The sequence below is a fragment of the Lycium barbarum genome, chromosome 4, assembly GCF_019175385.1.
Source record: "Lycium barbarum isolate Lr01 chromosome 4, ASM1917538v2, whole genome shotgun sequence".
Lineage (NCBI taxonomy): Eukaryota > Viridiplantae > Streptophyta > Magnoliopsida > Solanales > Solanaceae > Lycium > Lycium barbarum.
The window spans coordinates 139,170,211-139,242,299 of NC_083340.1; the positions used below are offsets into that span (position 1 = coordinate 139,170,211).

General features: G+C 30.9%; 3 protein-coding genes across 4 annotated transcripts; all 3 read right to left on the reverse strand.

Moving 5' to 3' along the window:
* Nucleotides 1–5,490: 5,490 nt before the first annotated feature.
* On the reverse strand, nt 5,491–9,318 carry LOC132636641 (septum-promoting GTP-binding protein 1-like). Its single transcript, XM_060353597.1, has 5 exons — nt 8,813–9,318; nt 7,967–8,087; nt 7,729–7,825; nt 7,457–7,580; nt 5,491–5,873 (listed from the first exon to the last, which is right to left on the reverse strand). Exons 1-5 carry the CDS (start codon nt 9,170–9,172, stop codon nt 5,709–5,711), a joined length of 867 nt encoding a protein of 288 aa, XP_060209580.1. The 5' UTR covers nt 9,173–9,318; the 3' UTR covers nt 5,491–5,708.
* Nucleotides 9,319–28,196: 18,878 nt separating this feature from the next.
* On the reverse strand, nt 28,197–39,324 carry LOC132636642 (protein DETOXIFICATION 40-like). The gene is made up of 8 exons (XM_060353598.1): nt 38,945–39,324; nt 37,311–37,580; nt 36,331–36,692; nt 31,184–31,240; nt 30,305–30,543; nt 29,629–29,747; nt 29,448–29,534; nt 28,197–28,660 (listed from the first exon to the last, which is right to left on the reverse strand). Exons 1-8 carry the CDS (start codon nt 39,275–39,277, stop codon nt 28,595–28,597), a joined length of 1,533 nt encoding a protein of 510 aa, XP_060209581.1. The 5' UTR covers nt 39,278–39,324; the 3' UTR covers nt 28,197–28,594.
* Nucleotides 39,325–56,283: 16,959 nt separating this feature from the next.
* On the reverse strand, nt 56,284–66,711 carry LOC132636643 (aconitate hydratase, cytoplasmic). Of its 2 annotated transcripts, none has more exons than XM_060353599.1 (20): nt 66,362–66,711; nt 65,043–65,147; nt 63,939–64,099; nt 63,763–63,855; nt 63,035–63,220; nt 62,721–62,882; nt 62,134–62,278; nt 61,892–62,034; nt 61,754–61,810; nt 61,509–61,588; nt 61,345–61,420; nt 61,032–61,217; nt 60,885–60,952; nt 60,669–60,787; nt 60,460–60,581; nt 59,441–59,539; nt 58,881–59,360; nt 58,399–58,497; nt 58,067–58,309; nt 56,284–56,782 (listed from the first exon to the last, which is right to left on the reverse strand). In XM_060353599.1, the coding sequence occupies exons 1-20, from the start codon at nt 66,573–66,575 to the stop codon at nt 56,714–56,716; spliced, it is 2,907 nt and encodes a 968-aa protein (XP_060209582.1). In that variant the 5' UTR covers nt 66,576–66,711; the 3' UTR covers nt 56,284–56,713. The 2 variants fall into 2 exon arrangements, with proteins under 2 accessions (XP_060209582.1, XP_060209583.1); XM_060353600.1 differs by lacking the exon at nt 66,362–66,711 and adding an exon at nt 66,150–66,294.
* Between the last annotated feature and the right edge of the window lie 5,378 nt (nt 66,712–72,089).

The following is a 72,089-nucleotide window of genomic DNA, read 5'->3' on the forward strand; positions in this document are numbered from 1 at the left end:
ACTTGTTAAATCAATACTTAGTTTATATGTTATTAGTAAAAGACTCACCGACCATAATTACCATAATTCTCAAAAGGGCATCACAATTACCAAAAAAGATCAGAAAAGCACAAAGTTTGAACTTGAAAACCATACTTATTTTATATGTTATTTGTTAAAAAAAATTATTTCACAAGTATAAAGGACCCCAAAGACCGCAAATAGCCAAGAATGGAGAAATCATTCAGACATATCTATTCTTTCAGTTTAGGTCTCCTATCTCTTGACACCTTCTTTCAATACTGCATAAAGTATTGAAGAGGATATTGATCATGGACTAGTCCATTTTTTACTCTACAAATCACAACTTGTAAAAAATTTGATTAATTCATTAAAAATTTATCCCAAATGGACTAAACTAGTTATGGGATCTTAAAGAAAACTTGACTAATTATAACTAAGGTAAGTCTGAAACCATCATTGAACCACTGATCTACTTTATACGTTTATGAGTGATCAACTCTTAAAATATGTTGTATAGTCCCCAGAAGCTAACCGTAATAGTGTCCAACCACTATACTAATCAAACTGAAGCTAGAAAAGAGTTGATAACTCATTAGCCTAGCTATTAACATCCTAACTAGTAGTTAACTGTTAATTTAGGCTAAGCAAAGCGTGATTTAACTAATTGCTTAAACAAACAAATCACATAATTGCTAATTAAGCTAACAGTGGACTAACATATAAACTAAACAGAACCATGCAACTAACAATTAAACTACTCAAGCCACAAGATTAGGAATCAAACTAAGCCAAACACATAGTTGTAGAAATTAAATTAAATCCTTCTCCGTTAAATAAAGCAAAACATACAAATAACTGAACCATACAACACAATCCAAAAAAAAAAAAAAAAACCATGAACACGGATAAATAAGAAATCCCAATTACTGAACCGTAAAAAACATACAGAAACAACCCATGAACACAGATAAACAAGAAAACCAATTACTCAACCATATTGTTCACTTCAGACAAAACCAAAAAAAAAAAGATTCCCAATTATTAAATATTAAAAAGTTTAAAACTTTTCACATTGAAAACCTGAAAAAGACAAAAATTTATACCAATTTGATTCTTGGGTCAACAGAGAGGACAAAAGTGAAAGGAGCATGTATGTACTGACTGAGTAATGGGGCTAGAAGTTGCTCTAGATATAGCAATCTTTAACAATAAATATAAGTAATCTACTAATTAAACTAGAATTACAAAGTAATGTAACTAATAATGATAGAAATGAGATTGAAAAAAAAAATTGGCAAAAAAATTACTTACCTTTAGTGGCGGCGGACAGCAAGCTAAGGCAGCAACCGAGGACAGGCAGTGGTGGGGATGGGGCATTAGCAGCGGGGGAGGGGTGTGGTGGGGATGGGGCGTCGGCCTTTTTTGAGGGTGAGGTGGGAATTTTGGGATTTTGAGATTTTAGGTTTTAGAAGAGGTACTAAAACGATCTGATTTTGGGGGAGTGTAGTTGAATTTTTTCACTTAAGTTTTTCGATCGCGTGCGGTCGAAATATGATTTTTTTTTTTCATTTATTATTTGTACAAAAATAATTTTCGACCTCACGTGGTCGAAATTTTATTTCCCGTTTAAATATCGACCCCATAAGGTCAAAATCCAAAAAAAAAAAAAAAAAAAAACTGAAAATTTCGACCTTGTGTGGTCGATTTTTTTATTTTATTTTTTACCAACAAGTGTGGTCGAAACTTGTTGGACGGAAAACCCTGTTTTTTTAGTCGTGTTTCCAATCAGTCTCTGATATGATCCTTTGTCCTTAAATGCTTGATCACTAGTATCTCTTGTCAGCTCATCAAGCTCTTCTACTGTCAGCTTTATATTCATCTCTAAAGGTGTCATTGCTGGTCTTGCATCTCCTAACCCCAGCTCTGAGATAATTTCCAGTGCATACTTCCTTTGATTGACTAAAATTCCTGACTTGGATCTGCTGAACTCCATGCCAAGAAAAAAATTCATTTCTCCCAACTCTTTGATCTTGAATGCTTTATGAAGTGCAGACTTAGTGTGTTCTATCATATGCAAGTTATTTCCTGTGACAAGCATGTCATCAACACATACCAAGATCACTACAATGTTGTCCTTTTCCTTCTTGATAAACAGAGAATGATCTAAACTACTTTGAACAAACTTCTGTTCAATTAAGGCTTCAGTCAATTTCAAGTTCCACTGTCTACTTGCCTGTTTCAACCCATAGAGGGATTTAACCTGTCTACATATCAAGCCTTATGACTCCCCCTGACTGGTAAAGCCCTGAGGAAGTTGCATATATACTTTACCATGCAAATCCCCTTGAAGAAAAGCATTGTACACATCTAGTTGATACACAAACCAATGATGAGAAGCAGCCAAGGAAAGTACTGTCCTAACAGGGAATATTTTCATAATAGGTGAAAAAGACTCATTATAGTCTAATCTTTCAGTTTGGCTACTAGCCTTGCTTTATATCTCTCTAAACTGCCATCAGCTTTGAGCTTGATTTTGTAAACTCATCTGCAACCAATAGGAACTTTGCCAGCAGGTAGAGGCACCAAGTCTCATGTATAATTGTCCTGAAAAGCCTTAATTTCAAGTTGCATAGCTTCCACCCAATGAGAATCCTTTGAAGCCTCCTGGAAGGATTTGGGTTCAGCAATGGAGGAGAAAGCACTCAAATAAGCCTGATATGAAGGAGATAATCTGTCATAAGAAACATAATTAGCCATAGAATAAGCCAAACAACCCTTCGTAGAAGGTTGCACATAGTCTGTAAGCCAAAGAAGTTGCTTAGCAACTCTTTGAGGCCTAGAAGAGCCAACTATCTACTGATGAGGAGGTAATACATCAGCAACAACAGCTGGAACAACTGGAGCTAGTTCAGAAATATTAGGAGGATGAACCACATCAACAGGCTCCTCAAAGAGGAAAACCATCAACATGGACAAGATTAAGAACAGCTGCATCATCCAACAAAGCATCAGTGTGCTCAACATCAGGTGTATGAGACCTAGAAGAAGTGAGGTGCTTAACATGGAATTTCCATGCAAGAATATGTGCACTTTTTCCCTTATTGAGAAAGATTTTCTACGTTAAAGACTTTACTCTTTTTATTCTCGTCGATTAGTGTCTCGTGATATTCATTATTAGCAATCTTTATGGTCAAACAATTACATGAATTAACTGAGATCTCAGTTTCGAGATTTAAGATTTTTTTTAAAAAAAAAAAATCTTGATAGGAAGCAATTCTCTTTAATATTCTTATGCGGCGTGAATCCAAATTAGTCGATGCCCAAAGTAAATACAGGGCACCAAGGGAAAACCAAGAAACAAATTTACATGAGTTAGAACAAGAAACTCATTCACCATGTCCCTTCTTAATAACGATGATGCTCGAGTTCATTTATGCACACGTCAACTATTCATCAAATACTTGCATTCTCCAACTAGTATACCAAATAATTTCTCCTATAATCTTTGTTCCAACTTTATCTACCGCCAAATTACATTCTTAAATATAGTCATTCATAATACATGTTTTTAAGGTTGAGTGTGTAATGAGTGGATCCCCCTTGATTTTCCACCTTTTTTGATTACTAACATTCCTGTAGAATTGATGCCAAAACTATTAAGAAAAATAATAATAATAATAATAATAATAATAATAATAATAATAAAAAATAAAAAATAAAAAAAATAATAGAAGGAAAATACTAAACATTCCATTTGGTTCATGTTTCTCTCTGAATCTGGACCAAGTGGGCCTAGAATCAACTATTTAACAGGGGCAATTTGCAGGATTGGCCTTCGCTGGGTGTGGTCTTTAATTTTTGTCCCTCAAATTGGTGTCCTTTAACTTTTGTCCTTCTCTAAAAATTTCTTGATTTCGGGTTCGAACTCTTGCTTAGTAAAAAAATTTGAAAAAAAATCGTAAGGTAGAGTTTGGATTCGCAAGACAGAGTTTTGCCTTCAAAAATCTGCCTTAAGGCAGAATTTGCGGGCAAATTTTTTTTTCTCTGAGCTGGGATTCGACCCCACAACCTCGGATTATTAAGTGAAGGACAAAAATTAAAGACCACCCCAAATGAAGTACAATCCGCGGAAAAAAATGATTTAACGGTCCATTGCACGTCTGGGCCGTCAATTCATAACGGCCCAGTCCTCTTGTGGCCCAATGTCAAACTTTTATAAAAGTGCAAATTGACCCCCAAATTATATGTAAAATGTACAATTTCTCCACATAGTAGTACATTTTTCTTCTCTGTTCCGAAAATGAAAGTGAACATTGACGGAGAAATAGGCGATGGAAAAGTTGTTGACTAAAAGCTCATCGATTTGTCCTCATTCATGTTTTACCCACAATCACCTCAATTCCAACTCCTTGTAAAATTCTCTTTCATATTAGAGTAATTTAATGAGAAATATATATTTTGTTTATATAGAGTATTTAAGAGTTTTTTTCATTTAAAATGACCTATAAATTCGTCTAGAACCAACCCTAAGGGCCAACTGCAGCCTTTGAAACTTGGGACTGGGAATGATGGATCCGCCCTTCTATTATTCTCCACTTGAGTTGCTTGGCATCCTTCAGTGATTAAGCTTCTGCTAGTTAATAACTACTGTATGTATTTTCTTAATTTTAAATAATGGGAAAAGGGTCAAAAATACCCCTCTACTTTGAAAAAAAAGGCTAAAAATATTTTCCGAATCTATTTTTAGTCAAAAATACCCCTCATTCTTAAAATTTTCAAATATACTCTGTCTTGACGGAAATTATCCGCCCAAATAATCCGATTTTTTTTTTAAACTTGCTCCATCATTTAAATCCGACTCAACTAAATAATAACCCATATATTCCCCTTATTCCCCCAATACATATGTATGAAGTTTGAGGGAATTGGGGAATAAGTGGATATTATGGGTTATTATTTAGTTGGTTCGGGTTTAAAAAATGATTTCGGATTATTTTGGATGATAATTTCCGTCAACACAGGGGTATATTTGAAAACTTTAAGGACGGGAGGTATATTTGAAAATTTTAAGAACGGGAGGGGTATTTTTTACTCAAAATTAGTTCGGAAGATATTTTTAGCCCTTTTCCAAAATAGAAGGGTATTTTTTACCTTTTTTCCCTTAAAATAATTGTGGTATTCGGTTTAATTTATATGTACCTCAATTATTCCACCTGATATATGTTACCTCCGAGTCTCAAACCAGCATATATCAGGAAACTTTGTCTATCGAAAAGCAGACAGATGGGAAAGAAAAAATTACCGAGAGTTGTTCTTTGCCGTAATTTATTGTTGAGATATAAATTCTAGTCCTTCATAATTTTTACTCACTTCATTAACAGTTAGGACTTAGGTCACAACCTCTGATGTTACTGGTTAACTAACTTATCAAACAACTTCGAAAGACTAGCAAATTACAACACCATTGTGCACTTGAAAAGCAAAATGAGAAAAAGAAAATGGAAATTTTTCTCCAATGCATAAAATGTCATATGAAGACAACCCGAATTTTCACTGGTTGCAACAATTTCCCAGTGACCGGTTGACTATTGTGAATCATTTTTCTCTCTCTCTGAATCTTTTGGATTCTCTCATTATCTACATTTAATTAAAAAAAGGAAAACTTTTTTTCTTTTTTTTCTTAATTACAGAAAATAAGAGAAAACCTAAAAGTCAATGATGGGTTCTCCAATGGTGAGGTTACGCTCCAATGTCCATGGTAAATTGAAGAGCTTTGCAGTGATGAACTTGAAAATCTTGTTCACATTAATGTTGTAGGTTGCACTTGAGAAGAATAGGGTTGCATTTAGTGCCTTTGCATATGCTCTTGCCTGTTCAAAATGACATTGTAACAACATGAGTATAACTCTAAAAGCTTTAAAAGGAAAATACGAAATTATTTCGAAGAGTTACAAAAGAAACCAAAAAATGTCTCTGTCGATGAAGATCATATCTGATTGTATTGGTGTCTGTAATTGTTTCTTATGTGTAACACTAATCGATAGGACTTTGCTAGTAAGTGTTACAAGATGTTGTAAGACCCATGGTTATGAACCTGAACTCGTTAGTATGGAACATAAGTAACTATTATTTTTTTGACAACAACCGTGAATATTACCATCGACACAAAAAAAAAAATACACCTAAAGAGCACCTGACTTCACAACCATAGGAAGGGTGTTACGAATATTGAGCCTCCATCAAAACAAGAACTCTAATTACACTTCAATTTTTGCAGAAATCTCTACATCCATATGCTTTCTTTGATGAGCTAAGTAAATCTAATCTTTCTACACAGTTCATAAGTAATCTTTCTACGTTATGTAAATTACTTAACATAAGTAATTTATTATGTCTTTTTCAGATCTAGCCTTAGTGTTCCTATTAGTGAAGTGTAGTTATCGAGACATTTAAGAACAGATAAATAGTAAGTTAGATAAATACTCTTATAATTCAGATTAACGAGTATCTATCTCTAACGAGTATAAAATTATAAAAGAGATCTAATATGGACTGAAGGGGAGCAACTTACAAGGTGAAACACTTTTTATTAAAACCAAATCATGGTCTTTAACTCATGCAAGTATTTCTCAAAAACAGAGAAGTTTAAATAGAGAAAAATATCTCGATATTCCCTAGAAGTGGAACACGGATGTGTGCTAAAACACTTCTCATATTTTTCCACGTTTCACGTCTTCAATGACTTTCTAGTTTTCTTGGTTATAACGTAACACTAACCCTTAATTAAGAAGTTTGATAGGATGAATACTCCTATGATTTATCTACATATAGTTAATTTTGATCTCAAATTATTTTTTTATTTTATTTTTTTTTTTTGAGATGGTAACAATCTCAAATTTTGAGTTATGAGAATGAATTTTTTTCTGAAAGGAGCATTTTTCCTTTAATGATTCTAATAAGATATGAATTTGAATTAGTTAGATCAATATCAAATAACTCTTCTTAAGCCTAAGGTTTATTAAAAACAACTTTCTTACCTTCACAAGATAGGCGTAAAGTATGCTACACTCTACCCTCTATATTGGGTACATTATTATTGTTGTTGAATAAATATCAAATAATTATAAAATAGAATAAAACACACTACACCTTTTTCTCCCCCATTACAAGTTACAAGGGCCCTCTCCAGACATTTTCTCCCCTTATCACTTTTCGTCCAGAAGTTGATGAATTCAAATTCTCTCCATTGAGCAAACAGTTATTTAGTGTTCTTTGATTCTGCTTTTTAACCATAATACTCAGAATAATTTTTATAACCTTGATATCTGAGTCATTTGCGGCACTTTAATTATTCTACTCAATACCTGCTACCTCTTACTAAAACAGATACTTGTCTAATTCTAATGATTATAACATTATTTTGGTAAGAGTCATGAAAGAATTAGAATGGTACCTGACTTGCAATTGTCCATTGCAGATCCAATGGCAATTTCACAAAATCATCAAACTTTGTCCCTATCATTACTGGAATTGCTGTCTGATTCCATTGACGTGCTTGCTGATGCCAGCTAAGAACACTGTAATTAAACACCAAAACAACAGGTTAAAATACATTGATAATGTAGAAATTTCAGTATATTGTCAATGAATATAAGTTAAATCCTACATTTAAAAGTTATTTCTCGTTCTTTAAATACAAAAAAAAAAAAGATATAAATCTCGTACCTACTGAGTGTACATCGACTTGTGAGATCAAACATGAAAAACATTGCTACAGAGTCCTTACAGGCCATTGGAATTTGAGTTGGACCAGAAACATCACCTGCATTATTAATAATAATCATTTCAGAAAATTCTAAACAAATCATATTCTCATTGTTTTAGATCTAAATTGCTGTTTTCTTGATACCCTTTTATCTGCTTTAATTAAAAGAAAATAAAGAAGATCAAATGGATAATATACCTTTAACTTCCCACATGCTATATGAGATCCTTGTCCCTCTCACACACAGAGTTTTGTCCATCTGATTTACCCCTTTTGCTGAAAATCCTTCATCTACTTTCTCCTTTCCTACGTACTTTGTCTTCAATTGAGAAAACACACACAAGAAAAGTCAGAAACCAAGATTGAAAATGGATATCAATCTACAAATACATAAACTAGAAATGGAGGAATCCTACATTTGTTAAGAACATGAATACAACAACAACATACCCAGTGAGATCCACAAAGTGGGGTTGGAGAGGATACAGTGTACGGAGACCTTACCCCTACCTTGGGAGGGTAGAAAGGTTGTTTCCGATATTATTAAGAACACGAATCTTAATCTAATTCAACCACAAAAGATAGTTTATATATAAGGTCAGAATTGTCCAATACCATATGATACACAATAGTCCATCAATAAATGCAGGACAATCAAAGAGTCCACCAGAGGCGGATTTTTAATGGGCTCAATCCAAGAATTTCGACACAGAATATAAATAAACATGGAAAGTTAGCTAGATTTCAACAAATACTAAATTCTGAACCCGTATTTGTCATAAAGTACAACGAATTTAATGGCAAAAAATCAAAATTCTGAATCTTTATGCCTCGGCACGCTCTAGATGGCGTGAAAAACACAACAGCCCGGTATTAGATAAATCAAGAATTGAGATGAATCTGACTCTAGTACCAACTTAGGAATAGAAGAGACAAAAAAACTCATAAAGAAAAGTCTTTCCAAATTGAAAGCAACCAAGAATACAGATGAGTGTGACTCTAATACCAAGACCAAATGAGGAAGAAAAAAAAAAAAAAACTCACCAAGAAACTTGTCTTTCCAATTTGGTTATCACCCAAAAGACTAATCTTCAAGGCAACAACATCCTCAGACGAATCCTTAGAGTGATCACAACAACATGTAGCTGCCAAATTCCCCGAGAATCCATCGGAAACAGCCACATCAGCAGGTGGCGAAGAAGCCATCATGGTGGTGGTGTTGCTAGGAAAAGATTGATTATGTGACAATTGCCTATAATTAACAGACTTACCTAACCAACAAGCAAGAATTTTGTTCCAAAATGAATTCAAATATTTTTGTAGTATGGTAAATTTGCATATGACTTTTCTCTTCATGTTCAAATGAACCATTCTTCTATAACAAAGGAGCAAACGTTTCGTCATTTTTATTTATTTTTTTGGCTTTTGATTTGTTTGTATGATTTTTAAGAGAAGGAATGGAAAAAAAGGCCTAAAGAGAGAGCTATGCTTATAGTGCTTAGCTTCTTCTTTTGGCCTTAAAAGAAAAGACAAGTCTCTTTTGCAGAATTATTAAACATAATTTTCTTTTATTTATTTTTTTGTTCTTAGTCTTTGTGTGGGATTTAATTTAGTTTGCATTTTTACCATTCATTTTTTTGTATATTTAATGTGTGGTTAACGGCTAATTGGGTTTGTAACTTTTGCCGTGTATTGAGGGACGGTTGACCGTTTTATTAGGTTTTAAAAAATCAGAATTCTGTTCAAATGTGGTTGTCATATTTTTCGTTGTTTTTTTTTAATTATTATTAATTTCAAATATTGTGGCCTATAGGTTGGTGAGAGAAAAAAAATTCTGTGTTGGTTTATATTGTGAATCAGCAAATGTTTGTTTGAGCTAATTTCATTATTACTCCTACTAAAATGGAGATCACCAACTAAGGAGGATCCACATTATTTTTTTATCTCTAAAAAAGTTAGATTTCAAGAATTGTTGAAAGTACATAAAATTCAAGAAATCCACCAAATTAGCTAGCTTTTGTACTTTCTCTATGCACATTTTCATTTTTTGATATTCAAGTTATTTGAGTTTTGACTAATATAAAGCATATTATTTCGCAATCTTGCTTTTGTATAGTCTTCTTGTGCATATCTCAATTATTTACCAGATATACGTTATTTTTCACCCGTCACAAATAATAAATAGTTTTACCCACCAAATCTTAGGATGATGTGAAAAATCACCAAGCGCTAATTTTGTGGCGATAAATGTGAACTCTGATCTTATAATTATCATCATGTTTCATTAAGTGTTAGGTCACACTCCATAGTAATACGCGTGACTTTTTTGTCATTTTGTAGTGCCAATTTTATTTTGAAGGCATCAAAATATGACTTTTTTGTCATTTTGTTACCAGTTTTATTTTGCAAACATCAAGGAATGATTGATGATAAATACTTACTCCAACAAGGTTTTTACTCTAAATCAATGTAATTCATCATGACTAAGTGAGATAATAAAATGATAATATGAATTACTTGACCATGGTTAAGTGATAGAAATTTATATACAAACTAGTTATTGTCACGTGCATTGCACGTGTATCCCCAATGAAATTTAATTATTCTTCTTTGTATGTTCACATGGCATCGGGGAATTTTGAGTTCAAATTCTTGAATTATAACTCAAACACTTTTTAATGTTAAATGTTTTTTAAAATATTTTTATAAATTGATTGGGGATACACTTGCAACGCACGTGTCAATAACTAGTAATACCATTTTATATTATTTTTTATTCTTTCATTAGCTTTCATCCGAATATTAGACAATAAAATATACTTCCTTCAAATAAAAACTCTTCAACATTGAGCAAATATCAGTCCCAACACTTATCTATAAACTTATCCAGGGATTATTGTGGTGATTTGACATCAAAAAATGAAGATATGTGTATTAACTAAGCGTTAATTGTGTCGATAAACATTTTGAACTCCGATTTCTCATAATTTTCATCAAATTTCATTAACCATTGAGTCACACTCCACTATAATACGGGTGACTTATTTTATCGTTCTATTAACAGTTTTATTTTGCAAGCATCAAAATATGCCACATTTTTTTTATCATTTTGTTACCAATTTTTATTTTGTCGGAATCAAGGAAGGATTGATGATAAATACTTATCTCTATCGGGTATTTACATCAATTCACCATGGTTAATTGATATAACGAAGAGATCATATAAATTAATTAATCATGATTAAGTGTCAGAAGTCTATATACAAACACATGATATAAATTTATTGAGTTGGCGTAAATACTCGGTACGAGTATGTTTTTACCTTGATCACAGCAATTTTTAACTATTTTTTTATATTTTCAATGAACTCTTATCATAATACTCCATATTAGACAATAAAATATTTCCGTTAGAAACTCTTCCACATTGGCATATTATTTCGTAATTTTATTTTTTATGGACTTGTTGTCGACATCTCAATTATCTACCGGACAGACGCTATTTCCCACCCGTCACAAGTAATCAATAGCTTTACCTAAACCCGTCAACGGTAACCGGAACGGTAACCGGAACGGTAAAATCGGAACCGGAACCGGCTGAACTGGTTAACCAGTTCGGTTAACCGTATATTAACTACCGGTTCGGTTTCTATTTTTTTAGAACAGGAACCGGTTAAATCAGTAAAACCGAAACCGGACCGGTTAAACCGGTCGAATTAAAAAAAAAAAAAAATGTAGCCGTTGGGCTTTTAATTTGGACCGTTGGCCAACGGTCCATTTACAAAAATGGTCGTTGCCAAACGGTCCCAAACCCATATTCCCCCCCCCCCCCCCCCCCCAAACTTTTTTTTAACACTTTAACCCATCTCCCACCCCTATATAAACCCCTCTCCATTTCCATTTTAATCCACACCAATTCACTCTTCTCTTTCTGTCAAATCTCAATCTCTCAATTATAGTTACTTTGTAACAATTAGCCACTTTATATTTCTCTCAAATAAATATTATAAAGTCTTATTATAGTTTCAATTATTAATTTTGCAATTATAATATTATTGGTGGAGTTGGTGATTTTGCAACAATCTGAAGTAGCTTTGGTGGATTTCAATTCTAGCCGCCTTCACTTTGTTGGAAATTAGTCCGGCAATTTGGTACCTTCGTTCTAACTCTATCTTTATTTTTCGCAATTTAATTCTAGGAATTTAATTTGTTGCAATTTATTTTCTTGTGATTTATTTGAGCGTGATTTAAATTAATTATATTTAATAATGGCTAAGAGATTTAGACGTGGTGCCGGTAGTAGTGGTATTGTTAGGGGTGGGTTTAATGAGGAAACGTTTGTGGAAGAAACACCTAATTTAGGTATTGATGTTGGTGGAAATAATCCACTTTTAGGTCATGAGGCAATGCAACAACATTATACCGACACTTTTAATGAAATTGATGATGATGATGATGATGAAACACAAGCTCCCGAAAATCCCATAGGAGATACATGTCCTGCACAATCACACACACAAGAGAAACCGCCTAGAACTCGTAAGCCAACCGCTAAAATTTGAAAATTTATGACTAAGGATAAGGAAAGTCAAACAGTTAAATGTACCATATGTGGACAAGTATTTGCTTTTAGGCAAGGAACTAGTAAGGATGGTCGAACGGGTACACTAAATGGTCATATGAGAAAGAAACATATGAATGTTTGGGGAGAGCAAACGGGTTCAAATGTAGGGGGTAATCAAATGACGATAGACCCACGAACCGGTAAAATTTTTATGTATGACAAGAAAAAAAAGCGTGTAGAAATAGCTAAAATGGTAGCTTATGATTGTTTACCATTTTCCTTTCCTTCGGGTTTGGGGTTTGTTACTTACATTCAACATTGTTATAATCCGTTATTTGAGGGTATTCCTAGAAGTACTTGTAGAGCGGATGTTATAGATTTATATAAAAAAATATAGATTTTATTTGCGCAATGTATTTAATTTTTTAAATTGTAATGTTTCTCTTACCGCTGATTTGGGTCTTAGTCTTAACAAGTTAGATTTTTTTGCTATTACATGTCATTGGGTTGATGATAATTGAGTTAAGCAAAAAAGAATTATAACTTTTTTATATGATGAAGGGAAAGATCGTCACGATGGAAAAATTTTAGCGGATTCAATGTCTACTATTATGACATTTTTTAACATTTATAGAAAAACACTTTGTATTGCTTTAGATAATGCTTCTAATAATACAAAGGCGATTGGTCTTTTAAAAAGAGAATTAAACCCTCCGCTAAAAAATATTTTTCATGTGAGATGTAGTTATCACATTTTAAACTTAATTGTTAAAGATGGTCTTGTGTGTTTTGACGATTCTATTCAAAAAGTTAGAGATGCGGTTGCGTTTCTTTTTTGTAATGCTAATAGGGGAACACTTAGATATTTTAAAAATTGTTGTGTGGAAAATAACCTTAGACCAAGAAAAATTCAAGTAGAAATTGAGACTAGGTGGAACTACACTTACATTATGCTACAACAAGCATATGAGTATAGGATTCTCATACAACAAGTTCACAACAAATATAATATTAATAATGATGATTGGTTAAATTTTACGCATTGGGAAGATGTTAAGGAATATGTTGAACTCTTAGAATTTTTTTATAATGCAACGCTTGTTTTTTCTAAACAATTCTATCCCACGGTAATCGGAATTTTAGTCTACTTAGCGGAAATAGCTAGAGTTTTACAAGAGTATAAATATAAACCTGGTTATCAAGCGGCTATTTTTGATATGACAACAAAATTTAAGAAGTGTTTTTTTCCCATCCCAACTTTATTTATATTGGGTTCTCTTTTAAATCCTTGTTTAAAAATGTCTTATACTAGAGCCTTGGTTGGTCAAATTTATACATTTTTAGAAATTGAACAGGGAGTTCAACCATCTTTAGCTAAAGCCGAACTCGCTATTGATGCCGAGTTTAGAAAAGTTTTTACTCATTATTCTAATTTGGAAGAACATGCTACACCCGTTGCTCCACGCCCTACTACTTCTCAAAGTAGCAAAAAGGGCTTGTCAAGTTTGTCGCATTTAAAAGTTTTACATTCACATCCAACTCCTTCTTGTAATGCAAACTTTGATGAATATAACTTTTATTTGATGCAGCCAAATGTAGATATCAAGGAACTAGATGAATTGCACGTCTTAACATGGTGGAAGAAATACAAGGCAAGTCATCCGATACTCTTAAGAATGACTCGAGATATCCTTACGGTTCAAGTATCAACCGTGGCTTCGGAGAGTGCATTTAACCAAGGAAGACAACAAATTAGAGAGCATAGACACTCATTATCCGGCTTTAGCTTGCAAGTACTAGTGTGCATTCGCGATTGGATTATATCGGAGCGACGCAACCAAAACTTAGAAGCGGAGGAAGGCGAAGAGGAAGAGATTGAAAATTTGATAGCAAGTGGACCGGGCCAAATGGAAGACTTTGAAGATATCTTCATGGCCGAATATGATATGGGGGAAATTAACCAAATGATTGAGAATTGGTGATTTTATTATTCTACTATTTCTTTGCAACTCATGTATTATTTGCAAGTTAAAAAAAACTACAACTTGCAAATAAATGTTATCCAAGAATGAATAAAATATATGGCTCATTGAGCTTTTTTCTATTTACTTGTGTTCATATTTTTACTTATATTAAGTCAGGAATATACCTAAAATACACTAAGAATATACTTATAATATACATCTACTTAAATTAAAAACTAGAAAGTTATATACTTGAAAAATAACTAAAATATACTAAGAATATACTTATTATATAAATATACTTAATTTATAAACTTAGAAAAAAATTAAGCTATAAATAACTTAAGTTATAATATATAAGTATATATAGTATATATATATATATATACTAGAAAGTTATATACTTGAAAAATAACTAAAATATACTAAGAATATACTTATAATATAAATATACTTAATTTACAAAATACGAATTTATAAACTTAGAAAAAAATTAAGCTATAAATAACTTAAGTTATAATATATAAGTATATATAGTATACATATAACTTAAACATATATATATATATATATATATATATAAGTTATCAGTCAATATAATATACATATAACTTAAACATATATATATATATATATATATATATATATATATATATATATAAGTATATTCTTAGTATATTTTAGGTATATGTAGTATAACTTAAGCATATAACTTAATATATATATATATATAAGTATATGTTGTATTGTTGTTAGTCAGTAAATATATAAACCTTACTTATAAATAAATATAACATATGTAAATATATCTACAATATACTAATAAATACTATAATATATATATATAATATACAAAAAAAAAAAAGAGGTTTTGACACTTTTGAACCGGACCGGTCCGGTTTCGGTTATTTAACCGGTAAACAGAAACTGGTTAAACCAGAACCGGTGGCCGGTTCCGATTTTTGAACCGAAAACCGACCGGTTTGTTAACCGGTTACCGGTCCGGTCCGGTTCAAACCGGTTAACAGGTTTAGCTTTACCCACAAAATTTTAGGTGATGTAAAGAATCACCAAGCGTTAATTGTGTGTCGATAAAAATTGAACTCTGATCGTTCATAATTGTCATCATGTTTCATAAACTGTTAGGCCACACTTAAGTAATACGCGTGACTTTGTTGTCATTTTGTTACCAGATTTTTTTTGTAGGCATCAAGGAATGATTGCTGGTAAATACTTACTCCCACAAGGTATTTACACTAAATCTATGCAATTTATCATGATTAAGTGAGATAATAAAATGATAACATGAATTACTTTTACCATGGTTAAGTGTAGATCCCAAACAAAATTTAGTTATTCTTCTTTTGTTGTTCACATGGCATCTAGGAATTTTGAGTTCAATTTTTTGAATTATAACTCAAACACTTTTTAATGTTATATTATTTTAAAAATATTTTAGAAACTGATTACACGTGCAACGCACGTGTCGGTAACTAGTACATTTTATACTATTTTCTATTATTTCATTAACTTTCATCCGAATATTAAACAATAAAATATACTTCCTTCAAGTTAAAACTCTCCCACACTGAGCAAATATCAGTCCCAATAATGTTGCACTTATCGATGAAGTAATCCAGGGATTAATGTGGTGATTTGCTATCAAAAAATGAAGATATGTGCATTATCTACACGTTAATTGTGGCGATAAAAATTTGAACTCTGATCTCTCACAATTTTCATCAAATTTTATTAAGTGTTGAGTCACACTCCACTGTAATATGTGTTACTTCTTTTGTCATTCTGTTACCAGTTTTGTTTTGCAGGCATCAAAATGCGCGTGACTTTTTTATCATTTTGTTACCAGTTTTATTTTGCTGGAATCAAGGAAGGATGTATTATAAATACTTATCCATACTGATTTTTTATACCAATTCCAATTCAATTCACCATGGTTAATTGATATAATGAAGACAAAATATAAATTAATTAAATATGATTAAGTGTTAGAAGTCTATATACAAACACATGGCACGCATCTATTGATTTGGCGTAAACACTCGATACGAGTAAATTTTTTACCTTGATCACAACCATTTTTAACTATTGTTTATATTTTCAATGAACTGTTATCTTAATATTAGACAATAAAATACTTTCGTTAAAAACTCTTCTACATTGGCAAACATCAGTCTTAATAATGTATTTTTCACCCGCACAAGTAATAAATAGTTGTTACCACCAAATCGTAATTAGTTAATGTGAAGAAATCACCGAGCATTAATTGTTGTGTCGATAAAAAATTGAACTTTCATCTTTCATAATTTTCATCATGTTTCATTAACCGGTGGGCCACACTCCATTCTAATACGCATGACTTTTTAATCATTTTATTATCAATTTTATTTCATAATTAGCGTCAAAATGCACGTGACTTTTTTGTCATTTTTGTTTTTAGTTTTATTTTGCCAGGACTGATGATAAATGCTTACCCCTATTGGGCGTTTACACCAATTTAATTCAATTGACCATGGCTAAATAATATAATGAAGAGAAAATATAAATTAATTAATCATAGTTAAGTGCTAGAAGTCTATATACAAACACATGACACGCATCTATTGATTAGGCGTAAACACTCGGTACGAGTAATTTTGTACCTTGATTAGAACCATAATTTAACTATTTTCTATTTTTTGAATGAACTTTTATCAGAATATTAGACAATTAAATACTTACATTAAATTAAGGAAAAATTTCACTCATAAACAATTTATGGGTCAAAATTATATATTCATAGCCCGTATTTTAAATTAAAAACCTACAGCCTAACATTTCATGGCTCAACTTGAATATTCACCTTTATACAGCAATATACAACTTTATACACATACTGTAGACAATGTATACAGCTTGTATAAAAGTTTATAATAATGTATAACACTAATATACAATATTATACAACAATATATAACTTTATACATCTACTATAGATAATGTATAAACCTTATATAAAAGTGTATAATAATGTATAAAACTAGTAAAAAATTGAAGAGGAAAAAATTGCTATGACGGATAATTTAAAAAAGATGAACCAAAACGGATAAATATTTTATCATATTTGACGTATAGTGTAAAATCCCTTCTACATTGAGCAAACATCAGTCCCAATAAAGTACTTTCCACCTGCACAAGTAATAAATAGTTGTAATCATTAAATCTAAAGTTAATGTGAAGAAATCACCAAGGGTTAGTTGTTGTGTGTCGATAAAGATTTGAACTCTGATTTTCATAATTTTTATCATATTTAACCAGTGGGCCATACACCACTGTAATACGTGTGACTCTTTGGTCATTTAGTTACCAGTTTTATTTTACAGGCACCAAAATATGTGTGATTTTTTGTCATTGTGTTTGCAATAATATACCCAGTGCATTCTCATACGTGGAATCTGGTATCGAGGTTTACACCATTTCAATTCAATTCACCATGGTTAAGTGATATGAGGAAGAGAAAATATGACTTAATTTAATTAACCATGGTTAAGGACCAAAAGTCTATATACAAAGACATGGCATGCATTTATTGGTTTAGCATAAACACCATGTACGAATAAGTTTTTACATTGATCACGACCATTTTTAACTATTTTCTATTTTTTAATTTTATCAAAATATTAGACAATAAAATACTTCCTTTAAAACCAGTGGCGGACCTACGTTTGCAAGTATGGGTGCTGAAGCACCCATTGAGTTTGGCCAAATTAGTTTATTTATGCATAAATAATCCTTTAAAAACTCTATAAAGTACTATGAGCACCCATATTTCATTTTTATGAGCACTATGAACTTATACTAAAATTAATGGAGCACTCACGATTTATAAATTCTAAATTCGCCACTGTTTAAAACCCCCTTCTACATTTGGGCAAACATGAGTCCCAATAATGTTGCACTTATCTATGAAATATCCGGGGATTATTGTGGTATTATTAAAATATTTAATTACCTTAGAGACAAATCATAAGTCAATCAGTTCAGGCTTATTGAAATTTAAAAAATCTCAAGATGGGGGAAATTAATTAGTAAATTAATTGAAGAACCGACAAGTGTACGAAGAAACAGTCAATTTCACGTGTAGCCAAGTTAGCCAATAATCACGCAACCATGTAAGGTTTCTAATGGAAAAGAGGAGCCCCACTCATTAGTCATTATTATAAATAAAAACAAAAATCTCCCCTCCTTTTCTCAAGAAAAGAAATGATTAACATGTTTGAAAGTTAAAAATCAACCAACCTAATTTTAAGTCTAAATTTGTATGATTAAATCACTTTATAATGGCATCCTTTGTCGGAATGCTTCTTGACTACGATAATGAAATATTGTTATAGAAAACATATAATACAAAATAACATGAAAAATCATTCCAAAAAAATTGATCGTTAGTTTGTTGTTATAAAAAAAAAAAACGATTGTTATATAAAGATCTGATTGTATGTTATTTTTTCTCAAAATAAGTTTTTCATATTTAGCAAATGTTAAAAAACATTAAAAACAATTTTACAACTAATGAGTTTTAACACCCTGCATTAAAATCTCTATGGTTCTTAAACATTATGCTTTATTCACTTCACATGATACTCTTTAGAGACTCACTAATTGAGAGCGTGTTGATTTCGTGAGGGCCCGCGAGACCTAATCAGGAGACCTACTGAGTTTGAATTTTGAAACTAAAAAATCAACTCACTAAATTTTGAGTTTATATTAACTTTTTTCTTGAAATTAAATTCTCATATTCAACATATATTGCAAAACATTAAAATCAGTTTTACACTATAAAATGTTCTTGAAGACTAGAAAAACTCTATGATTCTTGAATATTATGCTCCTGATTCCACTTTCTATAATATTATAACTATTCCTGAGAGTAAAATATTTTTTTTATGTAATGTTTTAAAAATATTTTAATTTAAGAAGATTGTAAATTATAATAACTTTAGCTTTTGATTACATCCAATTTTTCTTAGAAAGATTGAAAAATTAACATGTGAATTGAGATCGAAAATCAGAAAGTTTGATTTTCCTATTCCAACCTTCTAGTTATTTTTTGAGACAAAGGAAGCACTAAGAATATCTTCCTTTTCTAAAAATAATACGAAAGCATTTTAAATAACACGAAAGAATTTAAAAAGGTATGAAAAAATATGTTGAACCCTACGATAATACGTGTTTATCAATTGAGAGCGTGTTTAATGATTCTCTATGGCCCACGAAACCTAACGAGGAGACATTAAACTGATTTTATTGATTAAAATTATTGGAGGATATTCGTTTGGTTTGGGAACTGTTAGGCAATTTGACATTAGAAAAACTTTTATAGTAACAAGCTAAGTTAGCAACCACATGAAATAATTTCCATAATTTAAAGTATATACAGCATGTGAGTGTCATTGATTCGAAATTATATTCCTATCTCCTCATCTTTCTCTTTTTCTACCAAATTAAATAAAAATGGCTCTTTTTCATGCTTTGTTGTAAAATATAATAATGTGGAATATAATCTTGCATGAATATAGCTAATAACGTTCCATGTGCGTGCACACATGTATATGTTTCACGGTGAGTTATATTTTAAATGTGAACAAAGAAAGTTCATTGCTTCTTCCTTGTGTTTTTAGGTATCAAGCAACCAGGTGGCATGCATTTGCTTAAATAATTTACAGAACACTATGTCCTGAAATTGGAATTAGAATATTACAATTCAACATTTCAGAACATTATGTCCTGAAGGATAGTAACACAAAAAGAAGGTCACCCAATTACGAGTAATGATCTTTCAAAGTCATTTTTTTTTAACAACAAGGTCAACCAATTTTTCCTATGTCATATCAAAAGTCACTCAAATAATATTTGGCCAAGAAAATATGACATGATATTTGATTTAGTCTACATGAACTTTTTTTTTCCTCAGTCAACATAGCAATAAAACCTGATCCAAACAAACCCATAACCCAAATTAAACCTTATTAACCTATTCTCTCTTAATTCAAATGAGTTTCACTTAATTTCTCTCAATTGACCCCTTGTTTTATTAAAATCGTGTCTTCGTCTTTTTCCTTCTCTCAGGAAAAATCCATAAGGATTTTTTTAACAGCAGTAAATAAATGTAGTTCCTGAAGTCTAGTCATTCCTTCTAATCCATAAATTGGAACCACATCAATACTAATATCCCTTTGTTTTCAATACGTGTACAATTTATTGATTTTTTTTGTAACGATATTAGGTTATGGATTTGGGTCAGGTGGGGTCTTATTGCCATGTGGACTGAGAAAAAAAAATCATGTAGGCTAAATTAAATGTTATATCATATTTTGTTTGTCAAATATTAATTAGGTGACTTTTGATATGATATTAAAAAAGTTGGGTGACCTTGTTGTTTAAAAAAAAATACATGATTTTGAGAGATCATTACCCATAATTGAGTGACCTTCTGAGTTACTATCTCTTCAAATTCCACGCTTCAAACTTCAGACCTGTATTCTGAAACTCAATTATTATCATGTAGAAGTCTTTTGTGGATATTAAAATATGTTTTGCTTCTTGCTAGTGGTGATACTAACATTGTGTTTAAGGAATTATAAGACGGTAATTTGTATTATTCCTTCAAAGAAACACATCAAATAACTTCTTATCCTTTTGTTGTGTTCGCAAACTGACACTTGAAGGACTACTAGTTGTGATATATAGGCAAGTAAAGCCTCGTAAGTTTTAGATAATTATAGGGCTAATTAAAACCTTAATTAGTAATATGGTCCAAGTAAACAAAGGTACATACGAACCCACACAAGAGTGGCAGAGTCATGAGAATATGTTAACATGTTTATTGGACAAGATATAGTTGTGTGTGTGATCTGTTGGCTATTCTATGCCTTGCAAATGAAGGTAGCACCTGAAATGTGTTCAAAGATATTTTATGAGTTTAAACTTTAATGATGATCATGATGTTAAAGTTTTCATGTTTTTCTTGATATCAAATTCATTTAAGTTATTTTCAAGCATGATGAAGAGATTTGACATTTTTAAGGAATTATACTTTAAATGTCCATGTGCGAATGATGTCAAACTCTTAAAAGACCTAAAATGATCATACGATATTGATGTACACATATTTCGGGAGAACCTTAGGACTGAGAGGACATTTGCTTCCAAAAGTTAGAAATATTCGTCTAGAAACTAGTAGGATAATAATTAAACTATTTTGGTTGCTACTCGCACTACTAGAAATAGAAGTTTTTTTCACCAGCATTCAGTGGAATATTTATGGTATAAAACATGATTTTTCCCACCTCATTCTCACTAAATTAGTTCACTAGGAAAACACACGGTGGGAAACAAGTTCCACTGAGAAAATGTGAGATGAGTGATGACATTATATTAAAATATTCAACAAGAAAGATAATGAAATCGGTTAAAATAAATATTGTTGATTAATAAGCCATAAAGAAAATGACCATAATCTAAAAATACTAAGTCATGCTAAAATAAGTATTAATTACATGACAAAGAAAATTATTAAGTTATGTATTTTCACTCTCTAAATCAATTATGCAAAACTAAATAATAGATATCCAACATTATTATCATTCCTAGTGTTAGAAATGAATTTCTTTTGTTAGTAGTAGTGTTGAGTTGGTTTCGGTTTGAACTTTAATTGAGTTATTAACATTCATGGGGTATAAAACTTATTGACGTTCAAAATTCTAAGTTTAAGCTTGAAATAATATGATGAAAGGCAAAAAATCTATGAAAAATTTAAGAAATATTTATAAATTACATTACAAATAAATATTTTTATGTATAAATATTTTAAAATTTGAATACATCTAATGTCGAGTTGGTTTGGTTTGACTTTTTTTTTTTAGCTAAAATCAAACCAATTATGATCGGTTTATTTTTTTCAACACCAAATCAAACTACTAGTTGGATTTTTTTTTCGATTTATCGGTTTGGTGCGATTATTGATTTTCTTTGTACAGCCCTACACACAAGTATGACATGTCATGTATCACACCTGATAAAGTTTCTCCAATTTAATGAACGAGTTGCTCAATTATATTTTTTATTTAGTTGTGCGACTTTCACATGATATGACTTTCAAATGTCTAAAGTTATATTTAAATGCATTGATCTTATGCAATGTTTAAGATGCTCAAAGTCAATTTATCCTTGCAAAGATAGCTGAAGGAAATTGAAAAACTCATAAAAATATGAACACAGAAAGCCTAACAGTAGGGTAGGTGTTTGTCCTGTGTCTAGCTTTGGTGCGTTAAGTCATAATAAGGTTGGTCATACCTGAAGAGTAGGTTCTACAAATGATCACCTTGGGCAGTCTCCATGTGGAGATAAATGAGGTGTTTTAGTACTTACTCCCTCCGTCCAAATTTATTATTCCTCTATTTCAATTTGTTTGAATCTATTTTTTTTTTAATCCGTGTAAAAATGAATGATCTCTTTCCTAATTTGAAAACAAATTCACTTTATGAATGATTTACAGCCACACAAATTTTACAAGGCTTATTTTGAATTACAAGTTTTAAAATTCTTCCCTCTTTCTTAAATGTCGTGCCCAGTCAAATGGGTTCATATAAATTGAAACGGTGGGAGTATGATATTTTGTCAGTCCAAAAAAAATGACATATTTTTATATTTAGTATAAATTTAACTTTAAATTTACTTTTTTAACTTCAATGAAATGATTTATAGCTACATAAATATCTGACTTATTTTAAATCATAAATTTTAAAAGTCTTCTTTTATTTCTTAAATTTCATGTCAGGTCAAACACCCTCGTATAAAATGGGAGGGAGGGAGTATGTTTTTGTGCTTGTAATAGGTTGTTGATTGACTTTTATGAGACTTCATTAAGGCAAGAAATTATAGTAATCGTATTCTTGCTATTTTTTTCGTGTAATAGGTTGTTAGTCGACTTTGATGAGATTTAGTAGGCGTTTGGACATGCGATTTAAAATGATGGTTTAAAATTATGAGATAAAATTAGTATTTGGATATGCATTTCATCTCATGATTTAAAATTTCAGATCATTCAAAAAGAGATGATTTGGGGTTTCAAATCATGGTTTCAAAATTTTAAATATAAAAGTTGATTCATAAGTTTATATTTTATAAAAAAAGACGCATAAGTTGGTAGATATTTTTAACAATTACTCTCACAATCATTTACCAACCTTTATTTATGTCTACCATATGAGAGGATTATATAAGAGAATAGTTGCATTACTATTCATGTTAAAAAATTTTTTTATTAAACTAAAGTTTGATCAATTGATGTTATATTTTTTTAGAAAGGCCTTCTAGTAGCGTATCAATTTTGTTATGAACTATGACTTGTTCATTTGGTAAGATTATATAAGAATTGAGAATATTTTGATAATTTTCACAACTTGTGGGGTTTTTATGTCTATAAAAAAAATATAACATAAGAAATTCAAATTACATGTTCAAATATGATTTCATCTCATGATTTCAAACTATAGTTTCAAATCATAACCAACCGGCTCCTTAGTTATGGCCTAAAAATAGTAATCGTATTCTTGCTTCTTTTTTTTTTCTTTTTTTTCGAGTAATGGGTTGTTTAATGACTTTGATGAGACTGATTGTGACGTGAGTAAAGGAAATTGTACTCTTGCAATAATCAATTTTCATGTGTGTAATAGGATGCTGATTGACTTTTGTTGGATGAAACTACTTTTTTTTTTCGTATTGCCCTTCAAAAGCACTGGTTTTTTATTTTTGCCCCTTAAATTCGAATTTTTTAGTTTTGTTCTTTGCCTAAAAATTCATGGGTTTCAGGTTCGAACTTAAGCTAAAACAAAAATTAAAAAAAAATAACAAGGCAGAGGTTTAGGCAAACTATGTCTGATGGCTTGCAAAACTATGCCTGAGGCCTAACTTTTACCCGAATAAGCCAAATTTTGCTACAAAATTATGCCTTGCGATTTTTTTTTTTTTTTTTACTAAGCCGGGGTTCGAACCCCAAACCTCATGCTATTAGGCGAAGGGCAAAAATTAAAGACCACCAATTTGCTGGGCAAAAATTAAAGACCACCCCAAAATAAGGGCATTCCTGCGAATTGCACGAAACTAATTATGCCATGAAAAAAGAAGTTGCAGGGCCGTCTCAACAACATTGGGGACCCAAAGCAAAACTTCAAACAGAGGCCCTAATTTTTTTTTAAAGAAAATAGGGACAACTACATATATATACATCTTAAGGAGAAATATTTACGAAAGGTGACGATAGTTTTATATTTACACAACATAATATTACAAACCCTATACAAAACATACTTTTTAAAAATAAAAATAAAATTTTTAATTTTTTTTTTTTGTAAATATTTTTTTCGCTCAAAAATTTATGTATGAAAGTTGTATGAAATGTGTATATCTCGCTCAAGGCTGAAAAAGTTCGCTCAAAATTTAATGTGTGAAAACCATATGAAAAATGTATGAAATGTGTATATCTCGTTCAAGGATTAAAAAATTCAGTCAAAATTGTGTGTATGAAAACAGTATACAATTTGTATCCCGCTCAAGTCTAAAAATTTCGCTCACATTTTCGTGTACAAAGTTCATGTTAGATTTCTATAAAATTAATACAATTACAACAACATTGTATACAACTTTGATGCAACATTCAAGACTTAAAATAATCCCTCAAATTTTTGTGTATGAAATGTGTATATCTTACTCAAGGCTTAAAAAGTTCGCTCAAATTTTATATATGAAGAGCGTATGAAATGTGTATATCTCGATCAAGGCTTCAACATTATGCTCAAAATTTTATGCATGAGAATAGTATGAAATGTGTATATCTCGCCCAAAACTTAGAATTTCAATCACATTTTTTGTATATATTGTTCATATTAGGTTTCTGAAAAATTAATACAACCACAACAACATTGTAACAACTTTTATACAATATTCAAAGCTTAAAATTTCCGCTCACAATTTTGTGTATGAAAATTATATTAAAAATTTCACTCACTTACTCATTTCATACCTTTTTCATACAGCTTTCATACACAAAAATTTGAGGTAATTTTTTAAGACTTTGAGCAATTTTTTTTTTAAATTAAATTATTTTCTAAAAATAAAATAAAAAACGAAAAATATATGAAAATTCGTCATGTTTCGTAAAATATCGTTATGTTTTGTAAATAAGGAAAACTATCGTCACGTTTTGTAAATATTTCTCCTTAGCATGTATATATATATATATATATATATATATGTGTGTGTGTGTGTGTGTGTGTGTATGTATGTATGTATTTTTCCCAAGAAAATATCATTATATATATTTTTATTTAAACTCTACTTTTCTAGCTTTTTTAGATGCCAAGTCATTATTTACTGTTTTATAATCAATTTGTTCTAACAATTCCTTTTCAATTGATATATAGCTAATCCATTCAATCTATCTTGAGACATTATTGATCTTAGATAAGATTTTATCAATTTTAATTTTAAGAACTTCTTTCGGTTGAAGCAACAGTTCATATATAAAATACATCTTTAAAGAAAAAATGTGCCCCAAGTGATTGCTTTATTGGCCTTATAGTCGAGCTACCCCTGAGAAGTTGTATTGTTGCAATTCATGTTTTTAATAGGTTGTTGATCCACTTTTACTATGTATGGCCTGAAAACGGGAATTGTTTGTTGCTATTTTGTGCTTGAAATAGGTTTCATATCGACTTTGATTATGAGGCTAATTATGGCTTGAGAACGGTAATTGTATTCTTGCCATTTCAAGCTTTTTATTTTGATTAATTTTGAGGAAACTAATTATGGCGTGAAAACGGTATCTGTAATCTTGATATTTCATTCTTAGTAGGTTGATGATTAACTTTGATGAAATTAATTATGGCATGAAAATAGTAATTGTACTCTTGCTAGAAATGCACTTAAAAAGAATTCAAAAGCTTGTTTTAACACAACTCGCACCTTTGCGCACCGAGCTAAGATTGATAGAGATATTTGCTTTATTAGGATCAAGCGCTAACAGTTATGCTAAAAATTATAGTTGATGGCAAGGACACGACTTTATTTTAAAAGCAAGCTTCACATTCGACCATGAGTCATCCTAAACCCATCACTTGAGTCTTGAGTCTTGCCATAGGCAGGATGTCTGATAAGCAATATGATTTAGAATCTAACTTATGACTTTAGCTCCACTTATTAGGATCAAAGACTTATCATCATGCAAAATATTATACTCCTTTCGGTCCATTTTACTTGTCGTGATTCCTGTTTGCACGCCCTTATAAAAGGAATTAACAATTAATTATATCTTGATTTTTAAAAATGACAATTATTTTGGAACAATTATTTTTAATAAGCACGACAACTAAAATGGATAGGAGGGAGTAGCTGACAGCAAAAACACGACTTTATTTCTTAATCAAACTCATCAAGTATCATGTGCAAACATAACTTTGACACGAGTCATCCCTGATCCATCGCTTAAGCCTCACCATAACAGGATGTTGGCGTTACTCAACAATAACATCGAGCTTTAAACAACCTCACTGCTTGGGTCCTCTGATTCCATTAGTTCTTCTTTCTAATTTGGTTTTGGGTCTCTCTTGGTCCATCCACAATTTGTGTATCCTTCGGTCTCTATTCAATTTTGGATCCTATAAAAAGGACTCTAGTTTTTTTTATAGGTTGCAATTTCTAAACATTAAGCTCCCGTTTGATCATAGATTTTGGGAGCATATTTTGAAGATTTATTTTCAAATCTTTGTTTGGCCATAAAATTTTGACAGATTTTGAAAATAAATCTTCAAATTCTAAATTCTGGCTCAAACCTATTTTTGGAACAAGATCTATATTTTAGCCTTTTCAAAGCTTTTAAAAACTACCCCAAACTTTTGTGTTTTATAAAAAAGTCTTCATCTATTTATGATCCGATTAATTCTATCTATCATGTTCCTTCATTAAGGTAACTAGTTGTTCAGATTTGTAAACCCTTGCTAATATATGAGGTCTCTCATCTCTTACATTGAATAATCTTTGCTTGTGATGACGATAAATTGGCTGGAAAGCCTAGGCCTTTGGGAAAAAATGTCTTCATAATACATATCTTGTCTAGGCTTTTAGAATTCTGAATGATAACAATCTTTTCGCCTTGGACATAAGTATCTATCTGAGATTAAGAAATTCTTCAGAAGCATCTCAAAATAATATATAAATAAAACTTGATGAAGTGTGATTTAGTAAAGTATGGAACCCCTAGTAGAAAGTATATACCTGTGAGAGCAAACTATGAGCATCAGAGAAATTGTCACTAGTCGTTGATTTTCATTCGGTTGGTGCAGCTAATGTTTGGCCTTCTTTTTTAAGTTTTTAAGTACATACCTGAATCTGGTTTTGAGATTTCCGACGAGAATTCTGTGACTCCACCTTTTACCTGTTAACAGGGTAATATACTTTGAATTTCAATACTTTTCTTTGTGCTCGTATTGTAATTTGAATTGTAGTAGCTAGTAAGTGTGTTGTTAGCAGTTGTTATTAAAATATCATATTCTGCATAATTTGAGATTAGCAAGTATTTATGTTTTGTATTGTTGAGTATTCTTGATAGTTTTTAGAACTTACGAGTCTAAGTAATGTTTCATGTTTTCCAAAAAAAAAAGTGAAATATATTTTGAAAAACTATGGCCAAACACATTTTTAAAACTTGAAAAACTTCACCAAAATTAAGTTTTTCAAATATTTTTGGGAATCTATGACCAAACGCTAGCTAATAATGATAAAGAGTCGCAACTTGAGGCATATCAATCTGTAAAAATCAAAAATAATTTTCAAAAAAACAAGCAAATTAAAATTTTGAAAAGTAATACTAGCAAACAAGTTACAAAGATGCATTTCCTTCCCAAAAGAAATATATCAGTGAAAAGTTTCAGCTTAAATGCGTGGGAAATATTACACGTACAAATTCTTTTTAAATAATCGTAGTGTTTGGGTCAGCTTGCGCTAATATTACGAGTACATCTTCCTATGTTCAAGTTTCTAAATGAGGATTTTAAAACATTTTGGACCTTCTCCTGCCAAAGCCTTTTCTATATCAACTTCATGATTATTATCTTGATTCTTGGTCATGTTCATTCAAAAATTGGTACTATTCCTGCATTATTAGGCTTTGTAGAAACCCCATTTGTAAGAGAACGTGGAAAAACCCTTTGGAATGAATCTCCTTTTTGTCCATCCAAGATTCATCTATTCCTCTAGAATTGGTTCTTTTTTGTCATCCCATGTTTTCAACCTACTCTGAGCTGATTCCACCTGCAATCGGAGGCAAATGTAGAATTTATAAATTATAATCAATGGATTCAGAATGAGTCTAATCTACACAAACACAAGTACAATTCTTTTTTTTTTTTTCTTTTTTTTTTTTTTTTGCATATGACTCCAATTGTGGATTAAGTCGAAAACAATGGGGTCAGTTGAACCATTGAACCTGCTCTAGATCCACCTCTGCTAGCAGAACATGTTTAACTCAAAAAAAGTATGCTCACGCCGTACTTTTGTATTCTAAGAGCAAGTTCATCTAGATTCATTGTTTTATATTGATGATAACTACTCCGTTTGTTCCACTTTATGTGAGATTATTACTATTTGGAGAGTCAAATGAGTTTTTCTTCACGTGTTTTTCCAAACACTTTTTAAATATTTTGAATTATTAACTATTGACTTATAACATTTACTATGTAGCTTTTAAATATGTAAATTTTATTGTTTAAAAAAAAAAAAAACTTGAAGATTCTATTCAAATTCAGACTTAAATTAGTCAGTTTGACCCTCATACTCCGAAATGTATAATATAAAGTGGAACGGAGGGAGTAGTAACAAAGCAGAGATCCTTTTCAAGATTGGCCTGACATAGTAAGATATCCTCCTATGACTAACTTACATTGGTTCCTAGTTATACCAACTTTTCCCCCGGAATGATCTACAATAGATAGGTAACAAGATGACTTACAATGAACAAAAGGAGTTTTGTAACCAAATGGTATTTTAAAAGAATGTTTGTCTAATTAAAGAGGATGTTTGTCTAATTAAAGAGGTTTACCTCTTTATTCCAATCAGTTCGAGCGGTAATCCATATCAAAATGATTGTTTGCATCACTGTACCTCCCAGCATTCCTGACCATATACCCTGTATGCACCAGAACAATATTGTTATTTTCTCTATTGACAGATTGGATTAGATATTTGTTTTTGTGAATATTAGTGGAAATGGTGGAATTTACCTTAGCACCAAGTTTGAAGTAAAAGCCTAGAAGAGCACCCAATGGAACCCCGACAACGTAATAGCAGCCTACATTGACATAGGCCACGAAGGTTTGCCATCCGCAGCCAACAGCCACACCTTTAAGATTTATATACATGAATTTAATCAGATAAGTGATCCTAAATATGATTCAAATCCAATCTAGTACCTCTGATCTGTAAGAAAAATTCATATGTTCTCAGTTAAGAGTGGCAAAAGAGCAGGTTGGACGGAGATGGGCGTCAAGATCGAGTTAAACAAAAGATAAAATATCCAACCCGCCCATATTTAACACGGGTAAAACATGGGTTAACCGACGGATAATATGGTTTCAGGAATAGCCAGGTGAGGATACAAGCTAAAAGACAAAATAAGCTTAGACTCCAGAAAGCAAGAACTCATGAAAATAACAAGCAGACAAATGGGTATTGATAATATGGATATCCATATTATCCATCTGGATATCCATTTTTTAGTAGATAATATGGATAATATCTATATTTGATCCATTTTTAAAAAGTCGGTTATCCAACCCATGTCTAACTGGTCAGATTGGATGGTTATTTGTTTTTTTTAACCATTTTGCCAGCCCTGTGTATTGCCCACAGCATAGTAGCTTTCAAATTGTAGAGGAGGATGCTTAATAAAGCTCTTACCTGATAAGACAGGCTGAATTCCGTTGAGTATGAGGGAAACCGCAAGCAATGGACAAAGATCCGAGACAGCTTCAGCCACAACTTCACCCTCGGTAAAGGCATAACTGATGAGGCGACGCAATGCAAGCACGATGATTGCAGCAATGACCGAGAGAATGAAAGACCATGACGTAACCACGATAACAGAAAAAGCTGCTGATTTTGGATGCCTTGCTCCTAGTTCATTGCTCACTCTCACACTGTTCATCAGCATGTCGCATTAAAGGTTGTTAGAAAAGATACTCCATCTCAATCCATAGTTAGCCTCATAATTAAGGGATACTAGCACAAATAGCCAGTCGGCTTCACCGTTAACTTTTTCAAGCCAGTATACATAGATTATACACTGGTTATACATGTATTATTATTTTTAAATAGAAAAAAAATGTGTATAATAAGTGTATAATCTATGTATACCGGCTTGAACCGTGAATGGTTATACACATATTATACATGGATTATACATATATTATACATGTGCAGGCTAATTTTAGTTGGTTCTTCTGTAATAACATGTAATTATGTTTAAAGTGTTGCAATTTGCATAACCATTTCCATAGAAACTCAAATGACTTAGGAGTTTGCTTATGAACTTGATGAATGTATAATTCCAATATGCACAAAGAAGCTTGGAAGATATTGGAACAAATACAACACAAACTTTCAGTGGCATTGCACTTCCATCGTATGGTACAAACATAATATAGCCAGAATTACCAAAGAACACCAATAATAAAAACGCGATTCATTTGCAGAATGAAAAAGATTATCTAGCTCAAACATATATTTCAAAAAGAGAAACGAACCACGAGAAAAAGTAAGGATAAAATGAAAACTGACCTTGCTGCTGCATTGAATCCAACTGATATCATGAAGACCCAACCAGAAATTGTCATGCTTGAGTTATTTCCACCAAACACAAAGGAAAAGGCAAAATGGTTAGCAATTGAAAATTTGTAACTTACCTTATTTATAATGTGTACTAGCAAATATAAGTGCATAGTTTCTACAGTTAACAAATAATTAGACTTACCTCTTATGTAATGAAAGAACCATCCCTTAAAGTAGTACTTGTGCTATTTTTCACTGATGTTCATAAGTACGTTTAACTGATTTTTTACTAAAGAGCAGTTATCTTTGAATAATATTTGTATGTTAGATCCTATTTTCTCGTATAATATGTATCAAATTTTTCATGTATGGATTAAAATCTGAAGAAATAACAACAATATCCAAAAAATGCAAAAAGTTGAAATAGGTAAACCGTTTGAATCATTTCTTCAAATCAAAAGTTCTATTCTTCATGCCTTAGACAAATAATCCAATTTGATTTATAGAAGTCAAACACCCTATAAGCTTTTTGAGTTAGTTTTATTAGTTTCTAAGAATAAATTTTGCATATTCAGACACATGTTTCCCGTACTATAGATCATAGATTTAGCAATTTTAGAAGAGTATAAGTTCTCGTAAACAATATTTACATAATCATATCGTAACTGTCGGTAACTCCAGTTAAGAGCATTGGTTGATAACTTAGAATAATTGGCACCTAACCTGCTATAACATGTTGAATTACACTGACAATGTGAAAAAATCATTACACTATCGGTGTATATAACTTAAATCTTTTTAAAATAGTAAGTACAAGTTATTACACGAATCTAGATGTTAGCAGTGTTTTTAAAACAAGTTTAATACTCTCTATATAAGCTGTACTGTCAGCACTACCATTCTTTTTTTCTTTTTTTTTTTGAAAAAAAAAGAGGGATTAAACTATTAGAAAAATTCTGCCTCCACACAACATGACATATTTATACGGGAATGTACGCTTTAAAGAAAAAATGAGTAGTAATCTGGAATTATTCGACCTACAAATATAATTTTGTATATCCGTTAGTCACTAAAATATGCTCCCATCAAATTGTTCAATTATAATAACTTTCTTTGATACTTTCGTTCATTGTCATTAATGTTTAACTAAGCAAAACTAATAGCCTGTGAAAGGTGAAAGTGCTTTTTTTTTTTTTAAAATAAATACTTATTTTAGACAATGAACAAATGAAGGGTTTTTGGTGAAGAAACAAATGTTTTTAAATAGTAGCACGGGTTGTTAAGCTTTTAAGCAGAAGCTGGAAAAAAAGAAAAAAAAAATTAAAAGAATAAGTCCATTTGATTTTTTCATTTTTTATGATGAGATTACCCATATTAGCAATCGTATTTACCAAATTAATTAATAGTGACTTTTTTATTTGACACTTAAAAAGCACTTTTTGAAATATCGGTAAAAAACAAATTACTAATAAAATTACTTCTTAAATAATGTAGCCAAACACAAAGTGTTATTCTCCCAAAATACTTTTTCAAGCACTTTAATTAAAAAAAAAACATTTCTCAAAATTAGTTGATTACTGAATTTGTTCCGTTACTGAATTGGATAGACCGAATAATTTAAAAGCATGTGCTCTGGCTTGTGTGGGCTCAAAGGAGTGATGTCCCTAGTAACTTTTTTTTTTAAATTTACTTAGCATAGCTTACATTATTACCTATTTATGGAACATAACTAAACTTTATAATAATTATATTTAGTAGCTAAAATATAACATATTTACTTCCTATAACTATCACTTTTTTACCACTCATCTGATAACTTCCCACACCCCTAAATTTAAGCAAAAAAAAAAAACGTCCCTCTCTCCTATCCCCCTAAATACACGCCATTATGCCCAATATCCCTTAATTTCGTCCAATTTCAAATCAGTTTTACAATAGTTCAACTTCCTTGTTTATCTCTAATTAACAACTCATTAATTTCACTCATAATTCAAATCTAATTCCCAAAAAAGGTAAGATTCTATACTGATTTTTATATTTCACCGTGTATTTAACTTATATTTTTGTTTTTTTTTTCCGTTTGAATCAGCAATGCAACTCTAAATAATTAATTATCACTATTTGTTCTTGGTTGTTTTTTGTTAGATTCAAGTGAAATGGCTAAGAAAGCTTCTACTCCAATGAGGACTAGAGGTATAGAACTCAAATTTTCAATTCCTAATGTTTTGGATTAATATTTTAATAGTTGTTTTTCATATATATATATTTTGGCTATATTTTTAATTTTATTTTGATTATTATGTTCAATATTACTTATTCTGGTTTCTGTTGACTATATTTCAGATATATTTTTCATATATTTTGACTATATTTAGAAATTTTTTAGAAAAATAAAAAAAATAAAAAAGTTGCAGTGAAAACGTTGCTACCTCAATTATGACTATGTTTTGGCTATATTTTAATTGTATTTTGATTATTATGTTCAATTACTTATTCTGGTTTCTGTTGACTATATTTCAGATATATTTTGACTATATTTTTCAAAATTTCAAAAAAATCAAAAAAATTAAAAAAGTTGCAGTGAAAACGTTGTTACCCCAATTATGAACTCAACTTGAATTTGATATTTATTTTTTTATTAAGCACCGGGTGTCCGGGTCTCTTTGAGCCCCGACTAATCCCGGGGGTGCACAGGCCCTCGGCAAGGAGTTTCCCGCAAGTACACCACGAGTAATTCAGGGTTTTACCCCAGTCCGATGATCCTCAGAAATTGTTTGCACCCAGTGGGTTTCGAACTTGAGACCTTGAAAGGGAGCACCCCAAGGCTCAAGCCAATTACCACCAGGCCAACCCCTGAGGGTTAACTTGAATTTGATATTTCAACAGATGAATTCAAATATATATTCGTCGTTTAAAACGAGTTTTGTTCACTAGTTTGATATTGTTATTTTTCAAAGTTTTTTGATGAACTAGTTTTTGAACCCCCCCCCCCCCCCCCCTTTTTTTTTTTGTTAAAAATATGAATGTAATTTTTTAATTCCATTTTTTTTTTAATTTGTTAGCTGTTTGAATGAGATATGAGATCAGATATGGAATGGGAGAATATTTGCATGAATCAGGGAACATTAAAAACTGATTTTAATTTAAATTGGAATAGATTTTGTTTCCATAAATATAGCACTTTCAGTTTTCTCAGCGTGTGTATTTTTGCTATATTTATCCTATATTTAAGTCGACGCATTTACTAGCTAAATATAGGTCCTCCAGCCACGAATTGTAAATGTAGAACATATAGTTATAGGTTGTTACAAGGAGCTAAAAGGTAGCTGCTTGTGAAAATTTTACAACTTTTTTTCGTGCGATAATTGAAAAAGTTTTCTGCATTGCTGTTTTGGTTGAAGAAAACAACCATAAAAAAGTTTTTCCCAGAGGCTGACATTTTGTCCTCTATCTCTTTCTAAACAGGTGTCCATTAATTATTTTTAAAAACATTTAGTAGGCGTTTGACCATGAAAATTAAATATTTTTTATTTTATTTGAAATTTTAAAGTTGGAGTTAAAAATGAAGTTGTGTTTGGTTATAGGTTTTGCAAATATTATTTGGTTGTTTTAATGTATTGAAGTGAAAAAAAAAAAGTGAAATTTTAGGTGTTTTTCAAATTCCAAATTCAATTTCAAGTTGTATTTGAATTTTCATGGCCTAACGTTGATTTCCAACTAAAGTGAAATAATTTTCTGGAAAAAGTGAAAATTTATCGTGGCCAAAGGGGTCCTTAAATTGTAGTATATATCAATAGTGAAATGAAATTTTTACATATTGCAATTTAAGTTGTTATATGATGTTAGTTTTCATTTATTTTTAATTACCAATAAATATTATTAAATAGGATTACTTGTAATTACTTTTTAAATGACTTAATTATATCAATATTTTCTACGTCAACTAAACAAAATTAGCTCTTCTTTTTCTGTTTGCAACACGCACTCTGTATTCTTTAATACTCCCTCCGTTCACTTTTACTTATTCACTATGGACTTTACACACCCCTTAAGAAATACATAAATTAAGTGCATGTTTTACCGTGTTAGCCATATTAATTGGTGTATAATTGTATTGGATTTGAAAAATCATTTAGAATGAGTAATTAATGCTAAGGGCAAAATAGGAAAAACAAATTATTTTTCTCTTGATATGCGAAACTCAACAAATAAAAGTGAAAATGTATTTTTAAAATAACGGACAAGTAAAAGTGAATGCAGGTAGTAAAATACAAAAAAAAAAAAAAAAAAAAAAAAAAGAAGTTCTTAAAGAAAATTACTTCTCTACGTCAACTAAGAAAAGAAAAAGGAGAGAAAAAAATGAGCGATCACTTCCACATTTCGAAGGAACTAAGAAGGGATGACAAGATAATCAGTTCAATCAATGCCACATTAACTACCACAATCTTAATTGTGACCAAAAGGAGAGTATTAAATAGAAAGAGACAACTTATCGTTAAACTGATAATAGAACATGTATTTTTATACTACAAAATTTTCATTATTTAACTATAGTCAATTAAAATATATGTTTAACTTCAATTTGAATCTTAACGTTAACTCAATCAACAAATTAAGGTATTTAAACCGAAATGGAATCGGAGAGAGTATCAACTTAATTAATGTAAACCTAAGCTACGTTATGACTCAAAAATAACATTTCATGATCACTTTTCGACCCTGTATTTGAAAAATAATCTCTATCCTTTGTATCTTGAAGCTCCATAACGGTGCTTATGTTCGGAAATCAATATTCTATGTGGTTGCTTAAGACCGTAAGATTTAAAGTATATTTTAATACATTATACACATCTTTAGTTTAAGATTACCTCTCTTACTTTTTCAATTATGTGTTGAGACAAACTAAGACGCTAAATAAAAACTAGGAGTATCAATTACTGTAAGTATAAGCTATCTTGTGAGTTGTGACCCAAACATAATCATAAAAATAGCGTTTACTCGCTACTTTTTGGCTCTATATTAGGAAAATGGTCACTGTCTAAGTATTTAGTGAAATTTGAAACTGTATGACAGTAGTTATTTGTCGAATCTGAAACCAAAAAGTGACTATTTGTGAAATGCATATCCAGAATAATTGGCAGGGGTTTATGTCTTACCAAATAGAAAGAGCATCCAAAGCCAATTCAGGATTTTCAAGCAATCCAGCAAGCAACACCACAATCTGAAAATACCATGTCTCCAAGCACAGCATCACCGCCGACGCCGCCGACAACTTAAAAAACCCCGGCAAGCCGGAAAATGCCCGCCAACTGAACCCTTTCCATGTCTGTTTACACCTCTCACTTTTCACAATATACACAAATTGGCCTATTACTATTATCCACCATGACAAACTCAATACTAATGAAGCACCAAGTAACCCAAGCCCGATTTTGTAAATCACCGCCCAACTTAGCACTAAATGCAATGCTAGTGTTGCGGCGGAGATGTATGCGCTCGGTGCTACGATGCTTTGTGCCTGCAAGTAGAGGTGGCAAAATTAGCTCATGAAAATATGACCCACCCGACTCAGTCAAATTTGAGCTAATTATTAATTCGTCTTTTTATTGGCTCAACCCATTTTAGTCGATAAAATTTTGGCAAACTTACGAATATACACAGTTCAGCCAAACTTATATACTAATATGGCTAAAATATACAAAACGTATACATTGATTATGTATGGTATGTGTTATGTATATTATATGTATAGTATAAGTATATTATATGTATATTATACAAGTTTATACAAAACCTATACATTTAGTCATATTGTGTAAACTAAATCACCCAAAGGCATTGGACGGTAATTTTCCCTACAAATTGACATGACGTTCAGCTCAAATTGACTCGTGAGAAAACTAATCAAAATCATTTTAAAAAGATTGTTTTTACTTGATATGTTATATAGAGCATATAATAAAGAAAACTAATAAGTTTATTAGGTATTAAAAAATTATAAAAGAACAAACAAATAAATTATAACTAAGTAAGAATTTAGCAGGTTGGTTATGACCCGCTTTTTTAACCCATTTTAGCCTGCTCATTTTAGTCCAAATAACTTTTGACTCGCTCATTTATTAACTCAGGCCAGTACCTGGAGAAACTTCTGGATCGGGAAATTGATGGCGTAGGCGAATATTTGAGGGATTAAACCATACACAAATATTGCGGCTGCATCTGCAATTCTTTCTGTTTGGCCTAGAAATATCAAAATTGGCTTGCTGAAAATGTACGCCACAGTTAGTAAAATTCCTGTTAGAGTTAACAGAACTGTTGATCTTTGAAGATAAATTCCAAGCATATCATATTTGTTTGCTCCAAATGCTTGTCCACATAGTGTTTCAACTGCACTTCCCATTCCCAACTGTAAATTTAAAAAAAAAAAAATATTAATACAATTTCACAGATAATTAGGATAAATCTGATTATTCCAAAATTTGTTCAAAATAGCAAACATACATTCCAAGAACCTATATCACCAAGTAATGCTAGTTTCTTCATGTTCAAAATGGTCCTAGTTATTCTTAGTAGGCGTTTGGATATGAATTAAGTGAAATTTGAAAACGAATAGTATTTGAAGTTGAAGTTGAAATATGAATTTTAAATATGTATTTAACTTGAAAAAAAAGTTGAGATTTTGCTCCAATTTGGACATAGATAATTTTTACTTTTTTTTTCAAAAACAAAAATTGAAAACATTGTTTATTCGCGGAATTTGAGCAGTTTTTGAAAACATTTTGGGTGAAATTTTTCTTCTACTTATAGAACTTCATTTTTTTTTTTTGAGTAAAATGCATGTTCAAACACAACTTTAATTTCCAAAAGCTATTTTTCGACGCTACTTCAATTTTCAACCAAATCTATGTCCAAACACTAGCTTAATAGGCGTTTGAACATGAATTGATTAAAATGAGAAAAATAACATACTATTTTGGAAAGAAAATTTCACTTGAAAAACTGGTCAAAATCAATGTTATCTTCAAAAATTATCCTAATGCATAACCAAACAATATTTCAATGTTAAAAAAAAATTAAAAAAATAATAATAAGGTCCAAAAGGTAATTCTTTCAGCAAATACATCACAATATCTCCAATTTTTCCCAGTCAGACGATCTATCAAACAAGTTATCTACATTAACAAACACCATACTATTACTGTAAGGGAACGTTTGGCATGAAGCATAAAACAAAAATAATTCTGAGATAAAAATTTAGTAGCACCTTATCACTTATTTGGTTGTTAATCCTGGGATAAGTAATCCCAGAATTAAAAATAATACTAGGATAACTTATACCAATCAGAGGGTGGAATAATAATCCTGAATAAGTTATCCCATGATAAAACAGGAAAATTGACTAAAATAGCCCTGAGGGGAAATTTTAGGCATTTTAGACTAAATAGGGTAGAGGGTATTTATATAAACAAACAACTTCTTCTTAAAAATTAAGCAATGCATGTTATTTTTAATACAACATATCAAACAGTGGATAGAAAATAATATCATGATAACTAATCCCAATATAACTAATCACAGAATAACTAATCCCAGCATTACTTGTCTTCAAACCAAACTACCCTTAAACAATAAGCAAAAACTTGAATCCCACTATTTCCAAGTAAGAAAATGTTTCACAACCTACTTTCATTAAACGGAGTTAATTTAGCTCAAATTATCTCAGTCAGACATTTAATCAAACATGTTATCTACATGAACAAACACACATACCATTAGTCCATAAGCAAAAACTTGAATCCCAGTATTTCCAAGTGAAGCAGCAGCAAGTTCAAGATTACCCAAATGTCCCGAAAATATTTGAGTAGACATTGACATGACATAATTTATCATATAAACCATAACTGCAGGAGCAGCTAGGTGAAATAGTAGCTTCATTTCAATCCATGTAGCTAAACGGAATTTACTCCATAAAGGTATTTCTGTATCTAAAAGTACAGTTTCAAGCTCGTTGCTCGACTCGAAACTGTGATTTTCAGATAATTGTAATAAGGGTGTCCCGTTGTTTATAAATGGCTCGTAAATGTCGGATTTAGAAGAAGCCATGAATTCCGGTAACCGAGGAGTGAGGAGAAAGATGTAAAGATGTTAATGAGAATGAAGTGGGTGTATATATATAAGGAAAAAAACAATTAAATAAACGTCAGTGCTTATGTTATGTGATTGAGATTTGGGATGGATAGCACAAGCGGCACTACTTGACTGTTTGGTTTGTTTTTTTTAATCATTTGGTATTTAAAATTATTGATCCGATTAATTTAAATTTTATTGTGATAGATCTATTAATTTTGTTGTATAGTGCGTTACTTTCAGTATATTGTTTGGTTTAATTATTACTTTGAATTTTATTATATCGTACTATCGAAGTAGATATTTCGTAATGGTTAAAGTGTCATTTTATTAATGAACAATTGGTATAACTGCGTTGTTACCTTTTTTTTTTTCCATATTGTTTTTCTTATTATTTAGTACCCCCTCCGTCTTAAATTATTTGTTTTGATTTTTAAAAATAGTTGCCTCAATCGTTTTAGAAGTTTAAGACAAAATTAATTGTTTTTTTTTCTTATTTCACCCTCAGTAATGTTGATTGAACTTTTTATTCTTCATTAAAATACTCTACAATAGACAAAATTGTCATTTACTATTTTTTCACAAATAGTCATTTAATTATTTGCCTAATATTTAGGACTTTGAAGTCAACTAAAATTTTATTTATTTTAAATCTTTCCTTATATAAATTGCGGAGGAAATCTTAATACTTATTTGAAATCAACTAGAAGAGTAAGACAATTAAACTCCAATGGTATCCAATTCCACAATTAAACTCCAATGGTATCCAATTCCGAATTACAATCGTGACACCTTTTCCTATCAAAGTCAAAAGACAAATTTCACGTGATCATTGGATTATACTAGGGTATGCTAAAAATTTTAATAAAATACAAAGATATTTAGCATTTTTTAAGTCAAGTATGAATTTGTTATTTTTATTTCCTCGAATATTTAACTGTACCAGTAGAAGCAACAAACTTACATAAAATGAATTAATTATTTACCAATTTTTTAAAGCATTGTTATTTCCCTTTATTCGATGTAAGCCCTTTACAGATTGTTTGGATCGTTGTTAGTTGTTACCTATTGTATTGTATTTTATTGTTACTACAAATACCACACTTGTACTGTTACTTAAATTTTAATATATCATACTATTAGATTCATTATTACATAACAACGAAAAACTTATTTTATATAGGTACAAATGATCTTAGAAATATTGATTAAACTTTTTGTTCTTCATTAAAAGACTCTATAATAAATAAAATTATCATTTACTATTTTCTTCATTAAATATATGTATAATTATGCATAAACACTAATAATATACATATTTTTTGAACAAGTAAAAAAACCCACAACCCACCGTTATTTTTGGCATATTTTTTGGAAAACTAAAAAATCTTAACTTTTACTAATATTTAGGACTTAACAGTCAAATCGACCACAACTTTGTCCACTCCAATTACTTTCCAACTCAAATTATGGTAATACTTCTTTATAAAGACATAAGGACTCCTTCATTTACTAGGACACAAGTAGCACTCCTCCGTTTACAATATCTAGAATGAATTTTGATTCAATTGTGTATAGATCTATTGTATGCTTTGCTCATGATTAATTGATTATATGTTTTCGTTTGCAATTTTATGTAGGGACAACGACAAGTGGAACTACACCAAATTGGTGGGAGAGACTCCAACTGTGAGGTGGATGATGATGTTTCTTTCGTAAAAACCCTAATTCATGGGAGGTTGGACAAAATTATGAGTTGATAAAAAAAAACTTATTTGAAATAGTTTTGGACTCCCTGGAACAGTGAGTTTCATAAAATCTCTCCTCCTCTTTTTTTTTTTTTTTTTTTTTTTGATATCAAAATTCTTTTATTTATGTTGTTTATTGTAAAATTATGTAGGAACTAATGTTGTAACGAAATCAATAAATTTGAGTCCAAAGGAAGAGAAGGTTAATTATTTGTATCCTCCAAATAAGCACTTAAATATTTACACGAGGAGAGCTGTTTTTTAAAGTTTGAACATTTGTCGTCAGTCTTGAATCATATTTGGGTATTTGTTCATGATAATTTTATTCCATTAATTTGCTTTGTAGTTTGTTTTAGTTGGTTTGTTCTGTCTATATTTCCGATTTTTCCTATACTATTAGTATAGGTTTTGTAGGACAAAAGTGTATTTTAAGTTGGATAAATTGTACTTATGCATAAACACTAATAATATTTTTTTTTAAAGTAAAAAACTCCCATTATTTTTGACAAATTAAAAACTGCCATAGATATATATATTTTTTTTATAAAAACCTCCAGGTTTTTTTGGCAAATAAAAAACTGTCGTAGGAGTCCTTTTTTATAACACTAATGTATACTATATTTTTGGAATAATAAAGAACTCCCGTTACTTTTGACAAGATAAACCGGCCATAAAAGTCTTTTTGCCGCAGGAGTTCTTTTTTATAACACTAATAATAAATATTAAATAATAAAGAATCATTTTGCCATATGAGTCCTTCTTTTTTATAACACTAATAATATATATTTTAGAACAATAAAGAACTCCCGTTATTTTTGGCAACCTAGCGAAATGTTGTTGGCCTTTTATCCTTTAAATAAAACTGTAAATTAATAATTTTCCTAATATTTATTACAATGAAGTCGTAGCTAAGTCCAATTCTTTTTTGTAGTGTTTGCTGTCGAATGATGTACGGGTTTTGGTCATGCGCAAAGCGCTTACACTGAGACTAGTGTTTCTTAATAAACGTGTAAAAAAGAATCGCGACGGATAATTTGTCACGAAAAGAGTAATTATCATTTACATTACTTTTTAATGTAATACCACCACCCGTATCTTATATTTTTTGCTAATATTATAAATTTATTCCAAGTGAAGCAACAGCAAGTTCAAGATTACCCATATGAACGGAAAATATTTGAGTAGAAACATAGACATGACGTAATTAATCATGTAAACCAAAACTGCCGGAGCAGCAAGATAAAACAATAGATTCATTTCGATCCATGTAGCTAAACGGAATTTTACTCCACTTGAGGTTTTTTTTTTTTTTTTTTTGTCTTTTAATCATTAGGCATTTGAATTTACTTCTTCCGTCTCAAATTGTTTATCATGTTTTTCAAAATATAGTTTCTCAAGTTATTTGTCATTTCTTAAAGTTTAAGATTAAAAAAATTGTTCCTATTTTACCTTTTGTAGTAATTTTTCTTGAAGACCACAAACACCTCAATTGTGGGGAGATTGACACATAAATTAAGTAAAAATTAAATGAAGAAAAATTATATCTTAAAATATAAATAAAAGATAAAATAGTAAACATCCCATTCTAGTTAATATTTTATTAAGAAGCGTGTAATAAAAAAACACGATAGATAATTTGAATCAGGTGGAGTATAATTATATTCAAAATTTTATATTGAATTATGTTGGCGAAAATACAACTGAAAGTACAATTACAATTGAAAAATAAAATGAAGAAATAAAATATCTTCAGGCTGTGACACACATATCTCGCTCTTTTTAAGGAGATATTCAAGCTCACTGCAGCAAATCTTTATCGATCCAGCAGTTATCTTCCTAACTTGTCTCCTCCAAGATCTTGTTCCCGACAACGTCGTGCAACTCAACAAACTCTAGACAAGATGTTGAGTCCAAAACTCCACCAAAAGAACACCTTCCTTCAACTAAATAAAACTCTCTTTGTTAACTTACTTTTCATGCACTCTATATTTTTCTCCACACCCACAAAGTAAGGATGACTAACTATTTATAGCTAAGAAAATCATCCTTGAATTGAATAGGATATGAATGGAGTAGTAAAATAGATAGATAATAGAAGAATAATTGCTTAGAGGTAACATGAATTACAAGATTAAAGAGGATGAATGTGGGTGATTAATGAGCAGGAGGTTACAAAGAAAATAAATAAAAGTAATGGTCACTTTCTTGACTCTAATACGTACAGATGGCCAAATGAGTTTCAAAGGAAAACCAAATGGTCATTTTTCTGCCACCAATGAAATGGTAACAGAGGCACTTTAATATGACATTTTCTTAATATTAAAATGCTTATAAGAACCATCAAATTATATCTACTCCGTCGAGTCTACTTTACTTGTCTTCTTCACTAAAAATAAATGATCTGAAATAGTTATTACTTTCAGAAACTAAGGTATAATAAATTATTAGGTTGCATTTTTATCCTTAACAATCATTTAGTTAAATTACTTTTTAATTAATATTTTCTTAAGAACGTGTAAAAAAAAATGACGGGTACGTAATCGATCCATGTAGCTAAATATGTATAAGGAAAAAACAATTAAACAAACGTCAGTGCTTATGTGGCTGGTATTTGGTATGGATAGTACAAGCGGCACCACTTGACTGTTTTTTTTGTTTTTCAATCATTTGGTATTAGAAATTTAGTGATAATCCGATTAATTTAAAATTTATATTGCATTAGACATATTAAATAACTTGTTTGGATGCTCATTATCTATTGTATTGTGTCGTATTGCTATTTTAAATAGAGTAAACGCTTAAAATTGTCTTTGAACTATGCGAGATGGAATATATTTTCCCTACGTTGATAGTTGGGTCAAATATGTCCTCGTTGTTACTGATTGGGCTCAAATTTGCCCCTGAACTATACGAAATAAAGCAAATTTGATCTTATTTTAAATGGTAGAAATTTAGCTCGCGGTGACGCCATGTATCACACAATTAAGGATTAATCTTTGAAAGGGAGGTAAATTTGAACTTTTCCCATCTTGGCTTTACTTCTTACTTTACCCTTTACATTACCTTTTTATAATACTACATCTATTTCAATTTATATATCATTTTTTATTTTTCGAGATTCAAACTATAAATTATGTGATGTAATTAATCTAAGGATGCTGTATAAATATAGAAGGAAAAAAACAAACGTAAGTTCTTATGTGGTTGTGATTTGGGATAGTACAAGCGGCAACTTGACGGTTTGTTTTGTTTTTTAATCATTTGGAATTTATTGATTCTATTAATTCAAATTGCATTATACCTATTAAACAACTTGTTTGGATGGTTAATTTATTGTAATGTATCGCGTTGTTACTTTTAAATTTAGTATTTATTTAGTTGTTGTTTAAATTTTATTGCTCCCCCAGTCACTCTCAATTTATATGACACCATTTGACTTAGCACAAAATTTAAGAAAGAAAAAAAACAAAACTTATATTTTGTGATCTAAAATAAATCTTAGACATTTGTGTAGTTATATATCATTTCATTAGGGTAAAGGAGAAGTTTTAGAGTTGAATTAATTCTAATTATAGAAAGGTAACATTCCTTTTTAACAGACTAAAAAGATATGTGTGTCATATAAAGTGAGACAAATAGAGTATATTGTATTGTCAAATTTGTTGTTATGTAACGATGAAAAGTGTCATTCTAAGTAATGACCGATTTAAGTTGATCAGATCTTGTCTCGTATTTTCTCAAAAAAGTAATTCTATTGATCGAATTTGGTATGAAATAGATGATCTCGACGAGATGATATTTCAATCTTTTCTTTTAGAATGTATTGATTTGATCCTATAAGTGGAACCAAGCATATTGGTTTCGCACGACTACTGCATCATTGCTTCTTGCTCTCGAGTTGGAGCTTATTGGGTGGTGAAATGTTTGTTGAAGATTAAATAAGACTTATGTTAGAGCAACTAAAGTAGTCAAACTCAAAGAGGAAAACAAAGCTTCAACCTTTTTCTTTTCTCATCTTACCCTACTTATTTAATAATTCTACTTTATCATTTATATTACCTTTTTATAATACTTTCTTTTGCACTAATTTATGTGACATTATTTATTTTTTTGATATTCAAATTATATAAATTTTGATCAATATATTTCAAAATATAACATTTCATCATATTAACATGAGAAGAATTGCAACTTATAGTACTTTCATATAATTTTTATTATCTAAACTTTAATTTTAAAATATTGAGTTAATCTAATCAGTTTAGTTTTAAAAATTAGTCAAACATGCGGATAGTTAAAAGAAACTCAATTAAATTAGTCAAACGTGCGGATAGTAAAAAGAGTCACATAAAATAAGAAAGAGAGTACCAATATCCGTACCTGCTTCAAATTTCTGGTGCGTGATATTATGAAACACACAAAAAAAATATATAATATATTCAAATATTATATTTATTAAATAATACAATGCAATACTACATGATATATTATGAAACAATAAGTAGCTATACTATTCAAGCAAGTTATAAACAGAAAGTGTTTTCTACTAAAGAAATTTTTCATTTCTAGAAGTGGAACCCACAAGCTAATTTATGGTCGAAGTTTTCAATTTGGCTACTCAAACTAAATCAAGCTTGGCGTCCTAATTAGGGCTGAGCATAAATACCGAAAACTGAGAAACCGAATCGAATCGAACCGAAACTTCAACAAACCGGACCGAACCGAACTAGTTTGGTTCGGTGTTTGGAGTCCACCTTCAAGAAACCGAAACCGAAATAGCCGAACCGAAGTTTGATAAAACCGAACCGAAAAACCGAACACACACTGAAATTTAATACATTACCCAAAAAAATTAAAATAGTCCAGGCCCATTAAGTTTAAAGCCAAAAAAACCCAATTGTAATAAGCCCTCTTTTGCATTTGTATCCCTAATTTTCTACTTCAGTTGAGAAAATCAAATATGTTAAGGAAGGCAACTAGGATGTGTCTTTAGGATTAATGTATGTCCTTTATGTGTTTTCTTAATTATTCTTACGGTATGTATATAACACCTAGTAATCCTATATCATGGTTATAGTTTTCTATTCTTGTATATTCTGTTTGTTTGATTTTGATTTCAATTTATCAGTTTTATGTTTTATTGCTTTTGAGAATATGAATTAATGTCAAGGGAATCGCTTCTAATATTATATATATATATAAAAAAAAACTGAAAAAACCGAAATCGAACCGAACCGAACTTTAAAAAACCGAAGCCGAAAGAACTGAACCGAACTAATTTGGTTCGGTGTTCGGTGTCCACCTTCAAAAAACCGAACCTGAAATAGCCAAACCGAACGCACACCCCTAGTCCTAATCAAACTCGATTAGTCCCATGTTTTTTAATTACGATGTGAATTTTGGATCTCACAAATTAAAATAGTATAATCGAAATGAAAATAATTGTAAAGGTCACTAATTTAATATCCGAAGTAGTCTTACCTACCAACTATGCAGTTTAAGTCGAAATCTCATTCATACTTTGCGTCTTGGGTTGTTCATCGAGTATATAATAAAATATGATCTTCTTAATCTTTATTTTAAATGTCTAATTCTGACTAATAAAATATAGAGTTTCTACAGTTTAGCATTTATCAATTTAATATTTTATTGTGTAGGTTGGTTATTATACTTAGATATTTTAATTAAGTAGCCGTTTGGCCATAAAAATTATTCACTTTTTTCCGGAATTTTTTTCACTTTTTTCTGAAATCAATGTTTGGCCATGAAAATTCAAAAAACTTGTTTTAAAAAAAAAAATCACTTTTTTCACTTTTTTACAACTACATTTCACCAAAAACTACAATTTCAAAAACTATGGCCAAACACAACTCCAACTCCAAAATTCCAAAAAAAAAAAGTAATTTTTTTTTTTATATCTATGGACAAACGGGGCCTAATTGTCATTGAAATATTTTACTTTGAATTTTATCCCACTTTATAACTATTTTTAATTTTTTTTTTACAAATTTTAAAAATAAAATTCATAGGTTCACCTCTGGTGTTTTGGATCTAACCCTCCAATTTTGGCTGTTATTATTAAAGTAAGAATTGGATGGTTCGGAAGCCTTAATTTGTTGTCATACTTTTTAGTTTCTAAGTAAGTGTTTAAGTTATATATATTGTTAGTGAAACTAAACCTTTTGAAAAAAATAACGGAGGTTACATTAGTAGGTAGTTATATTTCGTACTGATTTTGACTTAATTGATATAGTGTACGAGTTCATAATTTGACTTAGAAATTCATTTCATAAGTTGAAGAAATTGATATAGTGTACGAGTTCATAATTTGACTTAGAAATTAATTTCATAAGTTGAAGATTTCGTTAGAAATTATAAGTTGATTAGCAACTCTCTTAGCAATTAGAGAACAGTTTTCAGACACATCACACTTATGAAATATAAGAGTTTTGTTAATCTGTTTTATCATTCGTAATACAGTTTAGTGGTTAAGATCCACAATTACTGTCACGAATTCGAATACTACGTTCGTATTTTATTGATCGAAACAATAGTTGATGTGAACTTTTACCAAACTTTTAGGGCCTGTTTGGAAAGCCACCTGGTAATTGGAATTGGTGTAATTACTAGGGTAGTAATTACACAGCCTAGTAATTACACAGTAGTGTAATTACAACGACCTGTTTGTTTGTCATAATGTAATTACAGTGTAATTACAAGCGTGTTGTTTGGTTGCACAAGTGTAATTACACAGTTAGTAATTTAAAAATAACTTTTGATTATAAAAAATTTAAAATTAATATTTTAAAAAATATGTACCTTTATAAATGATATTAAATTAGTTATTTAATAATATATTGTTTCTTGAAAATATGTCAATTAATAATCATATATTTGTAACTAATATTGTAAAAAATAATTGATATATAATTTCAAATTAATAACATTTTAATTCTAATTGATTATAAAACTTAAAAGCATACCTTTTTTGAGAGAATATCATGGGATTGGATGTTTGACAAAAAAAGAATATTTATAAATATAATGCCATAACATTATTCAAATGTTTGACAAAATTCTATCAACTGCAAGTGAAAAATAAACAACATGCAATGTGAAATAACAAGTCAATAGCACTAAAGCAAATATTTTTAAAATTGAAAATATAATCCAAATTCAAAATAAAAAAATAAAAAAATTTAACATAATACTCTCATGTCAAATTCCAACATTACATAAGTAAGTTTCAATGTAACATAAGTAAATACTCCTATAATTCAAAAGAGAGGGAAAATATAAGTCTATAACTTCATTCACAACGAAATTCTACTTTAATAACATCACTTATTATATGTCAAATTTGTTAATGACTCATTCTTTCTAATATTAAGAGATATAGTTTCAAAAATTAGAATATTAACACGGTTATGCTAAATGAATAAAATTAAAAATTTTAAAAAATACGAGCAATTACATGGAACCGCAAGAAGTAAAGGTTGGGAATGAGAGGAAAGGAAATGAAATACAAATACTATAAAAATATATTTTAAAAAATAAAAACAATTAAAAAGTAAAAATAAAAAATAAATTAAATAATAGAAATAAAAAATTAATCAGAAAAGAGAAGAAATTAAAATAAAATAAATAAATAAAATCATAGAAATAAAAAAGAAATTAAAATAAAATTAAAAAGAAATAAACTAAAGGTAACCCTGTAATTACACCCAATTCTCAGCTCCCCCCCCCTGAGAATTGGATAGTGTAATTACATCCTCTCAATTACACCAATTTTCACCTAACTGTGTAATTACCTGATCAAACAAACAGGTCAAACTGTGTAATTACACCTAATTACAACCAATTCCAATTACCTGGGTGGCTTCCTAAACACGCCCTTAAGTAACTCTCTTAATCAGAATATGATAGGATTTTAAGGTTGCATTGTTATCTCACATTACTTTAGTTAGAAAAAGCTGTCTTACTTTTGAATTTTTCTAACTCTTGATTGAGTTTGTTTCAACTTTCAACAATGATGACTGATAATTACTCATTAATCATTACGGATTTACGGTCGTGAAGTTCATAAGTTCATTTGGCATTTCCGAATTGAATTTATTCGATTTTAATCGCTTTCAATAATTTTAAAAGGCCACCATTTGGTCCCAATGAAGATCACCACTATCACAACTACTTTTTAAAAGTTCTTTTTTCGTTTCTCATCCGTTGAGTCTTCATTAATTCGAATTTGCACCGTGTAAAACCTATTAAAAAAAATAGTGCCAATCGGAGTCTTTAAAATATTAAAAACCAACACGTACAATAATACATTCTGGGATTTAAATTATATACATTAATTTATATTGTATAGGTTAACAATTCATCAAAATAGTAGATAGATATTTATATACACGTAGCTCGTTCGAAATGTAATTCTTGTTAGGCAATGATGTTCAAAACTTAAACATGTTACTGTGGCAAAACGTTTGAGCACATCACTTGAACTTGTAACTATATATATCTCTAAAAATCAATTCTTTAATTTTTTTAATTTTATTCATCAACAAAATAAAAAATATAAATGTTGAGGATTAGCTCACTCTATGATCCCATCAGCAGCGTAGCATCCAATTTTTTTTTAACTCTACTGAGTTTGAACCCTCTACCTCAATTGGAAAGTACAATAATCACTAGGTGAATTAGCCCTCAGCCCATGCAATTCAGTTTGAGTTTGATGTTTACATAAAGGATAAATAAATCAATATATTTATTGACTATACAGGTATTAGATGAGATCAAATTGAACATGCCCTTAGAAAATGACGTTATTTCAAATTCAACTTAGATAAAGAATTTGAGATTAAATAACTTGTTTGAAAATCACTTCAAGTGAAATAATAAACTTCAACCTTTTTTTGCCAAATAAAATTTATATCCTACATAATTGTCAATTTTTTATTTTTTTTTCAAATTCAACCAAATATTGTCCAAACGCCTTATTCACAAAGATCCAATTAGGTTTCAGAAAGGGACCATTTACCAATTGAATGAACAAAAGAGTAGATGTAACAAAAGGGGATAATAAAGTCTACCTTGACAGGAAGTTGAAACCTAGAAATGACAAAATACAAAGTTTCTTTATTATTATGTCACCCTCATAATTGGATTATTTCTATCTTTATCTTTAATGGTGCAAAACGAAAAGCATATATTATGAAAGGAAAAAAATTGACAATGGCCTAAATGCTTATGTTGACAGACCAAGTCCTCGTGTGCCCACTGCTCAAAATAATCTTATAGGTCGTTTGGTTTAAATGAGATTAATAAAGATGGAATTGTGATGATATAAAGATTATTTTTTTATTAATTGTTTGGTTCAACATACACATGAATCGTTTAATTTAGATACAGATTATGCTGGCAACTAGTACTCAGGGATTAAGTTATAAAAGAAATTAGTAACGTAGGGATTGTGACGTAACAGCTGGATAATTATTCAAACATCGGGTGAAAGTATGGAAACAAGTCATTTCCCCACAGGGTACCCCCCCCCCCCCCCCCCCGAAAGATGTTTTCCATAAAGATAAATAGTTTGCTAGAAAACGATTCGTGTTTTTTTGTTGGTGAGTGAAATTTTCAAGTATGAAAGATTGATAATAAAGTTTAAGAGTCAATTGAAGGAAAATGATATGAAATAATAAAAGCTAAAATGGTACTCCCTCCATCCAAATTTCTACGAGGATTAACTAATTTGGAGAGTCAAACAACTCTTCTTTTTTATTCAATTTCAAACATAGATTTTTCGGATATTTTATAATAAAATTATATATTTGAAAATTACATAAAAAGTGATATATGTCTGGATAATTAATAATTCACAATATATGAAAAACATTGGAGCAAAATAATAGTCAAATAAAGAGGTGTTTGACTCCCCAAAAAGGTCCAGCCCTTGTATAAATTAGAATGGAGGGAGTAGTAAGGAAAATAACTTTTGCCCACAAGTGATGAAAGTTATTTTTCGCTTTCAATGAGAAGATATTTTCATTTCTCAATAATTAAATAACAGAAAATTACTTTCCCATAAGAAACATGAATTATCAATAAGTCTAAAGTTGATTCTTCCATGATTGATGTCAAGCAATCAATGTTAATGGGGATGAACAATAAGTACGTCGGCCATATGTCTATGATGGTCAGAGGCGGACCCAGGATTTTGAGTTCGGGGGTGCTGGACTCAGGAATTTTGAGTTCGGGGGTGTTCTATTAACTATTTATATCTGTTTCCTTTATATTTTCTATACAATTATACACTCCGTGATTAAGTTTAATGGGTGCCGGAGCACCCAAACTTTACACATGGGTCCGCCCCTGATGATGGTACAAATTCAGTCGAACCCAATAATTCGTCAATCCGCCGTGAGATGATATAACTCCATTTTGTACTTCAAAAATATCTGATCGGAATTTTTTTTTCTAAAAAATGACTCGTTATACCCAACGTACCTAAGCTTCTTTTCCATATAAACATATAAATTGGCAGGCCAAAAGATACATAGCATACGTCTAATATATGGTTGAAGACCAAAACATGCTATTGATATTAAAACCCTTTGTAGCACAAGTACGTACTATAGTTAAAGGATTTTAAGTCTGTTTAGAACTAAGCTAGCGTTTGGCCATAGATTTTCTGAAACTTAAAAAAAGAGTTTAAAATTGTATTGAAAAATAGTATTCGGAATTTAAAGTAGTTTTCGGACATACATTTTTCTTGAAAAAAGTGGACCAGATTGTACATTCATAAGTTTAATCAATTCTCTTCGTGCTTTGTCAACAAATATAGATATATGTTCACTTAAAGCATATACTTATATTTTTTTCTTCTTTACCGTAAGCTTTGCTTCCTACTACCAAAAAAAAAAAAAAACTTTTTGAAAAACAACAATTACAACTACAATCAAATTAACCTAAACAAGATGACGATAGAAAAGCAGAGTTCTTTGCAAGTGGCACCCTTAATGTGTGTATCCTTTAGTGATTTATACTTTTTATTTGTATTAAGAATTTGTATGCTTAGTTAAACTATTTATATAAATTGTGTGAATAATGTCATAAGCATGGAGTTAGAGTAGTAGGTACAAGAATAGGCATGAAGGCTAGTATATATCTTTCTTCCATATTTCGTTTTGTACCAGATAACATAAGTTTATGTCACCACTAAAAATCGTCCCAGAATGATATTTTTCTATCCTTAATAAAATGTCTCGGGTTCGATCTCTAGGAATGAAGCATTTTTTAACAAATAATTAATTAATCAAATCCCAAAACAAATGCAAAATACCAAAAAAGATAGGTCTATTGCTCTATGCTTCCATGTGCCTGCCAACATACAACTAAAGTAATTACTTCTTAATACCTGGGTATGCATTTAAAAGGAAAAATTGACAAAAATGGTCATTATGTTCGGGATAGGTTTAAAATGATCTCTAAAGTACGCTTTGAATAATTTAATCCTTTAAGTATGTTAAATGTGAGCACTTTTGATCGCAGTCAGATATTTAAAAATTCTATCTGTTAGATTTAACGAGAACTCAGAAACAAAACAAAAAAAGGATTTAGCAGAATCTCACATCTGGAGTTTTTTTTTTTTTTTTTTTTTGCAGTTTCTGCTATTTTTGATATATTTTTAGAGTCCGATATAATTATTATGTGAAATTTCTTCTATATTTGGTCTATTTAATGTCTAGACTCTAACACATTTTTTTGTGTTACAGTTTCTAGGATTTGATGAAACTTTCCTGGTATGTATGATTTAAGCTCTTTTTTCCACAGCTTCCGTCAAATTTAACAGACATGATTTATTATATATTTAACGGAGACCAAACTAATAACTTTTAACAAACTTAAAAAATTAAAATTGTTCAAAGCATACTTTAAAAAACTATTTTTAACCTATCTCCAAACATAAGAGATCATTTTTATCATTTTCTCCCTTTAAATGCGTCAAGTTTGAAATGAATGCTTGGTATGGCCAAAGATTTGATTCAATTTTATAGCCAAAAGTTTGGCCTCATGATTTCTAAATAGGTCAGGTCAAGTTGTTGTAAATTTGTAATGATAGCTCTTTGCATCTTTCTTCAACTCATTTTTTGTTTGCTTTCGTTTGCTTTCCTTTAACCCTATTTTAAAAGCTTCATGATTTGATTATTGAAGTATCCTTTTATGTCCACTACTTTGCTAAACTGAATTACAAGATTCGTCAGCCATTTAATAAAAAGTTGGAGAAACAGTGTATTGATAATATTTTGTTTTTTGAGTTGGGAGGGAGCCATGACTAGAAGGGCACAAGAAAACAAGAGGCTTTAAGTAGGATTTGACAATTGGGACCAGTTCAGGTCATGAGAATTTTACATTTTTTTCCGGAATTTTTTATTTTATTTTAAAATTAGCGTTTGGTCATAAAAATTTCAATACAACTTCAACATCTAAAAAATCACTGTTTTCACTTTTCACTTTCACTACATTCAAACAACCAAATATTCTTTACAAAAACTATAACCAAACACAATTTCATCTTCCACTCCTACTTCAAAATTTCAAATAAAATGAAAAATATTTGTTTTTTTATAGCGAAACGCCTACTTAGAGTCTATTTGGTCAAGCTTCTAATTTTTTTTTTTAAATACTTTTAATTAGAGGTAATTTTTGAAAAATGGTTCTTAAAAAATAATAGTAATTTGTGTTTTCGTTAATCAATTTAAAAATATTTTTATTAATATTAGACTAATAATTTGAACATGACAAGGTTTCATAAATATTTATGGCAAAATCAAATTTTTTAACTTTTTAAAAATAGTTTCTATCGATTATCAAAAACACTCTTTTATTCCTAAAAGCTTCATCAAACACCTCAACTCTCTAAAATAAATATTTTTTAAATAAAAAAATTGCACTTGCACTTTTTCAAAAACTTGAGCGAACTAACCATTAATTATAAACTTTGTATCTAATTGATGAAAGGTAAAGTTATCCAATTTCTATGGATATTACGGCTCCACTTAGATATATATTATTTTAATTTCAACTTAAATAAAGAATTTGAGATTAAATAACTTGTTCGAAAATTACTTCAAGTGAAATAATAAACTTCAACCTTTTTTGCCAAATAAAATTTATATCCAACCATAATTGTCAATTTTAAAATTTAATTTCTTTTTTCAAATTGAACCAAATATTGTCCAAACGCCTTATTCACAAAGATCCAGTTGGGTTTCAGAATGGAACCATTTACTAATTGAATGTATAAAAGTGTAGATGTAATAAAAAGGGGCTAATAAAGTCTTCCTTGACAGGCAGTTGAAACCCAGAAATAACAAAATCTAGATTTTCTTTATTATTATATCACCCTCATAATTTGAATTATTTCTCTCTTTATCTATAATGGAAGAAAAAAGAAAAGTATATATAATGAAAGGAACAAAATTGACAATGGCCTAAATCCATATGTTGACAGACACGTCCACGTGTCCCCACTGCACACAATAATCTTACAGGTCGTTTGGTTTAAATGAAATTAATAAAGCAGGAATTTTAATATAAGAATTAATTTTTTATTAATTGTTTCGTACAATATTATATACATCGTTTAATTTATATACAAATTATGCAGGAATTAACAATGCATGTAATTAGTATGAAGCAATTGTTATTATAGAGATTAAGTTATGCAAAAATTAGTAATATAGGGATTGTTATGTAACACCTGGATAATTATTCAAACGTTGGGTAAAAGTATGGAAAGAAGTCATATCCTCAAGTAAGTGATGAAATTAAAAGCTAAAATGATAGTAAGGAAAATAACTTTTTTCCGCAAGTGATGGAAGTCATTTTTCGCTTTTGGTAAAGCAATATTTTCCATTTCTCAATAATTAAATAACAGAAAATACTTTCCGATAAGAAACATAGATTACATTTATTCTTCCATAATTAATGGCCAAGCAGTTAATGGGGAATTCAGTAAGTACGTAGGCCATATGTCTATCATGGTAGAAATTCAATTCAGCCCAATAATTCGTCAATCCGCCATCAGATGATACAACTCCTTTTGTATTCTAAAAATATCCAATCGGAAGATTTTTCTAAAAAAACTAGTTATACCAAGCGCAGGTGACAATGTTAAAATTGATGGTTATTTTTTTTTTTTTATGAATATTGAATTGATATACAAAATAAATTTTATTTGGTATTATAAGAGTATAATTTTTGAGTATGTGATTATCCTTTGAGAAACAAGTTTTTACTCTATTAATATTTTCAGATATTTTATTTTATTTTTAAATAATTTTATTTAGGACTTTTTCCTAAAAATATAATGCTAATTTCACTATTAGCCAACCCAAGTAAATCAATAGAGAGCTAAGTGTCGAATATTCCTTAAAAAATATATCAATATTACATGTTTAGTTTATAGGTATGATAATATTATATGTTCAGTTGATTGGGTTCTTTCTATTAAAAATGTGGGAAATATTTTTACACGGCAAGAAAAAGAAAAGCTCAAAGCCTATTTTGAGGCAGAGAACCAAAGAGATCTGAAAAGGAAAGACAAAAGAGGGTCCACAATAGCAAAATGTGGAAATCACATATGCACTCAAACAGAGACATGCTGATGTGGCGGAGCCTGAGCAAAAACATCAAAATTACTTTTGAATAAGCACACAGCACAAGCAGGCATGTTGCCGTCCCAGCTGTGTGCTTATTCCATCTTCTTAGATAGTGATAATGACTGTCATACCCAACGTACCTAAGTTTCTTTTCCCTTGGAAACATTAGAATTGGCAGGCCAAGAGATAATAGCATACGTCTAAATTCTAATATATGGTTGAAGACCAAAACATACTATTGATATTAAAACCCTTTGTAGCACAAGTACTATAGTTAAAGGATTTTAAGTAGGTTTTGAACTAAGCTGGCGTTTGTCGATAAATTTTATATTTGGACATGCATTTTACTTAGAAAAAATTTACAGTTTTGTAAAACAAATTCAAAAACTGATCAAATTCAATGGACAAAACAATATTTTCACATTTTTTCTTGAAAAACAGCTTCCAAAATCTATGGCCAAACGGGAGCTAAAGTAGTGGTCCACAACCTCTGTCAACAATGTGCATCCCTCAATGGTTTTGAGGATAACAATTATGAAGGTATGTGCATAATTGACATTTATGGTGATATCAATTGAGCGAAAAACATGGTCAGCAATTCATATAGCGGACCCCAACTTATTTGGCACAGCAACACAGTAATTGTTTTGCGTATAACATTAACATGTCAAATGGATGTGAAAATAACAGTTGTATCAATATAGGAAACGACCCTCTGTGTTCAGCTTCTGGGGGTCTTTAAGATTTCCAGACTAACCAAAAGAAATTTTATTGCCAAAAGAAGGTATACTGCTATTCATCACCAAAGGATTAGCTTGACAGTGCTTACTGAAGTAACAAAATAACCTCATAACCTCACCCAACAATGTCGTTAAAACTTCTATGATCCATTATTCCTGTCTCAAGTTTCACCAACGAGAAACACTTTTTTCCTTCCATTCTCCTTTTTCCACAACTAAGCAGCTGTCTGATAAAGGTAGCTACTAAAAGATCAATGCAGTGTTTCATTGCTGACTCAACTGTCGAATGACGTATGGGAGGATACCTCCATGGTTGAAATAAGCCAACTCGACCTGTAAAAGGAAATCAAACAGCCATAAGTTCGGGTTGGGAAAAGGGCTATTTACCCCAGCAATATAGAAAAATTATTACCCCATTCTTGCTCTTCCTATTCCATACCATAAAAAGACACCTTTGATTCATCGACATTGGCGCTAGAGGCTCTACCCCCACCCACCAGCCCTTTATGGAATTAGCGGACCAAGAGAAAAAATTCCCCGATATACAATGTTAAAAGACCTAATATATGGTGAAAGGATAACTGAACAAGAGATCTCTACTGTTTCCTTATTCAAATTGAATGTGTGTGAAATGCATGGAGTATATTAAGAACTATGTTGCTCATGTTGCTCAAGACTCTCCAAAAATGCCACTACACCCATGTCGAATCACGCAAAAATGCATTGCTTTTGAAGGATATCATTTCTGGAGAGTCCGAGCAACATATATTATAACATCTCTTTATCCGAAATATGTGTTCTTTAAGTCTATATAGCGGATGAAGAGATTTAGATTTTGTAATTCTTGAAGGATAATATATCTTTACCTTTTAAAAAAATTGTGACGAAACATTCTTATTCCATACTTTTTATATATCTTTTTACTTGCATCTCATTGTTCCAATGAACATCAATTGTAGATGAGGAAATTAATTTGTATATCAGCCAAACATGCACCCTAAACTACTGCTAAAGATCTTGTCGTTGTGTCCTGTAAAAAGAACATGTACCATTATACGGCACACGACAAACTTATAATAACTTGTAAACTTAACTTTGAAATACACAAGACCAAAAAAATACCAAAACTCCTCCCCACTTTTAATCTTCTACATTTTTATGTTCCAAAGGCGAGGGAAAGGCAAAGGAGAGGAATTCACTTTAAAATAAAAATAAAAATACTAGTGATTTACTTTTGGCTGTTTGGTATGGGTGGTCTGAGAAATAAAGACACGGGAGGAAGAATTATGGGAATGCATAAGACAAGTATCTCATGCCTGCATCATTTTATATACATACTACAGAATATATAACTTTACTCTTCATCATTGTGAGACACTTAAATGTACTTTATTACACCTTCTGACTATTTACACTGGGCTATCTGACAGTTGGCATTGACTTCTTTCATTAAATATTTATGGGGTTGAGAAAGCTTTTGGAGGATAGTATTAGCCCAGGCTTAATACGGGGAATAGCGCCTTCTCTCGAAAATAAATTAACATGTCAGCATCTTTCACACAATCAAACACCACGAGGAAAACAGATAACTAAAAAGCAATAGAAAGTGGAATATACCTCAGTGTCAAAGCGGACTACGCATGTGAAAGATTTTCCAGTGTCTGTTTGTACAGTAACATCTTGACCTGGGCGGATCTCGCTAATTTTGTCTGGGAGATCAATAGTATATCGCTCATGACCTGTCAATCCAAGTGTTTCTGCATCCTCACCAGCCTTGAAACATAGTGGCACAATTCCCATTCCTACCAAGTTGCTACGGTGAATCCTCTCAAAGCTTTTAGCAATTACAGCTTTAACTCCCTATCAAACAGCTTTTTTGATTAGAAAATCCAATAGGATAGAAACAGGAAGAAATCAACACAAATTCAAACAGAAGTGTTGAAACCCACCAACAACATGGGGCCCTTAGCAGCCCAATCTCGGGAGCTTCCACTTCCATATTCAGCTCCAGCTAAGATTATAGTGGCTTGCCCAGCAGACTTGTATTTCTGAAAGTATCATGCATTAAGAAATGTTAAACATATCATACAAATCTCTGAAGGATCAACTGTGTTGTTACGAATTTTGAAATGCATTATGGGGACTATCTTAATGTCAACAGAATCTGGAAAGGAATGGCAAAATAGAATGGGCTGTTCTCATTATTGGCCCGTCAGCTGAAATTAATTACAGGGACTAGCCAAAATATACAAAACATATACACTGATTATGTATATTATATGTCTACAGTCTACAGTATGAATATTATATGTATATTAATACTTAGTATACGAAACCTCTACAATTTCTGGCTATTTTGTAAATTAGATGACCGAAAGGCATTGGACTGTAATTATCTCAAAAATGTAAGCAAATGGAAAGAGTAAAGTACCATTGCAGCATCAAACACAGACAGTTTCTCTCCTGAGGGAATGTGAATTGTCTTTGGGCCAACTTCCCCATTTAACAGCTTATTTACAATTCGGATGTTGGCAAAAGTACCCCTAGCCATAATTTCATCATTACCACGACGGCTACCATATGAGTTGAAGTCCCTGCGATCAACCCCCCGCTCATTGAGGTACTTAGCAGCAGGGCTATCTTTATGGATGCTTCCAGCTGGCGAAATGTGATCCGTGGTAATACTATCACCAAAGTTCAGCAAGCAGTAAGCATCCTTCACTCCAGCAGGCCCCGGGGGATCCATAGTCATATCCTTGAAATATGGTGGCTCATGAATGTACGTAGAAGTAGGGTCCCATGAGTAGAGCTTGGCTTCTGGTACTGATAATTGATTCCACATATTGTTTCCCTTTGTAATAGCTTCATAGGTACTTTTGAACATGTCTGGCAATACACTTGATTGGACAGCCTAACAAGGAAAGATCTCATTTTCAGTTTACTCTTTTTTTTTCATCAGTTGTAGGTGTACAAGGTTAACTAACTAGATACCTCAGCAATTTCTTCAGTTGATGGCCAAATATCCCTGAAGTAGACATCCTTACCATCCTTTCCCACTCCAATTGGCTCTTTCTCAAAGTCTATATCAACCTGCAAGTCATTTATAGTTTTCAGTCAGTTTCTCAGCAGCATGGGCTGTATATGATGATTGATGACAGCATATGATACACCCATATGGTTTTTCGTAATCTTTTTAGAACCACAATGAAATCATGCGTGCAAGTAGGGGTGTCAAATGGGTTGGGCTGAATTTGGGCTGTTCAAAATGGGTTGAGTTAATAAAAGGGCTAAAAAGCGGGTCATAACCTAACCCACCTAATTCTTACTAAGTTTAAATTTCTTTCTTTGTTCTGTTATAATTTTTTTAGTCTATTTTTTTCTTTATTATCGCTATATATAACATATCAAATAAAGAAAATGACTTTTGAAAATATTTTGACAAGATTTCTCATGGGTCATATCACCCCAATATTTTTATGGGTTGAAATGAGCTGAGCTAATGTTAAAAGTACATTCTTTTTATACTTTAACATTACCAGTTTCAAAAAAAGAGGGTTCTAATGTGTAACTACCAAAGTTGTTCACCTTCAAGGCTTTGACTAATCAATATTCCTATTTTGTAACAACCTGGTTACGTAAGTAGTTGCGCCTAACACAAGTTTCCAATGATACCTCATTCACTTTATATATCCACTACTTCGACAGCTTTTCTCAAATGTGTTTAACTTTGCCTTTGAGCAGTTTTAACATTACTACAGACATCTAACTATGAAAGTCTACTCCGGTATTTATCATAATTAAGATGCATCACGGTGATATAAGCTCCCATTCCAAACTCAGCATATCCAATCTGACTCTTATTCTGAGTCGACAATTCCGATTATCATAGATTTACATCTTATTTGTTCATTAGAAGTATGTTTCTACTACATGTTTACCACTATAAAGCATAGAATATATAGCAGAAGCGAAGTCCAGGATAAGCAATAAAACTCTGTGCATTTACTTACAGTGCCAGCAAGAGCATAGGCAACCACTAAAGGAGGTGAAGCAAGGTAGTTTGCTCTCGTCAAGGGATGAACACGTCCCTCAAAGTTCCGATTTCCAGAGAGTACAGCAGCAGCAACAATGTCTACACACACAACAATAAGTCAAACAATCACCTAAAAGACAGACTAGATAATGCTATTGCTAAATACAAGTGATCATAAGGAGTTACCATTTTCTGTTATAGCAGAAGAGACTGATTCATCTAAATCCCCAGAATTCCCAATACAAGTTGTGCAGCCATATCCAACAATATTGAAACCTTGCTGATTTAAGTACGTCTGCAGCCCACTGTTTCACAACAAATACCACATTTCCACATATAGTGAATCAGTATACACAAGGATGGGATAAGTAGAAACTTCCTCTGAGAAACTACGAAGAATACCTCTGAAGTAAATATTTTGTAACTACGCCGGAGCCAGGAGCAAGACTTGTTTTAACCCATGGCTTAACCTGGATATCAACAAGGAAAGATATTAGCAAATTACGAAGAAGCAGTTGATGAAAAACAAGTATATAGACCAGAACTGACATGTAGACCCAGGTCACAAGCCTTTTTTGCAACAAGGGCTGCTCCTAGCATAACACTGGGGTTTGATGTATTAGTGCAACTTGTGATAGCAGCAATAACAACACTTCCATGCTTGAGCTCTGCATCTTGTCCGTGGAAAGAAAATTTTACCACTTTTTCCTGCACATCTTTTGGCACAGCAAATCCCTACAGTGAATAGAGCCAGTCAAATTAGCATTTCCAAAACTCAAAGGTTGACCTTGGTAATTCAGTAGTATGTTCATATGTCATGAGGAGATTCAAAGGTATAAAGTAGAAAAGAGTACTTGCTCACCTTGAATCCAACCTTGTTATCAAGGCAAGAGTGCCAATCAGACTTCATCTCTTTCAAAGGCACACGGTCATGAGGTCTATCAAGGAAAATAAAAATATATATTACAAAGTTGTTACAATGTTTCTCAAATTCAATAGATTGTCTACCAAAGACATGAAACATACCTTTTTGGCCCTGACACACATGGCTCGACGTCGGCAAGGTCTAGGGACAAGCAAGCAGAGTAAACTTTCTCATGTTGAGGCTGAAATTAGGAGTATGAAAAGTTTTTTAGAATACTGTAAAGAAGAAAAAAAAAAAGACACAACCTTATAGATTGGTTCATTTATGTTTTCATTTATTCCATCAAGAGAGATTCTCATACTTAAATAAAAGACATTCACAGCTGGGGGTAGCAAGGAAGACTAACCTCATTATAGTCGACAAACATATTATTTGCGCGCAAATATGCTTCAACCATTGCCACCTAAAATTTTAGGAGTTAGAAAATATAAAAGCAATTTATATCTTATCTTCATGTGCAATGCACACGTGTCTAAACACTTACTGTTTCGTCACTTCTCCCTGTTAATTTCAGATACTGCAAGGTAACATGATCTACAGGGAAGAAACCCATTGTAGCACCATATTCAGGAGACATGTTTGCAATGGTGGCCCGGTCAGCCAATGATAGTTCAGCCATTCCATCACCTAAAGAAAAATAAACAAACAGTCAAGTCTTTCTCTGGTGAACCTATGTACTATTTTGGACTTGTTAGTAAGTAATTTGTCTAGTTTCCCCATATTTACCATAGAATTCAACAAACTTTCCAACAACACCATGCTTCCTCAGCATCTGAGTGACTGTCAAGACCAAGTCAGTGGCAGTTACACCATTGCGCAATTTCCCAGATAACTTGAACCCAACAACTCCAGGCAAGACCATGCTCATTGGCTGTAGGCATCCAGAAAGTAGCATTGGAAAGAAAGACCATTGAAAGTTCAGCATATATATATCAGATGTTTACATAGATGAAAACGTAGAATTGTCATGTTGAGATGAATTGAGCTATTCAAGTGAAGCTGACTATGTCCAATTCGATGTAAAATTCTAAGTGACCTCACTTGCCACTTTTACAAAGAAAGATAAAATGTCGAAAAATCAAGTATCTGTGTGTATCATGAAAGATAAATTTCAGATTCAGGAATGTAGAAATTTTACAATAGACCAATATAAAGGATTTAGATTTGGATCAAGGAGTACAGTGAAAATCTGTTAATTGAAAGAAGTAATATGAGGTCTGTTGATAAGGCAAGAGACACGAAAAGGTACAGAAGACTATTCCATGTTTCAGCATGATACACAATCTTTCCTTATGGCATTCATGGGTTCATACCTGACCAAGCATTGTAGCTTCTGCTTCAATACCTCCAACACCCCAGCCAGCAACTCCAAGCCCATCGATCATAGTGGTGTGGGAATCTGTTCCGACAACACTATCAGGATAGAGCAAACCTTCCCTGTTAAAGACGACTCTTCCGAGGTATTCAAGATTCACCTAATAAGATTATGGTGCCAAAAGCTATTATCAGTTCCGGAATGTCATGTTCTTTAGGGATAGTAAATCCAGGAATATCAATGCATTGACTCTACAGAAGACAAACACAACATTAAGTACAACTGGCCCCTTTCAATTTTCAGGTATAATACCTGATGCACAATACCAGAACCTGGTGGAACAACAAGCATGTTGCGAAAAGCATTAGAACCCCACTTAAGAAAGGCGAATCTCTCCTTGTTCCTCTGGAATTCAAGTTCCATATTAGCTTGGACTGCATTTTCTGACCTTGCCACGTCAACTTGAACTGAATGATCAATTACTAGATCTACCGGCACCTGAAAATATACCCAATGAAAAAAGAATAAGATACATTACCATGAAGTGGAAAAATCTATCCAAAGACCAACAGAAGAACTAATGATGAATCTTCATGATACAGAAAACCAACAGAAGAACTGTAACAATGACCTCAAAAAAAAAAAAAAAATTATAAGTATATACCAATATCCTCAAACTTATAATAATTAGTGATTACTAAGTCCTTGATACATAAGAAGAAAGCATTTCAATAATTGTATATCCAAATTCAATTTCAAAAAATAATTATATATCCAAATTATTGAAAAACTTGTTCTGGAAAAAGATCAACTTTTTGCACCAACTCTTAAATAAACACCAAGAAAACTAATTTTTTTTTCTTGGTGTTGGTTGAAAAACAGCTATTCCAAAAAATTGAACAAAATATTGATTGAAACTCCTCTTCAAGAATTTGAAAGAAATGCCACCTTAGTTGTTTCAACATTTACCAGTAAAGGTGACTAGCCACACTGTTTAAGAAACTTTGCTAACATCAGCTATACTTAAAAGAAATGAATACCAATGGATTAATCTTGTCAGCATCGCTGCCAAGCTTGTTCATGGCATCGCGCATGCAAGCAAGGTCTACAACAGCTGGTACACCAGTAAAATCCTGCCAAAAACAGTTAAGATGGAAGCTGTTACATCTTGAATTCCATTTTTTTTTTCTTTTTTTATTTTAGAGACATGACATACTTGCAGCAAGACTCGGGCTGGCTTAAAAGGTATCTCCGCTAGCTTCGGTGAAGTATTTTCCCAGTCAATGATCTTCTCAACATCTTCCTTTGTGACTTGAAAGTTGTCACAATTACGGATTGCTGATTCAAGAAGAATTCTAATAGAATATGGCAGCTTGTCTGTTACAAAAACGAAACCAAGAAAAAGTCAGTAAACTGGAATATATAGACTTACTGAGATGACACAAGAATGTGAGATCAAGCAATTCAATAAAGCAAAATTCAAAAGTCCGCTAAATTCAACCTGAAAAAGAAAATAAGAAATGGGGAAAAAGAGGACTTGGAAAGGGCCTAACTACCAAGCCTAGACAACGATGTGTTGAAGGAATTAACCATAATTCTCGAATAAGAAATACAATACTCTAGTCATCAAATAAAATACAACAGGTGAAAAAGATACATATAAACAAATTCAATCATTTATAGCCTGTTTGGCTAAGCTTTCAAAATCTGGTTACTATGAAAAGTGCTTTTTCTCACAAGTGTTTATTGAAAAAGTACTTTTGGATAGTAGCAGCTTGTGTTTAACTAATCAATTCGAAAAGCACTTTTGCCAACATTAGAGCAGTACTTTGTGCTTGGCCAATGTTCCAAAAGTGCTTTTGGGGAAAAGCTACCTTCTTTTAGCTTCTGTTACTGCTCAAAAACACTTATTTTTTCTCAAGCTTGCTCAAACACCTCAAATTTCTAAAATAAGCACTGCTGACCTCCCAGAAGCTTGGTCAAACAGGATATATTGAGAGACACAACAATGTGAGATCAAATCACCTCAATAATGCAAAATTCAAAAGTCACTAATTTAACCTGAAAAGGAAAATAAGAAAAGGGGAAAAAAGAGGATTTTGGAGGGGCCTAAATACCAAGCCTAGACAACTATATGTTGAAGGAATTAACCATAATTCTCCAATAAGAAATACAATACTCTATTCATCAAATAAAATGCAACAGGTGACAAGATACCGATCGACAAATTCAAGCAACAAAGCAGGTAATTTGTTCACATCACAGAATAAAAGAAAGTAGTTTATTATATATAAGAAATATCAGGGTCGGATGAAATTACCAATTCGCGGATCATTCAGTGCAGGAAGGCTATAGTACTTTCCAAATTCACCACCTCCAGGCTTGGGAAGACTAGTGAGGATTCCATTGAATGGGTTCTCTGAAGCTGAATCCATTAACAAACAGTATCAGATTCTTTATTTTCTTGTCTAACAAGTTAATCAGTGACACCAACTCTTTAAAGTTATCAAAAACATTATTAAACAAATATCCAGTAGAAAATACAAACGTCAAAAGAATAAATATTTTAGGTCAACTTCAACATCTATCATTCAAATGTCCACCTACCTTAGTCTCATTGAAAAGTATTTAAAATTTAAAAAAAAATAAAAAATTATTTGGTCCACTTTTTCTTTTCTATTTTCTAATAAAAACCAAAAAGTAATTTAATTATTTCTAGCTTGTGGTGGACATTCTTTAAATCCAAGATTTTTACACCATATTCATTTAAACATCAAAATGACTTCATATTCACAAATCCAAACAATCCAATGAAAGTGTTTCTTTTTTTTTTTTTTTGAACAAGTTCAACATCTGTTATTCAAATGTCCACCCACCTTAGTCTCATTGAAAAGTATTTGAAAGTTTAAAAATAAAATTCGTCACTTTTTCTCTATTTAAATTTTTAAAAAAAGCCAAAAGATTTGATTATTTCTAGCTTTTGGTGGATCCATAATTCAATTCTATAAATCTTAACAGGCATGCCATATATTCCAAATATTTTTTCACTTTATTTGGAATTTATGCCGTTGGAATCCTTTTTAAAAGAATATTTGGAATTACTTTCATGCTCGAATGTACTTAAACACAACTTTAAAAAGTGAAAAGTGAGTTGGAAAACAGGTTATATATTGTTTTCCAAATTTGAAATACAACTTCAAGTTGGATTTAGAATTTTTACTCGGGAAAAAAGTGAATAATTTTGATGGCCAAAAGATTGTTACACCACACTTTTCTACATCTTTAACAACAATATTATCATGAAGATCCATCCATTCTATAAACCTAAACATCAAATTACTTCATATTCATAAATCACAACAATCCAATGATTTTTTTTTTCCTTTTTACAACCATAACAAGAAAGAATGTATAGTTGACAGCAAACCCAATGAAACTCTTTCTACGACGTTAATTATTAGTTGAGTGACCATCTGAAAAATCAAACTCTGTTAACAAATCATTTATGAATTGGAACAACAAAAATATGTGTTATTGCAGCAAATCTAATGAAACATTTTTTTTTTTTTTTTTTTTTTTTTACAAATCTGATCTAATGAAAGTTAAGGGCGAGGGAGGAGTGTGAAATGACGGAAATACCCATGGTAGAGAGTTTTCGATTGAGAAGAGGTGTTACACTTGTTCTGATCTGAGATTTCCAATTAACACCGTGGCTCCACGTCAGCGATCGGAAAGAAGACTGACGTATACGTAAACGAGTGGACCCACTGGGGCGATAAGAGGATGAAGAAAGAGTTTTAGTAACTGAAGAGAAATATGTTGGCTTGTTGACAACACAAGAAGAAATGAGCATCACTCTTTGTAGCTCTATATATATATATATATAACTGCTAAATTGATATACTCTATGTAGTGGGTATGTGATATTTTTAATTGTGTAGATCAAAATTTCAAACAATAATGACGGGTTTGGTAGGTGGGTGTATATTTGATGGAACGATGTTTTTTTTTTTTTTTTTTGCGGGGGTACGGGGGGAGGGGCGTAGGGGTAGGGCGTGTGGAGGCGGCTTACTGTGAAAAAAATGGTAAGAAAGTGAAGATGATGCTATGATTTGAGGGGGGAAAAGGATATACTGGGATTTAATGCTTTAGAATTTAGATGATTCAAAGGGTAATTTAACAACTTTGGAATTTTGTGATGTTAAGTAAGTGGATGGGAAGAGATGCTTCTAAAACAAAATTAAGGGGTAGAATATTTAGTGATTTAAAATTATAAAGTCATGATAAAAAAAAAATGTACTGATTTTTTCAAGTATATTATTCATAATCTTTACAAGATTATTGAGTAGTATCAAATTCAATTGAATCCACCATAGTAACATTTGGCTAGTAAAATAAAATCAGCTTATCGTTTGAAAAGTATTTTGGTCAGAAGCAATTTGTATTTAACTAATCAGTACGCGTTTGGACATGTAGATGACCAAATCATCCAAAAAAGGTATGATTTGAGATTTTCAAATCATGATTTTAAAATTTTTAAATGTAAAACTTGATCCATAAGCTTATATTTTGTAAAAAAAGATCCATAAAATGTTTAAATCTAACAATGTTGGTTCATCTTCTCGGTCATCTGATCGGGAAATGCATGCTCGGCGTGAAGAGATTGTTCGTAACATGTGAAAGAATTACATTAAAAAGTAGTTATATTAATATTTATGTTAAATTTTCCTTTTATTGAACTAACATTTGATTAATTGATCTTGTATTTCTTATAAAGGTCTTCTAGTAGTGTATTAATTTTGTTATGAACTATGACTTGCTCATTTGGTAAGATTGTATAAGAATTGAGAAAGTTTTTATGGTTCTCACAACTTGCGGGGTTTTTATGTCTATAAGAAAAAATACAACTTAAGAAATTCAAATTTCATGTCCAAACATGATTTCATCTCATGATTTCAAATCATGTCCAAACGACTCCTAAAAATAGGACAGTTCGGTACACAAAGTATTTCGTGCTAGTATGGTCCCTGGGGAAAGGTTGTAGTATCACAAGGGAATTTCAAAAATACTTTAAGCAACAATTATTGTTTGGCCAAACTTTTAAAAGATGCCTCTAAATGTTTTTTTTTTAATTTCCAAAAAATTACTTTTGGAAAGATTATACTGTTTTCAGCTTCTCAAAAACAGTTTTAACTTTCTACTTTAAAAGCACTTTTTTTCTCCTAAAAATTTGGCCGAACACCTCAACTTTAAAACAAAAACACTTATTTTTAGAAAAGAAAAGTATTTGGACTTGCACTTATAATTAGAAAAAGTACCATTGCACTTATTTATATTTACTAAATACTATTTATCAAGAAAATGGTTTTCGATTTAGTATAAGTATATATATATCTTTCAATTAGAGATATAATTCGAAACAAATGTATATTAAAGTCTATCTATATATGCCTATAATGTGAAGAATGATTTTAGAAAAATTATGATCCAAATCTTATTTATGTTGTGATACAAAGGTCATGAAAAGGGACATTTTTACTAACTTGAATATATATATATATATATATATATATATATATATATATATATTTTAATGTTTTTCTACTATAAATATATTAATAAAAACAAAGATAGTTAAGCGTATATATATAAGCCGATAATATGGACAATGATTTTAGAGAAAATATGATTCGAGTTTTATTTAGGTTGTGAGTTGTGACACAAAGGGACATGAAAATAGATATTTTAACTAATTTGAATTTATTAAACTTTTTGACAATATAAAGTGATTTTTATTGCTATTATCTATCGTCTTAGAGTAGACAAGTCAGTCATAAATCATCGTAATAAAACAGTTAGGCAAAATGAATACGTGACGATTCATTATCATCTATCGATAGTTTGAGTAATAGGCTAATTTCAAACTCTAGCCATTTGAAACTGATCGTTACTTTATTCATAAAATATTTTAGCTTCTAAAAGAAGAATAAAAATAAAAATAACATGAGTAGGTCAAATTTATTGATGAGTTTTGTACGTAGTTTTCACGACATAGTTATCTCGTTATAGATGTTCCTTTCATTGTTGTTGTTTTAATTCAAACTTAAAATCAAATCGTTAAAGAATTACATGAATTACTGTCCATTAGCAATAACAGAAAAATCCTTAATTAAGCAACCTCAACATTATGGTTCCGGAAGGTGAGTCAACTACTTTTGTAGTATCAATCAAACAAATTGATTTTGTGGGCCTTTATAAATTTATTTTTTATGTTATATTTTTTACAGTTTTTTTAATAATGTTTACACATAAGTATTTGAAAATAAAATACAAGAGATGTAAAATAATCTTTCTAAGTTGGATTTAGAGGATGTCAATAGGAAGAATCTTGTTTGTCATAGTGCTGCTGAGCCTAAGCAAGTGTTTACACTTTGGCTAGCTCTACATGGCAGACTTAGAATCAAGGACAAACTGCTGAGCTGGGATATCATTGATGATGGAAGTTGTTCTTTTTGTCATATTGAAGATGAAACTACAAAGCATTTGTTTTCTGAAAACCCTTTCACAAGGGCAATATGGAAGGACTTCCTCAATTAGGTGTATGAGCCATATGTGATTCAGGAATGAAACTTGGAATGGACATGGGTGAACAAGCTAAGTAAGAAAGTTGAAGACTAGTTAGATATATGTTTTTTTTTTTTCCAATTGTTAGGTGTTAACTGAGCTGGGAGGTGTTGATTGCTCCTCCAATGCTTTGTAACTGCTACTTGGTGATTATAAATAAAGCTTGGTAACCACTTTTTAAACAAGGGACATATTTGCTCGAAATCGTAAGATTGAAGGGTATATCTGCACCTTTTTCCCAAATGAATTTTTATAGGATTATTTTCTTCTATTCCAATTTTAAATGGTTAACCCCGTCCATTTTCTCAGAGTAATGAAATATGTGGGAAAATCCGTTAATGAGATATAATTCTTCAATACGACGTAAAATAAGGAGGAGAGTTTGTTATTATTTCATGGTACAAAAATGAAAAACTATTTTTTTTTTTGAAAAATAACATGTGATTTTCTTACATATTTTTTCGTGATTAGTAAATAAAAGAGTTATTGTTCCAAAAATATTTATATGTAATTTAAATAGATACCATATGAGTGGGGGTGAGGTTGGGAGTTGGGGGTAGTGGATGTGAGGTGGTTAAGGGGTGACATGCTGTTGGGGATAGAGAGAAGATAAAAGTTTGAAATGCCACTTATCAAACTTATTTTTCTATTTTTATTAAAAATATCATTTTTAAAATTTCTAAGAGACTTTTTTCTCTTAAAATATATTTTCCAAAATATTGACACCTCAAATGGTTTTGTCAATGGTTTTGGGTCATACCAATGGGCCACTTTGCTCCCATTCAATTCATTCTTTTTTTTTTTCTTTTGAAATGCCCCTCTCAATAATGTACTTTGATCTTACAAGGAATAACCCTTTTTCTTTTGTTATCCAGATAGGATCTTACTGGCCATAATGACGTGTAGAGTTGCTGTTGTATAAAAACAAAATATCAATATTTTAGTGCTATTTATTAGAATGTTCCAAACAAGTGTCCCGAGCGGAGGAAAGTGGCGCATCGGTGCATGATGTGGTCCTAAAACTTAAAAGCGACTTTGATTAATCTTACTGTGTTTGACCCATGCCTTGTCGATCTCTTTCTTTATTTGAAAAAAAATTCATTTTATTAATGATTTACAGCCAAATAAATTTTCAAGGCTTATTTTGAATCACAAATTTCAAAAGTCTTCTCCTTTTCTTAAATGTCGGATCCAGTCAAATGGGTTCATATAAATTGAAACGGAGGGAGTATATGATAAGGCCAAATGTATTTAATTTTAATTATTTGAGATATATATTTTTTATTTTATTAGTAAATATTTACAAATTAGTATGATTATTATCATCTCATCATTTAATAACGTAGAGTACATATTATATTAAGCTTGTATATTACTTTATATTTGAGGCTACTATTCTAAAAGTAGTTCAAATATAACATATTTTCTATATAAAGAGACTAAAAAGCATACATTTGAACTTATTGACTGTTATATGTGTTGAGTTATATATCAGATGAATCACAATTAAAATTTATCAATAATTAAGGGACTAAAAATGATGCTATTTAATTAAAAGATCAGAAATAACGTAAAATGACTGAAGATCATGCAAAAATAACTGAAATTCATCCAAATATGATTGAACTTCATGCAAAAATAGATGAGTTCAATTATAAATGGTTGAAATTTAGGCATCTAATTTCCATTGCCAATAATTCTACGGTTTCAAGCAAAAATGTTAAAAGTTTTCTGCCAAATTTCAAATACATATTTTTTACAATTTTAATCACGAATGCTTAAATTTGATTCAAAAGCAACTTCTACTTGTCCACTATATTAAAAATATATTTTTACTTTTACTTGTCACTTTTAGCATATCAAGAAAAAAAACATATATATTTTTTCTTCATGTTTTATCCTTAGCATTGCTTATTTGCCAAATTATTTTTCAAGACCTAAGACTAAACATCAATTAATATGGATATTGTGATAAAATACCGATCTCAAAATTTTTACTTTAAAGAATGTGTAAAGTTAAAATTGGACAAGTAAAAATGAACAGAGGAGCTGACATTTTATCACTTGCCGTTATGAATTAAATGGAGGACCCTAAAATCGGCTATTCAGGCACTTCCTCCTGTCCAGACCGGTCAAGGCCCACGAGGCCCAAACTAAACTTATCCGGTCCAAAACAATATCAAATAATTCCCATTTTCCATTTCTCAAATTTAAATTTCTTCCATCTTCTCTTTCAAATAAAATCCCAGCTCTAACACTTCTTCACACTCTTTGTATCACTCTGTTCTTGCATATTAAACAAGCTGATTTTTCTCATATACAACAACAATGGCGGAACCAAAGTCAAATATGATCGTCAACTCAAGTGAATTCTTCAGTATATTCTATCTTGATTGAAATGCTTTTTTGTATAATTGATTAACGAAGGGAATTGCTTGTACTGTTTTTTTGAATATTTTTACACGTGTAAGATGTTAGTATGATATGTATAATTGAGACGTTTTTTGAATAGCCGAAGTCATAATTCTCTATTATATGAATATATCTAAGTCGAACAAACTATGATCACCAATTTACCGTACTGCAAAATACCGAAAACGAACTTAAATATACCGAATAAATTTGGTATGATAATGGTATGGTATTTTTAAATTTCAAAAATCAAAATTTACCTAACTGAAATTTCTAATACATACCATACCGTACCATGCTCACTCCTGACTATGACTTAAATAGAGGACCC

Coding starts and splice junctions, on each gene's coding strand:
- LOC132636642 (XM_060353598.1), bottom strand. CDS start 39,277: ATGGCTTCTTCTAAATCCGACATTTACGAGCCATTTATAAACAACGGG. Junction 31,241..36,330: donor TTGGATGCTCTTTCTATTTG/GTAAGACATAAA, acceptor AAATAACTCAAG/CATGACAATTTCTGGTTGGG. Junction 29,748..30,304: donor AATTCAGCCTGTCTTATCAG/GTAAGAGCTTTA, acceptor TAAATCTTAAAG/GTGTGGCTGTTGGCTGCGGA.
- LOC132636641 (XM_060353597.1), bottom strand. CDS start 9,172: ATGACGAAACGTTTGCTCCTTTGTTATAGAAGAATGGTTCATTTGAAC. Junction 8,088..8,812: donor TTGGAAAGACAAGTTTCTTG/GTGAGTTTTTTT, acceptor TCTCAATTGAAG/ACAAAGTACGTAGGAAAGGA. Junction 7,581..7,728: donor AGTCGATGTACACTCAGTAG/GTACGAGATTTA, acceptor GTTTAATTACAG/TGTTCTTAGCTGGCATCAGC.
- LOC132636643 (XM_060353599.1), bottom strand. CDS start 66,575: ATGCTCATTTCTTCTTGTGTTGTCAACAAGCCAACATATTTCTCTTCA. Junction 63,856..63,938: donor CAGCCCGAGTCTTGCTGCAA/GTATGTCATGTC, acceptor TGTTTTTGGCAG/GATTTTACTGGTGTACCAGC. Junction 60,953..61,031: donor CTTGTGACCTGGGTCTACAT/GTCAGTTCTGGT, acceptor GTTGATATCCAG/GTTAAGCCATGGGTTAAAAC.